The following is a 72,089-nucleotide window of genomic DNA, read 5'->3' on the forward strand; positions in this document are numbered from 1 at the left end:
CTTTGTCAAGCCTGACCTTAAAAACTTCTAAGGAAGGAGATTCTACCACCTAAAAGCTGCGTAGTGTAGACATAGCGCAAGTTCACTTTCTGTGAGGCTTTCTTTGTTGAAATAGCAGCTTTGTCATCACCAGTTTTTTGCTTAGAAATTCAGTAACCTGTCTCCGCTTTCATTTTCTTCACTGAGTCCAAAACTGCCTGTTGCTCCAGCCCAGGAATTCCAGTCCCAGTCCATTTTTACATTGAAATCTCTCATCACCAATAACATATCTTGTCTTGCAACTTCTTGTATTACTTCCTGTAGATCGTTACAAAATGTGTCCATTTTTTCCTCCGAGTGCATCTAGCACCTAGTGTAATGCAAATACCTAAATAGCATTAAAGTGGTGAATGAGATGTGTGGGGGTAAACATATGTTAAAGAAAGGTACCATAACTGGGCATTTCCTTAGTTTTAAAGTGGGGGATAGCTCAGCAGTTTGAGCATTGGCCTGCTAAACCCGGGTTTGTGAGTTCAATCCTTGAGGGGGCCATTTTGGGATCTGGGGCAAAAATTGGGGATTGGTCCTGCTTTGAGCAGGGGGTTGGACTAGATGACCTCCTGAGGTCCCTTCCAACCCTGATATTCTATGAAAGGTGTTAGTGGGCAGGTATTGCCTTTGAGCAACCTTGACTGATTTTTAACAATTTATTTTTCTTGGTGGAATTTAGAGCAGAATTATTGTCTTCATAGTCCCCCCCCTTTCCTTATATAAATCACATCAGCACATCCACACATAGAATTTCCTCCAACTGTTGTAATACTAGGGCATTGTGTGTCCTTCAAGACACCCTGTACACAGTTCCTGGAAATTTTTAAGTTGTACATACAGATTACATGGGAGAGATGCACAAAGACTCTTTGCCCCTCCATTAAGATTGTTATTTACACTTGCATGTAGGATATCATACACCTAATTTTTTAATATTATTTTCCAGAAAGAGTTGAAAAACCATCTGTGGTAGAAAAATCAACCACGGTTTTAACTCCAGAGAGGTATAAAGGTCCTGTCCAAGGCAAAATCCTGCTACAAACTTAATTATGGAGCCACTATCTCGGTCTCCATGATAATCCATGGAAAGGTTTAACCTTGAAACAGTGCAGCCCAGCCCTCTAACATAAATGAATGATAACAGTGACCAGCTTGAAACTTCAATGTATTTTCCACAGGAGCAAATTCCAGAGGTGAGAGCCAGCTATTGAGAAGCTCCTGTTCCCCAGTTAGCTCCTTGATGATCCATACAGTGGTCCTATAGCTGTTTTAAAATGCCTACGTGAGCACTAAAATGTAGGATCTGCATATCCTATTGGTGCCTCAACTAACATTTGAAGAGTAGGCCTACAATAGAAGAGCCAGGACATAAATCACCTTTCCAAAGATGCCAGTCTTAGAGTTCCATTATACCCATGTCAATAACAGAGCATTAGCAATAATTTTCACTTGAATTTTATTCATTCCTGGCAAATGCTGTTATGGTTGAAAATGGAGACTTGGCATCAGTGAAAGAGGTAGGACAAGATGAGACACATACTGCCCAAACTTCAGTGGTTGGCACAAATGCTTTCAAATTCCACCTTATATGGGCACATTTAACCACTTTAGAAATGAAAGACAACCAAGGTATTACCCTGCCTTTTCATCAAGCTGTTTCATCTCCATAGGGGGAATGCATACTTACATGATAAATGAGGCTTCTACTAAAGCATAATATATTTATGCTATATCTCAAGCCACCGGCACAGTATCATTCAGGCAAGCTCTGCAGCAGAAAATAAATGCCAAATCTCGGCAGTAAAGAAGTGTAAAAACTAATTGATAAACTGCATATGGACCCCTGAGAATTCAAATGTGAGGAGGTTTCATACAGCTGAAATTACACGCTGTATCTCTGTAATTTATAGAGGGATTTAAAATGTGGGTTGATTTTTGTTAATAATGGTTCCTGGAGCCAAGAAACCAAAAGGAAAACCATCTCCATTATATTATAAAATTATATTATATATACACACATATATACATATTATCTTTCCATTAGGACAAGAATGTAAGAGAGAGAAATGTTATATTGATATTATTCCTCTTTGTCTCAGCCAGGCCAGGCAGGGAATTAATGTATTACTAATGCAGACTGACCTATTGACTCGTCACTCCAGAATTCAAACCTCAAAGGCAAGGGCTATAATGAGTGTTGTGTTCTCAGGCTAGTTCCTTCCAGACAATATTCAGCCCTGTGAATGTTTCACAAGCCCATCAGTGTATAAAGCAAGTGCTTCTCCTGGCACAGGTGTTGTTCCATATGTGTCCGAGGTGAGTCATATACAACAGCTCTGCTGCATGGAGGTGTAAGCATTGTCCTGGCTTAAGATAGCTGAAATAGTTGTTGAAATTACACCCATCTGTCTGCCTGCCAACACAGCGTCTGCTTAGCGGATTAATAAAGTGAATGAAGTAGAGAGTGAGCAAGTTCGCTGCACTTTGACAAGAACAGAAAGTTTTCAAATCATCTTTATGTGGAGCCCAGGGTCTGACTGCACAGCAACTCTGAAGGCCAATCACCACGGTCAGTGCCAGATAACACCGCTAGTTATCACTTGTGAATTCAAGATTAAAGCATGACCTTCTGAGAGTAAAATGATTCCCCTGCTGCCTAGCGGCAGCTTCAGTCCAGAGAACATCCCAGTCTTTCTCTAATTGGATCGCCTCCTATTTTTAAAGTTTTGTATTTGCAACCAATACTGTACAGCTAATATCTCAGACACCTACAGTGGCTGGAAGTCCTAATGAGAAATTCAGGGCCAGCACCTGGCCTGTCAGGTAGATTGCTAACCAATACCTACTGATTAAAGAAGAAAAGAAAAAAAAAAGTCTGTTGGTAAAAATAAAGGTATCAGTCAGGAGGGCAGGATAATTTAGAAAAACAACTTCCTTACTGACGTTTCTAGACTCCATCAACACATTTAACAGGTACTGGAAACAGTGACTTTTCATTTTTGATAGTTGCAGCAGTGGAGTTAAAAAATGGCATCCGATCATGCATAAAAGATGTAAGAATTCACATCCACTGCGAAGTGACCATTTTCAAGACTCTTAGAAAGGTCATCTGGATTGATTGGTTCAGACAGTGTTGCCAAGCTGACAGCCACAGCCCCCCTCCACTTTGCAGACAGCCATGAGGGCCCGACCTGCTTTTCATTATTGCCTCACAGTGGACAGGCTGAAAGGACAGTGTGATGTTTAGTGCTGCGTGATATGGCATGCAAGCTCCTCCATGCTGATTGCAAGTTCTGCAATCATACCTTGAGTTACCTGGCGATGCTGCATCTCACTCCTGGATGGGACACATGTTCACCTACTACAGTGCCAGAGGCCAAGTAAGTACATCTATAGATAAACACCCACTATTCCCTTAACTCTCCCCAGAAATGCACCATTTCTAGAATAATTCCATTGCCTTTCCTACTTCCAGCTGTTACGTCAGTGTTAGTTTGAGACAAGAGGTCGGGAGACGGTTGAATGGTTGAACAATGAATTGAGGGCCTTGTGCATGTTGACAGGTGCAGTCAAATGAACTAACCATTCTTACTGGGCTGCTGTTTGAGGTTTCATCAGTAAAGTGGTGTCATCAAATGTGAGTAAGGACTGGACAGTTTATAACAATTCCATGACCACAGAGACTTCAGTTGTCTACTATTCCCAGATGTCATGGCCAAAGGGTCACACCTGGTGGGAAAACTCTGGATCTTCAGCTTTAAAAAAATTGAGGTCTCTATTCCTTGACCTAAAAGAGAATCCCTGATAGCTCTGTAATTAGGGCTTCTAGTGTGTATAGGCCAGCCACTAGAGGGCAGCAGTTTGCCATTTTCCCATAGAAGGCTGTGGGTACAACTAGTTGGTACATTGTAATTTTGGGTGACAATCCTGCAATTCATTGCATGCAGGAGAATGGCTGCACCCACGCAGAGTCCCACTTACGTCAGCAGGGCTCCACACAGGCTCAGTGAGCTGTTTACATGCCTCAAATTGCAGGATTTGGGATTGCAGAGATTGGCACATTTCATGGTCAAAAACTGAGCACCTGGAACTCACGGAATAAGATTATAATTATTTCAGTTTAAATAACAACTAAACAAATACCTATCAAGGCTCTAAGTGCCCTAATGTATCATTAACAATCCAATTACATTGCAGCAGCACTAAAATGATCCATTCAACAGGGAATCAGCCAGTCAGCCATCTATAAAAACTCAGACCTCTCCAAAAATCCTACCAAACAGATTTCACAACGGAATGTTCTTCAGATGGGCTATAGCCTTGATTTCCAGTGTCTTTGCCTCCATTTATCTATCTTTTAGACTGGAAACTCTTTACTGCACAGATGGGTGCTGTATGGCCCCAAACACATTGTCAGTGCTTAATAAATGATTACCTAAATATGTAGAAAGATACAACAATTAAAATTGGGTATTTTCTACCACTGAAGAATGATTAACATCTTTGACAGATGTGAATGTTGTGGTATGCTAGTAATACATTTCATGGCAGACACACACACATAAATAGTACCCAGTCAGACTACTAATTAGTTTTTTGAATGAAATTCATTAAAAAGACAACATTCCAACTTCCATATGGTTAATGCTATAATTCAAAACACTAGAGTAGCTCTCTGTTGAGAAACTGCCTGTAGGCATTTTAAATTCCATAGACAAATGTTATTGTCTAAATGCACAGTAGGACCAAAAAAAAAGAAAAAATGAGCTGAATGCATTTCAGTTCTAGCATGAAAAAAATAAAGTAGAAGCCCCACCTCAATCTTTACACATACTGCAGAGGAACTTGTATCTGAGTGGGAAACCACATCTATTATAAGCACTAAGTAAATGAGTGATCTCGGAATGCTACCTGTACGTTAGAACTAGATCATGGTTTTGTTTTTTCCATTTAGAAAGACTCCAGAGTGAAGTTTTTCATATTTTCATCATCCAGTAGCATCTAGAGGCTTCATCATGCTCAGGGTAGGAGACCCTCCCTTTCCTGAACAGCTTCCACCCTAAACAGACAAGAGAGAGAAAGAAAAACAAAGGATGGGAGGGCGGGGGGAAGAGTTGAAGCAACAGCAAATCAGTGACAGAGAGAGGAACAGAACCTTATCCTCCCCAGTCCCAGGCCAGCATACTGTCCACTGGAACTCATGGCCTCACATGGTAAGGCTTTAAGCACATAGACTAAGGTGTGAATAGCAGTGCACACCAGAGTGCTGCACTGTAACTCCCCCACGTGGATGCTGTGGGAGTGAACTTAAAGGTCTCAAGTTCACACATGAGTGCGAACCAGGAATCTTGAAGTTCATGCCCACAACATCCGTGCGGAGGAGTTACAGTGAAGCATTTTGGAGCACGCTGCTCTTCACACACCCCATGCTCCCAACTGCAGGGCAGTGTACAGAAGACTCAGGCTGCATGTAAACAAGATACATTAGCCAGGTGTTAACACCGTTTCTCGGGTTTTACTTAGATTTCAAGCTCTTTAGGGCAAGAATCCTCTTTTTATTAGATGTTGACTAGCACAATGAGGCCCTGATCCCTACTTGAGGCTTCTAGATACTGTTACAATAAGAAGAAGATATAATAATTATAATACTGCCCGTGGCAATGAGTCTAGAGGTCTTAATCTCTGGTTGTGGCAAGGGAACTAAGGAACCACAGCCATAAAAAGGAGTAATTGTTGTAGGAAAGGAAGAAGGTAAAGTTAGGCAGAAGAGTGGTAACAAGCTGCCACTAAGGGTAGACTTGGAAGGTGCGTAATTTGCTCTGTAACTGTTAACATTTTAAGATATTTGTTATACTTCATGGCTGGTAGCACTTTAAAAAATGGTTGAAAATATATGGTTAGATATAGGGATATTCAGAATCAAACTAATCTTTGGTCTGACTCCCCTGGAATTAAACCAAGGATGAATTTGTAGCATAATTTACACAGAAAAATTACAACCAATCATAATAAAGAGCTGACTGTCAACAGTATTACTGATTTCTTCTAATGTATGTCATCAGAAAGTTTACAACTGGTTATGCTCACCGGACTCCTAATTTATTTGTCTGGCCATTGACAGGCATCATCAGAGCCTAAGAAATCATTTTAAATACTTTGTAGACTATTTGTGAACATTTGTCAAACAGATCACAGTTTTCTCATTTATTCATTATTTGAATTTCTTCAGCAAACAGTCCTTTTTTTGAAGATCATTTGTGAATGGTTTGTTGTAGATGTTCAGAATTGGCTGATCCCTGCTGATTAGTTACAAAAGTCACATGGTATTGTGTATTCACTGACTAGATGATTTTTGTAACAGAATTTAATATTTTACGACTTTGTCAGATTTGAGCTTGGAATTTAGTTTTAAAAGCTTCAAGCTTTTTTTGTAACACTTTTGCAGAAATCAAAAATATGTTTTAAGTGAAATTTAAAATTTTGAAAAAACTATTTATGGAAATGGTTCTGCAGTATTCATCCAGCTGTAGTCATAATAGACCTTTTCCAAGCCCATCAGTTGCTTGCCTCTCTCAAATGTATTTAAAGTTAGTCCATGTCAATGTTAGTTGTACATAAAATGGATATTAGTGGTTCTACTCTGCTTTTCAAATTCACTCAAGAGTGTCGTTGACTTGGCAGGTCACTTGAAATGTGCTGTTAAATCTATTTACATTTGCAACACCTTTAAATCATACACTGTACCTGTCAGCGGAGGTTTTCAATTTGGTGCTAGCAAAAAAGAATTGCTATTGACATGCCATCTGAAACACTGTATTGCTTCGGGATAAAGAATGTCAAAGGTTATCAGCTAAACTCCTTAGCTGGGATACCTGAGAGTGAGAAAACATATATAACAAAAAAAAAATTGGTTGCCATGGAACCTGCAGGAGCTTCCAAGGGAGAAAACAATTCACACACACACACAAAACTACTGAACTTTGTTGATGCTCACACCAAATAATTCCAGAATCATGCCTTCATTAGTCAAGCACTTTAATTAAATGTCAGTTGACACCCTTCTTACATCTCCAGCAAACAGACTGAGCAGATGTAAAATTTAATGTGCTTTTAAGTCGCACAAAATTAAGGTCCAGAATTAAATCTACAAAGACTAATGGAAAACATGTTGAGAACAAACAAGACCTCCTTGTTAATCAGGTTTTTTTTTAAAGTCAAGTCTTAAGAACCAGAATAAATATTTAACCATTAAACCAATCAGTAAAAACACAGTTTACTGTGATTACGGTATACTTTAAAAAAAACTCCTCCTGCTGAGCCACGAGAAAGGAGATGTTTGAGAGTAGCAGCCATGTTAGTCTGTATTCGCAAAAAGAACGAGGAGTACTTGTGGCACCTTAGAGACTAACACATTTATTTGAGCATAAACTTTCGTGAGCTATGAATGCATCCGATGAAGTAAGCTATAGCTCATGAAAGCTTATGCTCAAATAAATGTGTTAGTCTCTTAGGTGCCACAAGTCCTCCTGTTCTTTTTGAGAAAGGAGATGAAATTGATGCACAAATGTTTTTTCAGCAGTCTATAAAAGAATGCTTATATCACAAGACATCTACATGCTTTTATGTTTAGCTGTGTATTCATTTTGTGAACAGATTCATCTGTTAAACACTGAGCTGGTTCTTTGATACACAGATGGTCTAACAGAAACTGTGCAAAACAGCTTCGGAGTCTACAAAAAACTACTTTAAAATCATATGGAGTCACAGTTAGGCATCCTTAAAAACAATGGCCTGTAGGCAGGATGATAACCATCCTGGACAGGATACTACATTTTTGAGCCTGTCAAGCACAAGACATCTTTATGATTTTCTCAATCTCTCTCTGTTGCCAGTCAGTATAAATCTACTACAAGAGCCCTTGAAGACTGACAACAGAGCTCATGGATGTCATGGGGAAAGCGCTGAGATGACACAATACTGACATGGACTCAATAACCAGTGACAGTCTCCCAGTGATCAAGTGGAAACCTAGAAGAGCTAACCCATGGTCATGCTGAAGTCAGGATTTTCAGGATCATCAGTTATTTTCATTATTGTCATGTTGGTTTAAGGTCTTGTCCAAGATAGTCTACCAATAGGTTACCAGCATTTTTTTAAAGGAGCTCTCTGCTTTGGTAAATATTTAGGTAGCTCCAGATATGCCCCCTGTGATGCTGGCAGACCCGCTGCCAGCTCTTGCCAAGAGTGTGGGCATCAGCTGAGCACTGACAAATTCATAGCTGGAAACCAGACCAGCTTGCCTGTATGTTAGTATCTCTATTTTACAGATGGGCAACTGAGGCAAAGAGATTAAGGGGTAGATTTCCAAAGGCGCAGATAGCATTTAGGCATCTAATTCCCACTGTAATTCAATGGACATTAGGTGCCTAAATACTATTGGTGCCTTTGAAAATTTACCTCAAAGTGACTTGCCCAACGTCGCAAAAGAAATGTGGTTCAGAGCCAGGAAATGCACCCCTCTTTAATCACAAGGCCATTGTTTCTGTCTGGTGCCAGGCAGTGGGGAAGAGGCACACTGTGTCCAAGGAGAGCACACTTTAAAAAATGAAAAAGAAAAGTGGTGCGTTTGAGACACAAAAGGTGAAATTCAGCTTTGATGGAAACAGACTAACCTGAATTTTCCCTGAATATCAATAAAAATTTCCTGGACAACAAGGCTGTGAAATAATTTCCCCAAGGAAAGTGGGAAAGTCCCATTATTTTCCAGAATGTAATAACTATAATAGACACAGCACTAGAAAATATACTGTAGGGAACAAACCTGCACTGTCAAGGAGATGGACTGGATGTTCTAATAAATCTTCTTCATCTCTAACTTCCATGATTATTAGATTCCCTCCACCCTCCCAATGGAGGTTCTCTCTTAAGTTAAACAGCTCCATATTTTTGCACATACCCATTGTTCCCAGTCAGCTGCTATAAATCTGTTCTGTTATAAACAGAATATATTTCTTTTCTACCTGTATGCCTCATACTCTAATTCACTCTCCACGGACTTTAAATGAAACATTATGACAATGCTACAAAAAAGAAAAGATTCATCTCAGGAAATTAACAAAAATTTACTTTGGATTAAAATAAAATCTACATTAGCTATTTTATTTTTTGTAAAGATTTGTCCCCCCCCTCCCTTACAGTAAAGCCTTTTATTTAGTACAATTGCCATTAGCATCCAATGGAGTTCGGGGCGGGGGGAATACAAGAATCAGCTCAGAAGGAGTTTAAACAAATGTGGATAACAGATTGTCTTCTTTGGGTTATTTATTTAGAGGAAGCATCCAATGGATTTCGTTTAGCATCTCTTGATGACTAAATTACAATCAAACATCTATTTTAAAACCTCAAAAAATGAAAATGTTAAAGGGTAGAAATAAATCAGAACTCCCTCTGTGTATGTGGCCTATTACAGAGAGAGAGAGAGAGAGAGAGAGAGAGAGAGAGCCCTGATTAATATTTGTATATGTGGCAGATAATCACTAATGATAAATTATAGTGCTGGGCATTCATTGGTCTCAATGGGAAAAGTGTCAAGACAGAGACTGTATGCCCCATTTTTGGATGGTAGCTATGTTAAAGAGCATGGATTCACTTGGGCAGATTTTCAAAAGAGCTCAGAATCCTACAATGCTGAGCTCTGTTAAAAATCTGGTCAACATTTTGGTGCCTATATGGGAGCTGAGCTCTTTTGGGAATATGGCCCCTAGTGTCAAATTCATCCCTGCATAGCACAGGGCTACCACAACACATCCCATCTCGGCCCTTATGGGATTTAAATAGGGTACAGGCTTTATATTGATTGACTGCACAGGGCTGAATTTCACCCTTAAATTTTGTGTGAATTATATTGCTCATAAAGAGTGAGTGACAAATAGCAGTACACAGCCTTCCCCAAGCAGCTCTGCCAATACTCCTCAGTCTTAATCTGCAATAGCCCAGTTAGTCTCTGAGCCAACAACTCCGTGAAATTGTAACGTGATGTAATGTTACAAATACCAGTCTGAGACCACCATCCTCACTTAACTTGCTTTAGAGATCCCTTGAAACAAAACCTGTTTCAAGTCTCACTCACTCTCTCTTGCAACACACCAGCTTTGCTGAAATCTGTGTCCAAACTTCTTTGATTAATAGATTTTGAGGTCAGTCAGACACAAGTTATTGAGCTCAATACAGGGGGTAACTGTGAAAGTCTATGGACTCTGTTATGCAGGAGTAGGGTGACCAGATGTCCTGATTTTATAGGGACAGTCCTGATATTTGGGAATTTTTCTTATATAGGCACCTATTACCCCCCACCCACGTCCTGATTTTTCACTCTTTTTAATTGGTCACCCTATGCAGGAGGCCCAACTATATGACCTAATGGTCCCTTCTGGCCTTAAACTCTATGCAGAGACCATTATGACCATCTAGTCTGACCTCTTAGGTCCCCTTTCTAAGTTTGTATTCCATCATTCACATAGCTAAGGAAAGGTGTTATACCACCCCCTATGTGTGTAAGAACACACTTCTGAAAGCAGTAAGTATACGGTGAGGCAAGCCAGTTTAGCACCAAAAACAGAAGTAGGATTATCCAGTAATAAAGAAGTCAGTATAATGAAAAGTTAATTGTGGTGGTTTAAGTATTTACAAGATCGTTTCATTATTTTCTGTGGAGAAAAAAAAAGCAACAAGGAGAGAAACTGTATGTGATTGATTTCAACGACCCACTCTGTTTCCTTCTGTACCAAATGACGTAGAAATGCTACACACCTATGTTACTGCTGCAGATAGGAGAATAACAGATCTGTATCGAGTCTCGCAACAGCAGACCGTGTAAGTAAACAAACACATAGGAAACAATGACAAGCTGGAAAAGTAAATGAGGGGGAAAACATCCATAGTTATGTAACATTTCGTTTAGAGGATTAATTGGGATAGACTGAGAAGGATAAAGTGAATGTGTGAGAGCTACAGTTTTAATTGAGAAGACTTTCTCCAGGGCAGAGAACTAAGCTAAAACCATCTGTCCAGTTTCAATGTTGGTTTGCTAAGGAAATGATTAAAACATTTGGGGATTAAAATCAAAACTGGGAATCAAGAAGGAAGCCTGGACAAAAATGATATTTTGGTTTTGATTTCAACCCTCTAATTTAAAGTTGGGGTGGGAGGGGAGAAGTTTAGAAACATGTTTCCCCACACACACACTCTCATCTCCAATAAAAAGAAAAGGAATACTTGTGGCACCTTAGAGACTAACAAATTTATTTGAGCATAAGCTTTCGTGAGCTACAGCTCACTTCATCAGCTGTAGCTCACGAAAGCTTATGCTCAAATAAATTTGTTAGTCTCTAACGTGCCACAAGTACTCCTTTTCTTTTTGCGGATACAGACTAACACAGCTGCTACTCTGTCACCTCCAATAGAGACCATGGCTAGCCACTGCGAGAAAACATCCAAGCATGTTTTGTGTCAGCTGACTCGGGCTCACAGGACTTGGGCTGCGGGGATATAAAATCACAGTGTAGATATTCAGGCTTAGGCTAGAGCACAGGTTCTGGGACCCCAAAAGGGCGGAGTGTCCCAGAGCCTCCAGCCTGAGCCCGAATGTCTACACTGTAATGTTATAGCCCCGCAGCCTGAGCCCTGCACACCAGAGTCAGCTGACAGGGGCCAGCTGCAGTATGGCAGCGTAGACATATCCTGAGAAACTGAGTGAGAACATTAAACACAAGAGGGGCATTGTTGAGCAAAACATCTGGGTCAGCCAGAGGTCGAAGTGAAACAAGGAAGGAGATGAAACAGTATTGAGAAAAGCTGGTGAGGTCAACAACAACTTCATACGGATGGGACTTTGAAGGGCTAGTTGCCAGGTACTGCAGTGAGGGGGATGCTTTACCCACTGTCATGGTGAAGGAGAGAAAACGATCACATTGGCCTTCTCAGGACATTTGATAAGATACCAAGTGAATTTTCAATGCTTCACAAAACTGTATAGTACACAACTACTGCTAATAGCTCTGTGTTAATCATAGAATCCAAGAGCAGTAGGGCCGCCAGGGACCTTAGGCAACCATCTAATCCAGCCGCCTGCACTGAGGAAGGGTGAAATACACCTCATGAATTATACCTAGTGGAAATATTAATTAAATGCCCTAATGCACTGAGGAAATAATGAACTTCAGGGGGAAAAAAAGAGGGGTTACCCATACTCCCCATGCTTAATTCACTCCCTATGTAGTTTTTATTCTACGATATATCTACGAAGAAGTTTGCCTCACCTATCAGTGGCATAAAAGGAGAGAAGGGACATGGCAGAGGGATATGGCAGGGCAGCGCTCCACAATGCCTCAGTCATACAGTGCTTAAAGTTAGAGTGGCTCCTGTGCGGCTCTAGCTTGTCCCAGCACTGAGCAGCTGAGGATTAGGTTGCTGCAACTGGTTCCCAACACCCCGCCTGTGCCTGAGCCAGGCTTTCTGGGGTAGGGAGTCAGGCTCCCTCAGGTGGGGTAGAGGATCTGCCCTTATGCCTTTTTGGGGGGTGGGGAGGGGATGGAAACACACCTTAGAGCTAAAAACCAATGGCTACTTATTGTGCAGGCACCAGGCTGTTTGCCTAGGCTAACCACTCACAACAGTATTAATGTAGATTTGTATAAAAGGTAGCTACAGGGACAATTATAAGACACTTCAGAACATCTTCATTATAACCACTGCAATCGTACTGTACAGCGTTCAGTCGCATTCTCCATCAGTACCCGGCCAAAGTCGAGGAAGCTAATGATCCAACCAGTGGACCAAATTCAGTGACCAAATGCACGTTGCACATAAGTGGCGGGTATCCTCAGCCTCCCCTGACACGGCAGCTGCGGCTGGATGCCTGGTTTCAGGTTTGGTGGGGGAAGTTTTTGCTTTATTAAGCCCCATGCAGATTCGGGGGCAGCTGAGGAGACAGTATCTGCTACTCAGCTTCCTGGGTTCATCATTAATCTCCCTGGACTCCAGAGAGATTACTGATGAACCCAGGAAGCTGAGTAGCAGATACTGCCTGCTCAGCCCCCCCATCCCCGAACCTGCATGGGGTATATTAAAAGCTCAGATTCTTCTTTGGGATTCTTCTTTGGCCTGGGGCTCCTCTGGCCGAGGGGGTGGGGGACACTCAGGGCTCCAGCCAGCCCGAAGCTCCTCCAGGCAGGGGCGTCTTGGTGTTCCAGCTGCGGGGGTGGGGGGGACATCTCAGGTTCCCAGATGGGGGGCATGGGTGGAAGGGGCAGAGCTGGGGGCTAGCATCCCCGAAGGGGGGCTCCACCCGCCGTCCATGCATTGCGGATATGCTAAGACAACTCATTGCTGGGTAAAAACAACGACAAGAGCTGATAATTCGCAGGCTCTAGAGGGTTCTTTTCTTTGTAGTCAGGGAAAATGTTCTCTTATTTATTCTGCATGGTTTGCAAAGAATTCTGATTCCCCTTGGCCTAGAGGTACCTGTTTACCCAGGGCTATGATGGAAAATGTCCTGCCTGCCTAGATTTCTATATTGAAATTCTGGCCTGTTTTACATGGGATGAGAGTGCAGAAAACCTCCTCCCTCACCAAAGCCTCTTACGCAAAGTAAGGGAAGGTGCTCTCATGGACTGGTAACTGGTTAAAAGATAGGAAACAAAGGGTAAGTATAAATGGTCAGTTTTGAGGCTGGAGAGAGGTAAATGGTGGTGTCCCCCAGGGGTCCGTTCTGTGACCAGTCCTATTCAACATATTCATAAATGATCTGGAAAAAGGGGTAAACAGTGGGGGGGGGGGTAAAATTTGCCGATGATTCAAAATTACTAAAGATAGTAAGATTCAGGCAGACTGGGAAGAGCTACAAAAGGATCTCTCAAAACTGGGTAACTGGGCAACAAAATGGCAGATGAAATGTAATGTTGATAAATGCAAAGTAATGCACACTGGAAAGCAAAATCCCAACTATACATTTAAAATGATGGGGTCTAAATTAGCTGTTACCACTCAAGAAAGAGATCTTGGAGTCATTATGTATAGTTCTCTGAAAACATCCACTCAATGTTCAGCAGCAGTCAAAAAAGCGAACAGGATGCTGGGAATAATTAAGAAAGGGATAGATAATAGGAAAGAAAATACCATGTTGCCTCTATATAAATCCATGGTACACCCACATCTTGAATACTGTGTGCAGATGTGGTCGCCCCATCTCAAAAAAGATATATTGGAATTGGAAAAGGTTCAGAAAAGGGAAACAAAAATGATTAGAGGTATGGAACGGCTTCCATATGAGGAGAGATTAATAAGACTGGGACTTTTCAGCTTGGAAAAGAGACGGCTAAGAGGAGATATGACTGAGGTCTATAAAATCATGACTGGTATAGAGAAAGTAGATAAGGAAGTGTTGTTTAATACTTCTCATAACACAAGAACTAGGGGTCACCAAATGAAATTAATAGGCAGCAGGTTTAAAACAAATAAAAGGAAGTATTTCTTCACATAATGCACAGTCAACCTGTGGAACTCCTTGCCAGAGGATGTTATGAAGGCCAAGACCATAGCAGGGTTCAAAAAAGAACTAGATAAATTCATGGAGGATAGGTCCATCAATGACTATTAGCCAGGATGGGCAGGAATGGAGTCCCTAGCCTACCCTCTGTTTGCCAGAAGCTGGGAATGAGCGACAGGGGATGGATAACTTGATGATAACCTGTCTGTTCATTCCCTCTGGGGCACCTGGCACTGGCCACTGTCAGAAGGCAGGATACTGGGTTAGATGGACCTTTGGGCTGACCCAGTAGGGCCATTCTATGTTCTTATGTTATGTTCTAATACACCAATATAGGAGACGGGCAGGATACAGACCTATCTGCCACACCCTTGAGCACTAGACAGGGAGCCTGGCTGATCTTCCACAGCCTCAAGCAGGCATGTAGATTGATGGTGCAGCCAGGGCTCCAGCTTCCCAGCACAGGCCATTCCTTTGTGAAATGGTAAAAAAGCAGCTCTACAAAGTGCTTTGTCCATCCCTGAGCTGTTCTCTCTTGAACAGGCAGGATAGTTCCTGTATCCCATGTCTGGCCACTATCATTTCCCCTGCACAACAAACCTCGCACTAGTAGAGACAAAACCTTACCCTAACTCTACCCCATGGAGAAGCAGCCCATCTTTTGTATCAATCAGGAGAAGCACAAAGGCAATGTTGCTAGATGTTGTGATTTTTATCATGAGCCTCACAATATTTGGTGTTTTTCTTAGAGACCAGCTGCTGGAGTCAGGTGATCATATGAACATCTCAGCTTTCATTTTAAAAGTTACTAGCTCTTGTGATTGCAAAGAAAAAGCTTGAAAATGTGAACACTCAAAGCAAAAAAGCCAATAGGCAAATAAAAAGAACCCCACTTTTTTTTTCTAAAATTTCATGATTTTTAAGCCAGTCTCATGATCTGAGATCTCTTGACGCGGGCAATACTGTAAGTGTCCGGTGGGAACTGAAAAGTTTGATTGTAACATTTTTGCAGAGAGATCAATGAAAGCCATATTAAAGATGGGCCCAAACTGACACCTTCAGATCTGAATCCCCAATCCCCTCCTCCAGCCAGGTGTTCAGATCTGAGTGCTGGGATTGGTCCAGGCCTACTTCTAATTAATAGAACCCCTTATTGCGGCCCTTTCAGGTAAATGCATGCGACATACTACGTAGCTTCATCTAATTTGCTAGGAGCTCTACAACCCACAGGTTGCAGTTTTAAAGTTGTGAACTGGTTTGACATGAATTAAAGGATTATTGTAACTGGGATAAGAATGCAGTATTTACAGGTTCCCCCTGAAGGAGCAAGGGAATATATGAATGGAAAATAGTCAAATACAGCAGTATCCAGCCAAGCATGTATCTATTTTTAAATAGTGAGTATGATGTTATTCTTGTATGATTATAACAGTGAACCTTACCTTGAAAAGTTTAATAAAAAGGAGAAATCAAAGATCATTGATACAAAATGGTTCCATTGCATGGGACAACTTTGGGTCAGATTCTGGGAGGTACAGAGCTCCTTTGACTCCCCTGAAGTTCATTACATCTCTCACAATGGGGCCTTTTATTTCTATCTGATTGAAGCAGTCATTGTAAATGGGTGGAGTGAACTCACTGCATTGCCATGGCCCTAATCATTGCAGTATCTGAGGCACCTCACAATCACAAATGTATTTCATCCTCAGAACATGCCTGAGGCTGTGAGGCAGAGGAATATTATATCTATTTTGCAAGTGGGAAATGGAGGCACAGGGAAGATTGAATGACTCACACCGTAAATCTGGCTGAACCAGGAATTGAACCCAGACTTCAAATCCCAGTCCAATGAGCTACCCATTAGGCAATCCTGCAAAGGCCATTGGCTGCATTTCTCCTAATAGAGCTAGTGACTAATGGCAGCTTAAACCTGGAACAAATCAATCATCCAACCCATGCTCCAAAGGGAGCCCCAAATTCTGCATGTTATTTGGCCTCCCCATTCTCCCCAAAATTTACACATATGAATTTGAAGCTATGCTTTACCTCAATCCATACCGTTAAAGTGACCTGAAAAAGGGAGGGGGGAAGAGAGAAAGAGATGTTTGTGCCTTTTTTGTTTAGAATAAAAAATATTGGACCATCTGACCTAGTATCCTGTCTCTCACAGTGCTCAGGACCAGAAACCTCAGGGAAAGGGGCAAGAAACCCTGGAAGGGGGGTGTGACATTCCCCTGGTGTTGTCTGGACTGGTGATCTGCTAGGTCACTCCAATCCTCAACTCTGGGAGCCAGCCTTACCCTGCTCTGCTCTGCTGTGAGAACACCCACTCCTGGGTTGTTCCCTACACAGCCTCTAGCACGTAAGCTGATCAAGCTATATGAGTGAGCACTGTTGGCCAGCCGCTGCTTGGATTGTGCAACCGAATGACACTAGCCAATATCTCCGGTCCCAGACACAACCCTAGGAACCTCCATCTTGCAGTGTCCAGTTATGCCAGCTGGATGCTGCAAGTTTATATGAGTTCATCGATTTAACAAAGAAATTGATATGTACCAGGCTTATCCCAAGGGGAGTCTCTGACACGCTTCAAACCAAATGCACTGCTTCAGGTAGTATAAACAAACAAATTAACTACTAAAGATAGATTTTAAGTGATTATAAGTCAAAGCACAATAAGTCAGATTTGCTCAAATGAAATAAAAGCAAAACGCATTCTAAGCTGATCTTAACACTTTCAGTGCCCTTAGATGCTTCTCACCACAGGCTGGCTGGTTGCCCTTCAGCCACGCTCTTCCCTTTGATCAGCGCTTCAGTCACTTGCTGTGGTGTCCGTAGATGGAGGTGGAAGAGAGAGGAAGAACATGGCAAACATCGCTCCCTTTTATCATGTTCTTTCTTCCTCCTTGGCTTTGCCCACCCTCCCTTCAGGGTCAGGTAAGCATTACCTTAACCTAGTCCCAAACTGATCAAGGGAAGGGGGGTGACTCACTCGAGAATCCAACATGTCCTTTGTTGCTGCCGAGGCCAGTGTCCTTTGTTCCTGTGAGGCTAGGCTGGGTTTGTCCCATACCTGCCCTGATGAGGTGTGAACTGCCCCTCTGTTCCTGGAGAGTTTTGCCTGGGCTTGTTTTAAGCCATGAGGACACATTTTCAGCCTCATAACTATATACATAAAATTACAACCTATAACATTACTATAACAACAATGCTAAGTTCATCATGAGCCTTCCGAAGATACCCAACATGATAAACTTTGCATTGGATACCACACAATCATATTATAAGGATGAACATGGGGATGCAGGGTGTTCTTCCAAGATACAGAGTGTCAGAGGTGGGTTATAGAATAATCTGCCCAAATTTAGAGATTGCTTTGTGGCCAGAAGAATGAGAGGTTATTATCTCTTCCCTTCCAAAAAACCCCACCAAGTGAGACTTTATTTAATGAAGCATTCAGAAGGCCTGAACAGTGGGTTTGTTGGTGGTGTTTTAATTCTGCCTGGTTTGCTACTAGAAGTCTCAGGTCCCACTTAACCACTTTTTGCTGGAGGACTCTAGGGAGAAAATAGGCATGCTTACATAAAATGTTTAGTGCACAGAGAGTTGGGGTGTGAATCTACCCCCCCCCCCCAAGCCTGCCAAGGCCTAACTGTCCAAGTGGACCTTGCTGATCTGCATTAACCATTCGTTGGTGCCCTATAACATTTGCCTGTTTCAAAGTGGGATAGATCAAAGTGCTTAGTTTGCACCAGCAGGGTCCACATGGACAGTTAGCATGCAGCAGTGTCTACACTCACTGAGTCGATCTCAGTAGGTCGACCAAAGCTCAACACCATTCAGGGAGGCAGTTTTACTGCCCCACTGTAATGGGGTGTTTGTGTGTGCCGGAGATAATTAGCATATAGACATGTGCACAAATAGGTTGACCCAAGGCCATTTATGTTGACCTAACTTTATAGTTTAAGCCAGGCCTAAATATTCATGTAAACAAGCCCAGGGTGTTTATAACTTCACAAAAGGAATCATGAGAGGGAGGGAACTTTTTGTTAGAGTAGTAGATTTGCCACTGCAGTCCAGCTCCACTCAGTACAGGTGATGAGCGCCATCAGAGAGTAGATATTGCCTCTCTGCTTCTGCAAGACCCAGCTCCAGCATCTGTTAGGCAGCTGCTCTAACTTCCCTGCTTGTGTAAGAGTTCTTAATTACCTAGTTACACATATATGGTTTACTGTCTTTGGTTCCAGATGTACGACCTTTTTTTTATTATTTTTTTATTATTATTTTTTATTATTTAATTATTAAAATACATATTGCCCAACTGCACCAACCTTACCAATTGATACAGATTGTTCTGCATAGTGACCTGTCTTCATTTACCACTCCACTGATCTCTGAGACATCTACAAAATTTATCAGCAAAGATTTTTTTAAAAAATTTCTTCTGGATCATTAAATAAAAATATTAATTGGTACTGGGCTGAGAACCAGTCCCTGTGGGACCCCAGTGGATACACTTGCTGATTTCCCATTGACAATGTGTTTTGAAGTCTGTCTGTGTTGGTAGCTCAGATAACTCAGTTCATTCTCTCTCTTGCTCTCTCTGTGTGAAAGGCACATTAATTTATAACCAACTCCTTCTTGCCTTCTTTAAAACATTATGTAGTACATTAAATATATCAGGTGGATTGTTTGGTGCAATAGCTTTCTTATGCATTGCCCAAAACATATTATTTGAAGTCATTTCAATAAGATGACAAAAGAAACAGCCTCTGGGCTTTGGATGCAAAGCCTGATCTGAAACTTCTCAGCAATGATACCGGAAACCTGTGGTTAGAATTTCACCTTAAACCAAGTCTAGTTTGTTAAGTTTAGAAAGCATTTTATCTTTATTTTTCTTGTAACCATTTCTGACTTTAATGCCTTATTACTTGTACTCATTTAAAATCTCTCTCTTTGTAGTTAAATAAACTTGTGTGTTCTTTTAATCAAAATTAATTCACTGTTGTGAACTGTGTGGGTAACTCCATTTAAGTTGCCCTAAAAGAGTTGCACACCCATCCCCCAGAAACATCTTTCTTTTTTAAGAGAGAAGGTTGGGGGCCCTGTTGGAGAGGAGGACAGCTGGATAAACCTCTCTTGCAGATAGAAACAAAGTGTCTGGAGCTCTTGTTCAAAAAGCGCATATATGCAGCCAAAGGAAATTTTGGTGCCTGGCTGAAGGTTGACTGGGAGTCTCATTTGCGGTGCAAGGGCAGGAGATCTGCATTTCCTCTGTCAAATACATCTGCAAGGTCATGGTACTTGTGAGATATTTTGGTAGTGGAAGGCAGGACAGTCGGGAGCATGCCCAACTTCTGTGGGCCCACTTCTTCACAGCAGGGATTCCCTAGACAATGACATAAGCTACAGAGGATACCGGTTCTCTATTTGGCCTCAGGAAGACATAGTCACTGGCAGTACTGGGAGCAAAAGCATACTATCTCTTTTCACCAACAGATATAGGGATCCTGGGTAGTGAGCCAGGGTATTCCCAGGATGACTGGTGAGTCAGGGGATGGGGGCAAATCAGCCCAAACTGAAGAGGCACATGGTGCCTTGGAGGGTAACAACCCCTAGGGGGATGGTAAGGACCCCTAGAGGCCTGGAGCAACCCATCAATGGTTTCCAACAAATTAGGAGAATTCCTATGCACAGCAGGTATCCCATGGGCCTTAGCCACATCCTGGTCCATAAAATTACCTGAGGCCCCTGGGCTGACCAGAGCCTCCAGGGGGACTGGCGGATTCATTGGGAGTAGGAGAGACAATGGCATTCAGAGATGCATCAAGGGTGGATTCACAGTTGCTGCCATCCCGACAGAGGCGTGTGATGGTCAAGTCTCTCTCGTAGGGAAAGCTTCCCTCATCGATTGTATACATTTCTTAACTTCTAATTAAGGATTGTCACTAACCTCCCTTTCCCAACCTCCCCTCCACTTATCAGATGATAGATAGATGTATTGCTGCTATCTATCTCCATCCCCCCTTAACCAGGATGGTTTTGTTATCAGTGTAGTTTTTATTCATGGGTGAAGAATTGTTGCTTTTTTGGGCATCTAGTAAAGTGTTCTTAAATAGTTCCCAGTTTTCATTCGCATTCATCTCTGAATTTTTCTTCCCAATCAATTTTTTCTAATGAGCATTTTTAATTTGGAGTAATTGGCCCATTTTAAAGTGCCAAGGATATAAATTACTAGCAGGACTATTTTCTGTTTGCACAAAATTAATGTATTGGAACAAGGTCTAATATTGATTTTCCCCATGTTAGGTACAATATTTTTTGTGTGTTATAAAATCATCATAACTAATTTGTAGGGACTCCAAGAATTTTTTTTTAACTTCTGGAAGCATGAGACCTTTAACGTACTCTCCCACTTGAATAGGGTATTGAGTCAGGAGACTCACATATTGTTGGGGACCACATCTAAGCTAATCAAAACTCATAGCTTGGCTTGTCTGGAAAAGAAAACTCATTTCCAAATAGGAGAATTTTCTACGAGACAATTTCTAATTTTGTCTTTTTTTAAATCTGTTTTATTCTTAATTGCAGTCTGGAAAACATTCATCTCTTTCCTCATCAACAGCCACTCACCCACTTCGTCTTTCCCTCCCTTAATTTCTAACAATATTTTTTTATTTCTTTCCCCATTCCTTGATTTAATGTTATTGAATGGAAAGTAAGTCTGCTTCTCACCCAAGTACAGCATTCAACGAGGAAAGTTCAGATAAAAAACTCTTCATAAAAATATAGATTGCAGAAGGGGACCATTGAACGAGGATCTCCATGTCACCTAAATAAGACCAGGGATATTGCTTCTGTTTGCTATGTTATAAATTCTACTCAAGACTAGAGCTAGTATAGCCTCAGATTACATTTTGCCAGAGTTATTTGATGTGGGGGTGGAATTAGTAGAAAAGAGAACAAAGATAAAATAGCTCTAACTTTAATATGTTTTTACCAGTTTCTGTTTTTCGTCAGAGCACTTTGTTTTCTGAAGATAACAAAAGAATCTCAGCCTCTGAACAACCCCCTAGCCAGATTGTTAGGTCTGATTGCAGGGAGCACATAAGCAAAACCAAAACTCTGGTGTACTGCAATTGAGAAGTGAACAGGTGTCTATAAAGGCTTTATGTCAGAACACAGAATAAGACTGTTTCTTTGGTCCTGAGGCACAAGGACTAAGAGAAACACTCCTTCCATCTCCCTGACACTTCTCTAGAAGCCAGATGCTTCACTTTTGTACCTATTATGTTTGCTTTAAAAGAACCTATTTGAGCTTAGAGGACAGTTTAAATTGAACTGGACTAAAAACAGAGGGATTTGGTATACCCCAAAACAAAAGGAACCCAATGTCTTCACCAAAAGAAAATGAAACTTAACAGTAAGAGAACGGGGTCAGATCCTGACACCACCATCCCAACAACAGAAGTCGATGGTATACATAGTTATCTTGATTGATTATTTTAATTCACTAACTCCAGTTTCTGGATATAGCTTCAGGCTATAGCTTCTGAAAAACCTGTACATTCAGCCAGGCCCCAATGGGAGTGTACTGTCAGATAGGAAAAGGACGCTTCCTTTGGGGTAGCAGCCTGGACTGTGGCATCACATCACCCGTGAGTTACTGATTTGAACCAGGCAAGAAAATCCACCCCCCAAAAAATCAAAGGCAGCTCTCATTTGTCCAAGACTGAAGGACTCTACCAGCCAATGGAAACAAGACTTGGAGGCATCAATTTGTGTGCAGTACTGGACCATTAGGGCCTTGCTTGATTTGCTGCAGCAGCGGGGTTAGAACTCTCCATTATGATGCACTGGTTCCACTGTAGGCGCAACAGCACAGACAATTTCATTTAAGCAGCCCTGTTGGATAAGTAAAAACAACTGAGCTAGGGAAAGCCTAACATAGGCTCCTAGTCAGACACTTCACTTTCTCTTGCTTGCTACAGCTGTAGTCCCCCTACCTTGAGGGACCTATTTTGAGTCTTTGTTGAAAACAATGATGTGTACATGGCGCCCATAGGGTATGGGAGCTGCTGAATGCAGGTACAAGGGACGGATCCAAAAAAGTACATCCACTGCCTAGCAAGAGTACTAATAAATGATTGCATGGGTTTGTTGCTAGTCAGGTTGGATCAGAAAAAGCTGAAGGCTTGAATCAGCCATGGCACAGAAGTTAATACAAACAATCCAGTCTGATGTCAGACCATCTAAATATGAGTTGACATACTGCCCACTTTCAAACGCTATACTAGACAAATTAGATCTTCTCTTCAGGCTAGAGGGACTTCATGACTCTGAAATATGTTACATTGTTATCCTCACTTGTTGCATGTATTTGATCCAGAGACACAAAATAGTTCACATCTTATTTCTATACAATGCGCATTTGAGGGTTTTAGAATTTTTGCAGACGTTTTTTGCAGTAAGGATTAAACAATTGGTGAGAACAGAAATAGAAGAGCTCTGAATTTGTTCACAGAAAACAATGGTATTATGAGATACACATTTTAATGTTCTCAAGCAGATAATACCTCCTTTGAGAGAGGCACTTAGAAGAAAGACGCATTATAGATTACCAAAATAGCTAGATAGGCAGGCTACACAGTTTCCCTCCATCTAAAAATGTTTCTGCGTTGCCAAGGATTATGACTACTTTAGCTTTGGGGTTGAGAATGTCAAATGCTCTGCCATGGACTTTTTTCCCCACACTCTTTGGTTCACCAGCCTTCAGACAGGACATAAAAATTCCCTTCTCACAACTGCTGGTTGCAAATCAAGAGGTTACTAACCTGAGAAGCAGAGGGGAAAGACACTATCATCAGGGCTGGAATTAGAGAGAAGATAAATGAACTTCAGCATATTGGAGATCCACATTAGCCATCTCAAGACAGAAAGTCTCGGAGAAACACAAAAGTAAAGATTAAGAACAAAGACAGTGCAACATCGAGGAAGGAAACAGAAAAAACTGTGGTCAAAAGCCTATCATGAGGTGATACCCCTGGCTGCCTGAGTATTGGCAACTATAAGTGGACCCTAGCCCAAACATCTGGCTCAGCTCTTCCTGCTGTGATGGCCCAAGAATCACTTCCTACCCCACTAGCCTCTCCCTTCACCCCTACACTTATTTAATAACAAATAATAATACCACTTAGCTCTTCTACAGTGTTTCCCCATCAGTAGATCTCAAAGCACTTAAAGGAGGCAATTATTATCACCCTTATGAGAAAAATGAGGCACAGAGAAAGAAGTGACTTGCCCAGGGTCACCTGGCAGGCCAGTGGCAGAGTCAGGAATAGACCCAGGTCTGCTGAGTTCCAGGCCAGTGCTATTTAAAGTGTCTGTGTTAAGTTTAAGAGGAAGGTCCTAAAGCATCATCCCACGGGTGAAATCTTATACCCTTGAAGTCAATGGAAGTTTTGCCATTGACTTCAGTGGAGCCTGAATTTCACCCCTAATTCCAGTCCTGATGATAGGGAAGAGGGAGTTGATCTCTGGATGTCTGGCACACAGCCACAGACATGGCACCCATGTCCCCCAGGAGCCCATGTTTTCCAAACTTGCTTTCTCTCAACATTTAATGTCTCATAATAACCACTGTCCAAACCACGTGGGGTGTGGTTTGCACCTGGTGTCTCCCGGAAGTGCTTAAAATGTTAGTCATATCTGAACATTTCAATGAATTGCAGCTCTGTGGTAAAGTGTCTGGGAGGTGCCTATTGTTCAAGTCTCTAGAGGCCCACTTATAAAATAGTTCATTACAACTTTTTGATTTAGCTCTCGGTAATATTTTCAAGAGTGTTTATGTGACATAGGCATTTAAGTACCTTTGATTTTCAATGGGAATTAGGCACCTACGTCATTTAGGGACTTTTGAAAATTTTACCCCTAGTCTTTGAATTCACACAGCTGATTTTCAAGTATTCAGCTCTATTCTTTGTGAGTTATACTCCCCCTAGAATCTTCATCCAACTGCACAGAACTGTGTAAGAACTCTCCAAGTATAGCCTAGAACTCTCCTTCAGTTCTTCTAAAGACCTGAGCAGGAAACTGCAAGTTATTTCCCCCAACCATCACAGTCCCCTGCTGGAAAAATCCTTTACCAAACAGTGTTTTGAAAGAAAGGGGGAGGGGAAAAGGAATACATTAAAAATTCAGCACTTAGTGTTCCATTTTATACAAATGTCCATTTATTATTAAGCTTACGTGACTGTTTTAAAACTGAAGCTGAGTGCCTCTCACATCTTGCTGTCAAGCTAACTATAAGATACCAGGACACTTGAAAGTCAAAAATGTAGGTGATCCTGAGTACCAGAGATGCAGTGTCATCATACAGTGCAATAATAGCATTCAGTCAATCAAGGTCTTTTATTTTTGGAGCTGCCCCACATGAATATGACATTCATTAGCTCAAACCTGCATCATGCTATGGCAATTCAAAAACAAACAAACAAAGTCTCCAGAGAGAGTATTAAAAATTGCATGAAAGAGCTTTTCCCCTCTGGCAGCTCTTTTCAAGGTCAGAAAGCCTTGCTCTTATTTTTTCTGCTGACATGGAAATATTCAGTGAGATGTCACAAGGTGACCCACACAGAATCCAGGTTCTTTGATTCTTAAAAACTTTCATCTTCTCTCAGCATTTCAAATGTGTTTTTCTTCAACTTAACAGTGATCAAATGAAGTTATCACCAGCATGTGCTCTGACATGCCTGCTCTAGAACACATCTAAAGAAAACCACTCAGTTATGGGCAAACCAGTTCAGAGACTGCAAAATACAAACTGGCCCAAACCTTCAGACAAATCAGAAAATAAACCTTTCTGAAATTTGAAACATTTGGTTAAATTTCCCTGCTGCTCATCTTTTTTTTTACTTGCCTCTGCTTTTGTTAATTATTTCCATTTATTTACAGAGCCTCCTATTGCACCTTACCCTAATTTAAAACAAATATTTACCAAAAATAGGTCTCTTTAAAAGACCTCAAGTCAAATCCACCCTTCATGCAATTCCATTCACTTCAGTGGAGTCACACCTGAGATGATCTGGCCCTGAATAATTAAAGGAAAACACCAATGTTTGCCACACAAATACTGTCTGGGTAGATAAATATCCCAGCACACACTGTGTGATATACACATACACTCACTGTCTGCAAACTCTCCAAATCACATCTCTGCCTTGCTCTGTTGGCATTTCCCTGCACGTGGTTCTGACCACAGCCCCGTGCCTGACATAGCTTCTGGAAAAGGACCCCTCGAGTCCACATTCTTTAACCATGCACCTTGTCCCAAGGCCTTTTTATTAAATCTCTGCTCAGTGATTCAGTTCATCTCAAAGGTGTTGGTATTCATTATAACGTCATAGGGAGATTATGGCAGCATTGACACAAAGTACTCCTTGATCAGGTGCGCTGCCTGTGGGGAAATGAAACAATCTCTGTTCTCCCATGCAGTGATTACTGTCCCTCTCCCTGTGAACATCCCCCGCGTCTAGCTCTGGAAGTATTCCTCACTTAAGTGGCCCCAAATCCAGTACTTAACATTTTGAACTACAAAACTTTTAAAGACATTTTTTAAAATAAAATCTCACCATGTGACTAAGCTCATCAGCCAAAAGTTACACAAAAGTACTGAAGTGACTTGGATACTTAGGAACCTAAATCTCATTGAAAGTCAATGGGACATGGGGAGCTTGCAACATCTAAATACCTTTAAAAATCTGGGCCTTGGGAACCTAAATTCCACTGATTTTCAATGAGACTTGGGTTCCTAAGTGACTTAGGGTATGTCTACACTATGAAATTAGGTTGAATTTATAGAAGTCGGTTTTTTAGAAATCGTTTTTATATAGTAGATTTTGTGTGTCCCCACACAAAATGCTCCAAGTGCATTAAGTGCATTAACTTGGCGGAGTGCTTCCACAGTACCGAGGCTAGCGTCAACTTCCAAAGTGTTGCACTGTGGGTAGCTATCCCACAGTTCCCGCAGTCTCTGCTGCCCATTGGAATTCTGAATTGAGATCCCAATACCTGATGGGGCAAAAACATTGTTGCGGGTGGTTCTGGGTACATTATCAGGCCCTCCCTCCCTCCCTCTGTGAAAGAAACGGCAGACAATCATTTCATGCCTTTTTTCCTGAGTTACCTGTGCAGACGCCATACCATGGCAAGCATGGAGCCCGCACAGCTCACTGTCACCGTACGTCTCCTGGGTGCTGGCAGACGCGGTACTGCATTGCTACACAGCAGCAGCAACCCATTGCCTTGTGGCAGCAGACGGCGCAATAGACCTGAAAACCATCGTCATCGTATCCGAGATGCTCCTGGCCGCCTCGGTAAGGTCGGTCAGGAGCGCCTGGGCAGAGATAGGCGCAGGGACTAAAATAGGAGTGACTCGACCAGGTCATTCTCTTTAGTCCTGCCGGCAGTCCTATTGTACCATCTTATGGTGAGCAGCCAGGAGATGTGGATGGCTAGCAGTCCTACTGCACCGTCTGCTGCCAGCCAAAGATGTAAAAGATAGATGGAGTGGATCAAAACAAGAAATAGACCAGATTTGTTTTGTATTCATTTGCTCCCCCTCCTTCCCTCCATGAAATCAATGGCCGACAGTCGTTTTGGTGAGGTCTGTCAGGGGCACCTTTAAAACTTTAATGGAGATTCAGTCCTACCTGAAATACCAGAGGGAGGGATAGCTTAGCGGGTTGAGCATTGGCCTGCTAAACCCAGGGTTTTGAGTTCAACCCATGAGAGGGCCATTCTGTGTGACAGTTGTTTTTGTTTCTCCTTGATGTAAAGCCACCCCCTTTGTTGATTTTAATTCCCTGTAAGCCAATCCTGTAAGCCATGTCGTCAGTCGCACCTCCCTCCGTCAGAGCAAAGGCAGACAATCGTTCCGCGCCTTTTTTCTGTGCAGTCGCCATATCACGACAAGCATGGAGCCTGCTCAGATCACTTTGGCAATTAGGAACACATTAAACACCACACACATTATCCAGCAGTATATGCAGCAACAGAACCTGGCAAAGCGTAACCGGGCGAGTAGGTGACATCAGCGCGGTGACGAGAGTGATGAGGACATGGACATAGACTTCTCTCAAAGCACAGGCCCTGGCAATGCGGGCATCATGGTGCTAATGGGGCAGGTTCATGTGGTGGAACGCTGATTCTGGGCACGGGAAACAAGCACAGACTGGTGGGACCGCATAGTGTTGCAGGTCTGGGACGATTCCCAGTGGCTGCGAAACTTTCGCATGCTTAAGGGCACTTTCATGGAACTTTGTGACTTGCTTTCCCCTGCCCTGAAGCGCAAGAATACCAAGATGAGAGCAGCCCTCACAGTTGAGAAGCGAGTGGCAATAGCCCTGTGGAAGCTTGCAACGCCAGACAGCGACCAGTCAGTCGGGAATCAATTTGGAGTGGGCAAATCTACTGTGGGGGCTGCTGTGATGCAAGTAGCCAACGCAATCAAAGATCTGCTGATATCAAGGGTAGTGACCCTGGGAAATGTGCACGTCACAGTGGATGGCTTTCCTGCAATGGGATTCCCTAACTGTGGTGGGGCCATAGACGGAGGCCATATCCCTATCGTGGCACCAGAGCACTAAGCCGGCGAGTACATAAACCACAAGGGGTACTTTTCAATAGTGCTGCAAGTGCTGGTGGATCACAAGAGACATTTCACCAACATCAACGTGGGATGGCCGGGAAAGGTACATGACACTCGCATCTTCAGGAAATCTGATCTGTTTCAAAAGCTGCAGGAAGGGACTTTATTCCCAGACCAGAAAATAACTGTTGGGGATGTTGAAATGCCTATAGTTATCCTTGGGGACCCAGCCTCCCCCTGAATGCCATGGCTCATGAAGCCATACACAGGCAGCCTGGACAGTAGTCAGGAGCTGTTCAACTACAGACTGAGCAACTGCAGATTGATGGTAGAATTTGGACGTCTAAAAGCGCATTGGCGCAGTTTACTGACTCACTTAGACCTCAGTGAAACCAATATTCCCACTGTTATTACTGCTTGCTGTGCTCTCCACAATATCTGTGAGAGTAAGGGGGAGATGTTTATGGAGGGGTGGGAGGTTGAGGCAAATCGCTTGGCCGCTGGTTACGCGCAGCCAGACACCAGGGCGGTTAGAAGAGCACAGGAGGGTGTAGTGCGCATCAGAGAAGCTTTGAAAACCAGTTTCATGACTGGCCAGGCTACGGTGTGAAAGTTCTGTTTGTTTCTCCTTCATGAAACCCCCCGCCCCTTGGTTCACTCTACTTCCCTGTAAGATAACCACCCTCCCCTCCTCCCTTCGATCACCGGTTGCACAGGCAATAAAGTCATTGTTGCTTCACATTCATGCATTCTCTCTTATTTCATCACACGAATAGGGGGATAACTGCCAAGGTAGCCCGAGAGGGGTAGTGGAGGAGGGAAGCACCAGGAGGGAAGGACAAGGCCAGACAGCACTTTAAAAGTTTAAAAGTTTAAAACTTATTGAATGCCAGCCTTCTGTTGCTTGGGCAATCCTCTGGGGTGGAGTGGCTGGGTGGCCGGAGGCCTCCCCACTGCATTCTTGGGCATCTGGGTGAGGAGGCTACGGAACTTGGGGAGGAGGGCGGTTGGTTACACAGGGGCTGTAGCGGAGGTCTGTGCTCCAGCTGCCTTTCCTGCAGCTCAACCATATGCTGGAGCATATTAGTTTGATCTTCCAGCAGCCTCAGCATTGAATCCTGCCTCCTCTCATCACGCTGCTGCCATCTTTCAGCTTCAGCCCTCTCTTCAGCCCGCCACTTACTCTCCTCAGCCCACCACCTCTCCTCCCGGTCATTTTATGCTTTCCTGCACTCTGACATGGTCTGCCTCCACGCATTCCTCTGTGCTCTGTCAGTGTGGGAGGACAGCATGAGCTCAGAGAACATTGCATCGCAAGTGCGTTTTTTTCGCCTTCTAATCTTCGCTAGCCTCTGGGAAGGAGAAGATCCTGTGATCCTTGAAACACATACAGCTGGTGGAGAAAAAAAAAAGGGAGAGTGGTATTTAAAAAGACATTTTATAGAACAATGGGTACACTCTTTCACGGTAAACCTTGCTGTTAACATTACATACATAGCATATGTGCTTTCATTCCAAGGTCGCATTTTGCCTCCCCCCACCACGTGGCTATCCCCTCCCCCCTCCCTGTGGCTAACAGCGGGGAACATTTCTGTTCAGCCACAAGCAAACAGCCCAGGAGGAATGGGCACCTCTGAATGTCCCCTTAAGAAAAGCACCCTATTTCAACCAGGTGACCATGAATGATATCACTCTCCTGAGGATAACATAGAGAGATAAAGAACAAAGAACGGATGTTGTTTGAATGCCAGCAAACATACACTGCAATGCTTTGTTCTACAATGATTCCCAAGTACGTGCTACTGGCCTGGAGTGGTAAAGTGTCCTACCATGGTGGACGGAATAAGGCTGCCCTCCCCAGAAGTCTTTTGCAAAGGCTTTGGGAGTACATCCAGGAGAGCCGAAAATGCCAGGGCAAATTAATCATTACACATGCTTGCTTTTAAACCATGTATATATATTTTAAAAGGTACACTCACCAGAGGTCCCTTCTCCGCCTGGTGGGTCTGGGAGGCAGCGTTGGGTGGGTTCGGGGGGCACTGGCTCCAGGTCCAGGGTAAGAAACAGTTCCTGGCTGTTGGGAAAACCGGTTTCTCCACTTGCTTGCTGTGAGCTATCTACAACCTCATCATCATCATCATCATCTTCCTCATTTCCAAAACCTGCTTCCGTGTTGTCCCCATCTCCACTGAAGGAGTCAAACAACACGGCTGGGGTAGTGGTGGCTGAACCCCCTAAAATGGCATGCAGCTCATCATAGAAGTGGCATGTTTGGGGCTCTGACCCGGAGCAGCCATTTGCCTCTCTGGTTTTCTGGTCAGCTTGCCTCAGCTCCTTAAGTTTCAAGCAGCACTGCTTCGGATCCCTGTTATGGCCTCTGTCCTTCATGCCCTGGGAGATTTTGACACACGTTTTGGCATTTCGAACACTGGAATGGAGTTCTGATAGCACAGATTCCTCTCCCCATACAGCGATCAGATCCCGTACCTCCTGTTCGGTTCATGCTGGAGCTCTTTTGCAATTCTGGGATTCCATCATGGTCACCTCCGCTGATGAGCTCTGCATGGTCACCTCTGCTGATGAGCTCTGCATGGTCACCTGCAGCTTCCCATGCTGGCCAAACAGGAAATTGAAATTCAAAAGTTCGCAGGCCTTTTCCTGTCTACCTGGCCAGTGCATCTGAGTTGAGAGTGCTCTCCAGAGCGGTCACAATGGAGCACTCTGGGATAGCTCCCAGAGGCAAATAACGTCTAACTGTGTCCACATTACCCCAAATTCAACTTGGCAAGGCTGATTTCAGCGCTAATCCCCTTGTTGGGGGTGGAGTAAGGAAATCGATTTTAAGAGCCCTTTTAGTCGAAAAAAAGGGGTTCGTCGTGTGGACGGGTGCAGGGTTAAATCGATTTAACGCTGCTAAATTCGACCTCAACTCCTAGTGTAGACCAGGGCTCAGTCACTTTTGAAAATAGCACTTAGAATCTTAAATCACTTAGGCCCTTTTGAAGATGTTTCTCAAAAATGAAAAAAGGGGAAGGAAGGGGGGGAAAGGGGCAGGGAAGGTGCTGCTATATGAAAGTCTCATAACTCATCTTGTCTGTCTGTCATTTCCCTAATCTTATTCCCAAAAGAAGAGAACAACAAACAGATTGTCTCTTGTTGTTTTCCTTTGGTCTGTGTCATATTCACCAGTGCAATCCAGAAGGGGCTGTGTCACTGCCTGCCCCACAACCTTGGGTGCCTCATAAAGCTTTGTTGTTGTAGCTCTCAACTTGGGCAGCTCACAAACAGCCTAACAGCACGCAGGTCATGCCCTGAGTGTCTTGTGTAGAGCTGCAGCCCTAGTACAGCAGCTCTGACCCAGCACCCTGTCTGCAATGCACCAGTCACACTCTGGCTTCCACCAGCCTTGGTTATTACCTGTAGGGTGACCCCCAACACACTCTGAGTCTGCACCCTGTCCTTGCCAAAGAATGGCCATTTGACAGCTGATTGCTAATCAACTTTGATGACACTTGGCTAGAAGTGTCAGCTTATCCTTTGTCTTTGAGAAACAGGTTTACCCCATCCCCAGACTTGTCTGGTAAACAGATTTTATTAATAATTTCATCTTATGTTCATAACTTTTAATATGCATTTCATACACACATTGCACACAAATATTAATGATCAGTGTGATTAGTTTTTAAATGATACCTCACACAGCGTATTTTACGCACAGATTATTGCAATAATGTGTAGCGTGTGAATACAGGGGTGCTTAGGGTCACAGTCTTCAAAAGTTAAGGTGTCTTGGAGAGAGGAATTGGGGGTGACCATGTTAGTTCTAGATGGGGAGACATTACCAGAAAATGAATGTCTGTAAACTCCTTGAACATGAAATGTGCCAAATATTGTTGTTACCCGTTTTAATCAGAGCCACAGAAATTTCATGAGAAAGGCTGCTCCTGTGAAACTTTCAACTCAATTTCAGGACTAACAGGAGGGTTGGATTAATTCAGATAATCTTTGGGTAAGCATCTGAACTTTGCGGGGCTTATCAAAAGTGAACTTGTGAACCTTCTGTATTTCACTCCTCTCTGAAAATCATGCCCTCTGCTACAAGTCCTTTCCCAAAAATTAAGGTGTGGATAACTGGAAAATATCTGCATTTTTATAAATATCCTATACCCCTGAGGTTATCTGTTTTATGTTAACTTGCCTGACTGCTAGGACTTAAATCACAGGAGGCTGTTAAGAGAGACATGCACAGGAAATGAAAATGTCACAGACAAGAATCCTGGAGGAAACAACAGAAAAGCTGTTTATTGGGTGTAGTGGTTCCGAGTAGTTCCTCCCTGTCAGCGTCCGTGGGAAACCACTTCACCTCGCTACGCCACCTAACAGCGGAGAGCCAATCAACAGGGGATTAGCATGGTAAGTCAGTAAAGAGTCTAGGTCCCTGCCCCCTTAGGACAGGGCAATTGGCAGACTTTAGCCCAGCCACCTGGCTGCAGCCGACAACCACCAGTAGGGTTCAAGCCCTCTGGGCAGGGCAGAACAATAACGGTTTGTAGCCAGCTTTTTGGCTGGAGCAAGCAGGAAGCATGATCAGGTTCAGCTCTCCAGGCAGGGCAGAGCAATAACAGGCTATGGCCCAGCTCCCTGGCTGGGGCAGACTGCAAACACACACAGGCCATCCAGCCAAAAGCGGGTTGGCAGCAGGGGGGCCAGGCCCACCCTACTGCACCAGGTCCCAGCCCAGGGCCCTAACAGTGAAAGGGAATCCTGCCACTGGCTCAGCAGGGATCCTGCAGAAACATGCTGACCATGGTTTCAGCAACACAGCTAAACTAATGTCTGATTTCCCTGGGCTATTTCCTACCCCCATCTGTTCACAGGGCTACATCTCTTACAGGCCCTCAGGGTACTTGGCCACCAGCAGTTCCAGCAGCTCCTCCAGAGGCAGGGATTGATACAGCTCAGTCCCTGGTTCAGGGGCCAGCAGCAAGGCAACAGCATCCGACTTCTTCCCTAGCTCTCCCTCTACTGAGCTGGAGGCCCCAACTCTTATACTTCCTGTTCCATCCCTCCGCTTCCGGTGCAACGGACATGGCTCCGCTCTGCTCACCAGGGGGCAGGGAGTGGTTCCTCCCTGTCAGTGTCAGAGGGAGGCCACTGTGCCTCAGTACATTAGGCAGTAGTTCTCAACCAGGGGTCCAGGGCCCCTTGAGGGAGCCATGAGCAGGTTTCAGGGGGTCCGCCAAGCAGGACCAGTGTTAGACTTGCTGGGGCCCAGGGCAGAAAGCCAAAGTCCCACTGCATGGGGCTGAAGTCTGGGGCCCTGAGAAACTTAGCTTGTGGCATGGGGCCCTGGGCAATTGCCCTGCTTGCGACCCCTTAACGCCGACTCCGGCTTTTATATGCAGAAAACCAGTTGTTGTGGCACAGGTGGGCTCTGGAGTTTTTATAGCATGTTGAGGGGGCCTCTGAAAGGAAAAAGGTTGAGAACCCCGGCATTAGGGAATACCCCCCAATTGGCACCATCCAGGTTAGAAAGGTTTATTTGGGTCACTAGGCTGAACCTGAGGTCAAAGGGAATCCTAGCCCTCCTAGGCCGTAGAAACGGGAGATTTGGGTGAGCTGGGAGGGGCTCTCATGGAGGCATCAGAAAAGCTGACAGGCTGGTAAACACACACAGAGGGAGAGCAGTAGCACTGCAGCAGGGGCAGTCTGTTTCTCCCTGCCACAGATGAAGGCAACTAGTGGGAGGGACACAAAGGGGGGACCAGCTAATGGGGAGCATGTGACTTCTCCACGTGACCCCCTCACGTGACTCCTCCCCGTCCCGCTCCCCATGTGAACCACCCATATGACTCATCCCCACCCCGCCCCCAACCCGGGGGCTGTGTGCTCTGCCCATCCCACGTTACCTGGCATGGGGGGCTCTGCTCCAGTCCCCCTGGCACGTGTGGAGCCACTAATGCACTTTTCCAGGCAGCCTCCGGCCACGCTGCCTGCCTGGGCTGTGCCAGACAAGCAGCGTGGCCAGAGACTGCCTGGGAGAGTGCAACCGCTGTGTGCGGCACCAGGCAGCGTGGCCAGAAGAGGAGGCCAGAAGAGGAGAGGCTCTGGCCCCGCCTCGTCCCTTCTGGCTCTGGCCCTGCCCCTTCATCTCTCCGGCTGCCGGCCTTGCGTGTCCCTTCCGCTCCCCCTCCCCAGGGGGGTTTGGGAGGGTCATGTGACCCTTCAGGGCCCCCCCCCCACAAGTTGCCGTTGGCTGGGCTTAATACCCAAGTGTGTGTAAACCTTTTATTATTTTTACCTTTTGCTGTCCAAAGGACTTGTACCCTTCAGGGATGAATAATGCTTTGTTCTGAAAATACTGTTTCTGTGTCAATACAAATGTATACTGCCACAGGATCCTAAAGGGAATCTCTTACAAATGTCAAAAGCAAGTTGGACTTGTACCATTATCACAGTGAGAAAACACAGAGGCTGCCACCCAGAGATCCAGACAGAGTAGCTGGACCACATGGTTCCACCTAGAGTGAGATGCAGGAAGCCAGGCTGCCACCTGAGGGGTGCACTCAAGAGGGACTTAAGGGATCTAAGGCACCGCTGGCCCTGTAGCCATAACATACAGCTTCCTCTGTGACAATGCAATAGTTAGGGGTCTATCAAATTCACAGCCATGAAAATCGAGTCACGGAGCATGAAATATGGTTTCCCATATGAAAGCTGGTCTCCACCCACCCAGCTCTGAGGGCAGAGCAGCGGCTGCTGGCGGGGTGCCCAGCTCTGAAGGCAGTGCTGCCACCAAGCAGCAGCGGAGAAGTAAGAGTGGCATGGTATTGCCACCCTTACTTCTGTGCTGCTGCTGGAAGCCGTGTTGCCTTCGGAACGGGGCACCTGGCCAGCAGCCGCTGCTTTCAAGCCTCCCAGCTTCAGGCAGTGCTACCGCCACCAGCAGCAGTGCAGAAATAAGGGTGGCAATACCACGACCACCTGACAATAGGCTTGTGATGCCCTTTTGGGTTGGAGTCCCCAGTCTGAGAAACCACACATTTTTCATGGGTTGGTCATGGCATAAACAGCAAATTTCAGGGACATGTTACACATCCATGAAATTTGGTATTTATGCCATGACCAACCCACAAAAAATGTGTGATTTCTCTGCAATTTAAGTAAACGCCTAGTAATAGTTAAGGTAGAGTGGACGTGATGGTGTTACAGCCCTTCTCATGTTACCTGGAGTAGGCTGCAGAATCAAAAAGAAAAAAATATAACATGAAACAATGCACAGTGGTCATGTTCAGTAGGGGCAAATACCACGTCATTGGGGCAGAATTGAACTGGTGACCACCAAAACCACATGAGCCAAAGGAGAATCCACTTAATGGGGAACCAGAATCAAGCTGTTCTAGCTGCTGAGCCAGCCACTAGTATGAGACATTATCAGCTGCACTAAACCAGTGCACTACAAACAACTTAGTTATTTGATGACCTACATACCCCCCAAAAGCCTCATTCAAGTATTTATAAGTTCTGCCTATAGGGGATGGAGATAAGAAAATATTGAGCAAACCGGTGAAGAGTCTGATCTGCACCCTTGCTGGATTTCAAAACAGCATGGCTCCATGCTACAAAATTACTTGGCAGTGATCAAGGAGGGATCGTAGATTTATAGTTTTACTGAATCCAGTCCAGCAAACCCATCTGCAACTGTGTCGATGCTTATGTTTTCCTCTTCCTTTTACAAGAAATTTTCTAATTATGGAACCTGTGTTTTGCACACCAGAGGTTTCAGTTTTGACCTTTAAAACTAAAATCCCCATCTACATTAGAGAAACATGCACTGGTATTAGTACCTGGATGTAAACAAAACTTTACGCTGCTGGGAGTCACCACCACAATTTATGGATTAAATCACACGGCTTTAAACCTCACTTTACATTAGTGCCGCGCATCTACATTAGGGATTTGGAATCAGTGTAACTCTAGCAATGTATCTACACAGTGCTAATTTTCACTATTGTCCCTAATGTCTTAAGGGCATGGGTTCTGAAAACTTCAAGTAAAACATTAACCCAGTGCAGCTAATAAATGCCATGGACCAAACTGCTACACCATTTGGCACACTATCCAAAACCAGATGTAAGGGGACTGTTGCCCCCTTACTAACTTTTAGCGGGGGTGTTTTAGTTGCTAGGTCCCAGTACTAAAAGGGGGGCAAGGGCCGATGGGAAATCAGGACCCTGAGACTGACAGTCCCCAGGAACAATGGGGAGAGGCCAATGCTCCAGGTCAGCCTGAATGACAGGGTGGGCAGGCTAATCAGGGAATCAGGAGGTCAGGGAGGTCCCGTCCTCCATGTGAGCTGGATTTGCCTGGGTCAGACATAGTGGGGCTGAGCTAAGGAGAAAGCAGGGGCCCAAGCTGAGCTGGGGAGCAGAGCTGTGCCAGATCCAGAGGGACCAGAAAAGCAGCCCACAAAGCAGGTCAGTGCTGGGAGCAGAGTCACAGAAGCAGCCTGCAAAGCAGACCTGTCCTGGGAGCAGAGCTGTAGCAACCAGAGCCAGAGGGGTCAGAGAAGCAGCCCAGGCAACTGGAGGCAGAGCAGCAGCTGTGCTGAGGCAGAGTGGAGCTGGAGCTGGAGCTGGGGCTGGAGCAGTCCGGAGCCGGGTGTCGTGAGCAGCTGGGGAGAGCGAGGGGGCACCCTGGGCAGTGGGCCCATCACAGGGAGACGTCTCAGCCAGGAGGCTCTGCAGCCAGACTCGAAGGGGGATTGGCAACCCTGACAGGGCGGGGGCGACACTGGGAAGAAGGCCCCTGCCACCTAGAGCCTGAGAGCGTGTGGCCACCACCAGAGCGAGTGTCCAACCCACAGCATCCCTGCAGCACAGCCAGGGCCTGAGGAGGCGGCCTGGGACTTACAAGGAACAGACTGTGAACTGCCTGGACATTTCAGAGACACTGTTTGTGATGTTCTCTGCCACAGAGCAGGTTGATGTGTTTCCTTTAACCTTTCCCATTTTTCCTTATTCTTTTTAAAATTAATTGTTGATTAAATAACTTGCATTTGCTTTAAATTGTATGTAATGGTCAGTGGGTCAGAGAAGTGCCCAGTGCAGAGAGAGTACCCTAGAGTGGGGACATCCTAGCCCCTGTCCAGCAGGGTTGGGGGTTGAGCCCCCCAGGAATCCTGGACCCAGCCTCGTTGGGGTTACGAGGACTCTGCCAGACAGGAGAGTGGAAGGGGAGTCCTCAAGGGCAGGGAGGTCACTAGGTAAAGGAAGTGGAAGCGAGGACTCGGATCCTTTCGCTAGCCCACTTCACCGGGGTCGTGCAGAAGCCAGGAAAGTTCCCCACAATAGCAGGACTATTCCCCTGCTTACACAGAGAATGCTAAATGCAGCAAATCACAGAGTTGGCTTGTGTGGAGACAGACTGAAGAAAGTTGGACTATTTTTAATAGAAAGAGAGAGGAGGCCAGAGGAAGGTGCTGCAGCAAGTGAAAGCTTTAGGTAACATGGAATGGTTGATTCTAGCTCATCCAGTCTCCCACTATCATTGAAATTGATTGGTAGCAATTCTAGAACTGAGAAAAAGGGGGTGTTTCTTAACACAACCTCTCCTTAATCTGTGGAATCCCAGAAGTAATCTTGGCAATTTGTTTAGTGACATTTAAAAGGCTTCTGGAACACTACATGCGTAACCAACATAGATGGTGATGACACAAGGAAGACAGCAACGCTAAAACAACTGTTTGCACTTCTAAGTATACTCTGAAAACCTGTGGGGATAAGGAGGGCAAATCCACTCGTGTAACTGGTATGGTGCTCACACAGCTTTATACCTTTTCCTGAATTATCAGGGCAGGATACAGAACTAGGTGTGCTTAGATACTCCACTGATGGACCCATATCAAGGACCTAAATAGATGGATGTGTTAGTCATTTATAGGTGTGTTCTCACAATGTGCTGCAGGGCACTGTCCAAACACATACACAGGAACACAGTGCCCCAAAGAGCTTTCAATCTAGAAAGAGCTCTTGGTACCTGGGGACAGAATTGAACCACTGGTCTGGCATATGCTACTCTCCAATCGTGCTAAACCTCTATACTGCACCAACAGCGAGTAAACTAGTTTGGAAGGTTCTGCAAGGAACAGAATCCCTGACCCCTTTCCCTGCTGTGGACACAAAACTGAACAGCTGTTCTAGAGACTTAAACCTGCAGCAGTGTCTGTGTATTGTACCTTTTGACCAGTCAACCTGGCTGCTAAGAGCATTACTCAACATCACAAGACATTAAACAGCCTCTCCTGATTTCCAGTCTCCTGTAGAGTTGCATGGTGTACTACTGACGTAGCCAGCATGTTAGCCTTCATACTGTAATGAACTGGCTAGTAGTATGTATGAGTTCTACTGCCCTCTACTGGATTAAAAAGAACCACTCAATGGTGTGTCATAGGGTCTACACCACTGACAGGTAGTGGAGATTCTCCACCTTCTGAAGCGATAGGAGGACTAAGCTTCTGAAGCAGGCAAATTTGAGTTCTGTCTCTGAAGTTCTGCAAGTCTAACTGAGGCCATAGATTTGTTAAATCATTTTCCCTTGAACCTTGCCACAGCTGTTAGATGTAATACTACTTATATGTGAGCTAGAGCTAGACAGGAGAGAAGAAAGTGCTGAGCACCTGGATAACAAGGATCAAGAAACAGCAAATACTGCATAAGAGACACCTACTGCTGCAGAATCGTAGCATTATTCCCTCTAGTATGTTCCCATCCACAGCAACTAAGCTCAATATAGCTATTCCCAAATAGTTACTCAGCAGCTTTTGTTGGCTGCAATAAAGTATTCACGGTAAGTGCAGCATTTGACTCTAAAAATGTGTCCTAGTCTGTGTTCTTGTAATATAAGCACACATAATTAGTTATTAATGAGTATGTGCTAGCTGGGATGCCTAAATTTTAATACAGTTACATAGCAGCTACTGGAAACACCACGGTGCTTGAAAGAAACAGACCAGGGCTGGATAAAGGGCAGAATGAGGTCCAGCTGAGACTCATGGAGTTCTACAGTACGGCTCACAGGTACAGAATCTTTAATACCAAATTATAGTTTCTTGAGACTCCATCCTGCCTGGCTATATACCAAGATGCAGCAGTCACCCAAGATGGATGCTCTCCAGTCACCCAAGCTTATACCACCTTAATAGCTGGGCACTTTCCACAAGATAAAACAAACACCTCACTGAAATGACTCCTGGTGTAATCAAGGTGTGACACATTTAAGAGGCTGATCTTGGCATTTCCTGACCTCAAGCCAAACGACAGAGTTGCAAGAAATTACACTCCTGTTCCATGGCAGGGGTAAGTATCCAACAATTCCAGTGCCCGTGAGCAAACCCATAGGGACGGTGGAAGGGTGACAGAATGTGGCCCTTGTGTCAAATAATGATAAATACCACTTTTGCTCTTCCGAGTGCTTTACAAATATTAACTAGTCCCCAGCACCTTACTGGGCATGGCATGGCCCTTACATAGGGTCCAAAAGAATTCTCCTTTGTGCAAATGCAGGCTAAATCTGTTAGTGCCATATTGCAAATTTTCACACTGCAGGCAAGCAATTTTTCTTCTTGTTTAATTGTATTTATTGACTGACACGCACAGGCCCTGTGCTGTTCAAAATGTCACATATCTCTTTTTACTCAGCATAGCAGCATCTATAATTTTACAAATTGATACATCCAATCTATTATCATTTTGGAAGCATTAGTATTTGCACAAACATGCCCAAAGCCTCTTATTTTCCTTTTTACATTTCTGCTACATTCAGATTGCAATTTTCCTATACCTTGTCATTGAGATTTCCTCCTCCCTCTTCCTGCCACCTCCGACAGAAATTAGAAGACACGCTGCCAGCTCTAAAAGCTTTATAAATAAAACACAGTGCACACACAAAGGCTACACTTTTAAAGAGTATTTTTGTATCCTGGATGGGTTTATAGAGGTCATTGCAATCACACAGATGTTGCCATTTATGGGACCTGCATCACGCCACCAAATAGCCCATTGCTTGGATAGATGACTATACACATGCTAAATAAAGATGGGACCTTAACAAGCATTGTATGACCAGTTCTACATCCCAAGATCTTAATCTTGTCTAAAGGTCTTAATCCGGCCCTGGCAATGATGCTAGGCAGTAAACAAGTTTAGTTTCAAGCCATAGCAGGGACATCACCCATGTAAAATTTAGGCTGAACCTCCTAAAGAAGCCTATAGACCGACAAAACTCATCAGAATTTTTTAAACACTGTTGGAACTTTCCAAGACTCATTGCAAGAAAACTAATGTGCTTTTGAATCCATATAGAATTCTTCAGTGAAGCACCGTGGAACATAATAATACAGTACAGGGATATTTTAATAAACTATCACAAGCAGTGAAGGCAAAACTGAAAAATATTTGTCTGATGTCTGTGTAGCACCATGCATATGCAGAGGCATATGGGAATTGCCTCACTCAGTCAGACAAGTGGTCCAGTTAGTCCAGTACCTTGTCACCGAGAATGGCCAGAACCAAAATCTTCAGAAAAAAAAAGCTCAAGATGCCCTGTAGAAGACCAGTTTGGAATAGGGAAGACCAGTCCAGAATACTACTGAGGGAAGTTTCTATGTCTCTCCCATTAGTGATCAATTTATGCCATGAAGCATGAGGGGATACGTAGACACATACATATCTACCTTACATAAAGTTTGCTATCCTGTCTAAAGTAACAGTGGATTTTCTCATCCACATAAATGTTTAATTTTTCTAAGCTCCTGGCCTCAGCAGTATTTTGTGGCAATGGGTTCCACGGGCAAATTTGTATATGGTGCTAAAATGTATCTCCCTTTATCATTTTTAAATTTGTTGTCTTCCATTTTCATTAAACACCCCTGTGGTCCAATTTTATGAGAAGGATAAAAAGAAGCACTGAATTTACCTTGTACGTATATTACTCATTCTATAGACCTTTCTCTTGGTCCCTCTTGTTCACCTCCTCTCTGAACTGATTAGTTGGCAAGAGCAAATGGAACAAATCCCCAGTTTTGCCAAAAAAGTTGGGACGTCCATGACAGGACTTAAAAAGAGGGCTGTCCTGGTCAAAATGGGAGGTATGATCACCCTAATCTAGGTACCTAATACAGCAACTATTGCCCTGGGAATTTAAGTTGAATACAAGACAGGATGCAGGGGAGGATAGAATAGGCAAGAGAGGAGTAAGGTAGGAAATAAATCAAACCATTATTCTACACATCATTTCATTGATTACAATTACTTTTTTGAACTAAGTAATTCTAACAGATTAGCTGGAGAGGGTACAAAGACAAACCTCGTATGTATGAGATCTGCAAAATGAGTCTGGTTCTGTTTATTGGGTGAAGAAACACTTGAGACGCAGCATTTAGTAGAGACAGATCAGCTTTCCAGCATTTAACAACAAAAGGACTTGTCAGAAACCTGAGCTTTCTCATTCCCTCATCCTTTCCTTCTGTTACTCCCCCAGCTCCCTACATAGCCACAGCTGACAATCTGTTAGCAATGAGAAGTGTTTCTAATAGGCATAGGAACTCTGTAGGAACATTGGAAAGTAACTTGAGACCAATTAAATATTTTATCTCTAGGCAGCAACAGATTGAAAAGTGGGAAAGGCAGTGATAGCCAATCATAGATAAATGCAATGCACCAACTCTCATTAAAATTGACCTCTGAAAATAAATCCTGCTGAAATACAGTTGGTACCTCATCATACTTATAGGGCTGTCCCTGTGCCCCAGCTGATACAGATAAGGGCAAGAGCAAGTGCATTGCATTAGCGTCTTATTTTGGGCTTGAGAACCTATTAGAGAATGGCCAAAATCCCAGCTCTTAATACCCTCAAATTTTGTGGCTGCAGTCCATCCCTCCCTTTAATCTACTGTGATGGGTGCCCTCCAACACATTTTGGTACAAGCCTAGAATCAGGTGACAAGATTCCTTCCTGTGATCGTCGCACAGTATCCTAAAGAAAGCAGTTGCTACCCTGGAATATCCTTCTGTCCCTCAGTTAGAGAAATAGTTTTTCAGCCATTTGCCTTGTAGCTGGCACGATGTGGCTCACTAGAAGACAGAGTAGAGAATCTGAAATGGATGTGTGTCTGAAAGAGAAGCCCAGGGTCAGCCAAGATGTTATTTACAATTTTGATAATGCCAGGATTTAGGGAAATCTCCAGCTCTGAAATGGAGTAAGCGTCAGGGGAAAAGTAGAAGACTGGTAGCAGCAGCAGTTAAAAAACTTCTCCCTTCTATTCCTTGCCCCCTCATCTGTAAAGATGAAGGTCAAGACAGCTCCCAACCCAAAATATCCTGTGCAACACTGCACATGCCCTCTTGGCTGATTTGTTTTCATCAGAAGTCCTGAATGCACTGCTGAGATCGAGGGCTACTTGGTCATCTTGTGTATTTCATTACCATGGGGGGGGGATGGCTCCGGTGCCCATTCTGGAGGTTTGTGTGATTGGGAGTTGATGCTGAGCGAGGCTTACCAAGTGTCTCTCTTCTAGAGATGGGCTAAGGAGGTTGGATCCAGTGATAAAAACTCTGGCCATGTACATAATGAGCTGAAACATTTGAACCTTTCCTGACCCCTGGGGAAACTCCAGTCTGAGGCTAAGTTTCACAGCTCAAACCCATCTCTGCTTTCAAAAGACAGAATTTTTTCCAGTTCCCAGAGAATTTAGTGACCTTCCAGGCAGCCTTTTCTTCTAATGTTTAGTAGGTAACAGTTCTGAACTACTGGGACACATCATAACAAGAAAATTAAGACTTGTTTCTAACTGATGTTTGTCACAGGTTCTGCTTTATTGTGTTAAACCCAAACTACTGCCCTTCTTAGATCTGTCACATGTGGAAAAAATAATTACATGTGCATTGAGGGAAGCTATTGGTTTAAGGACATGCTTAAGGAAAAGATCCACATGATGTGCTGAATCTTGAATTTGATCTCTGCATTAGCTGAAAGAGGTGTAAAATCAACTGAATGGTGACAGCTCACTCTGCTACATATCTGAGTAGGTTCTTGTGCCATGTATTTCTCATTTCAGATGCTACATGAAATATGTAGTGCTCATGAAATGTGTCTCATATACGCTAAGTGTGTTCCACCTGTACCCACTTGCTGTCTCGTCTCATACGTCACTTGAAGCTTTTTGGGGGTAGGAACCATATTGTTGTTCAGTGTTAGTACAGCGCCTAGCACAATGGGGTCCTGGACCATGACCGGGGCCCCTGGGGCTAACTGCAATGGAAATAATAATTCTAGTTTAAATAATAATAAATAATACTATTTAGCACTTTATATATTTCCAGGTTTGTACTAATACAAACTAATTAATCCTATAACACTCCTGTGAGGAAGGTAAGGAAGTATTAAAATCCTAATTTTATAGACATGAAAACAGAGAGATAGGGGGAGACTTACGCAGGATCTGTAATGATCCAATGGCAGAGTCTGGATTTGGACTCAGGACTTTCTAATTGTCAATCCTCTTGCTCCCTCTTCCAGATCTCACTGCTCCTTTGTGATTCATCCAGGCACACACAAATAGTTGATAAGCGGCACTGAAACCTTGCACATTTTGATCTCTCCTGGGGATGTTCAAACACATGTGCCGTAGACATGCATGGATGTCCTATGGTGCCTGTTGGAGGACTGGAGTGTTATTTAAGCCCAGATGTAACTTTGAGCCAGCGTTCCTGCTAACCACTCAACAGCATGTGGAGTTCCGCTCTTTGCTGCTATGCAAAGCCAAATCTGGAATCAGAACTGAGTTCCAAGCATGTGTAGATTTAGAAGCAAGCATGGTGACATTTGGCTGAGCCACATCCTCTTGGGACCTCCTAATGGATCATAACTCATAATTGTGGACATCTCATGTACAGTACTAACCCTTCACTTGCTATTCCTGGATCCATGGCAATATGGACAGACACGCAGACCAATCCACCTCTTCAAAAGAAGAAAAAGGGCCAGCTGTCATTCATTCCAATTGTGGAACTGAATTCTCTATTTTAACTTGGGCTGGCCAGGAAACAAGAATTTTTTATTGCAACAAATGTTGAGGTTTGGGAATTTGTTTTCATTCTGCAGCAGGATAAAGCTAAGACTCTGTGACATTTTCTGCAAAAAATGGAGAGAGAAACATCCTCCTCCTAGAACGAGCAATAGCTCTGTAGTTAGGGCCCTCAGGTGGGATGTGAGAGACCCACGTTCCACCTCCCGCTCTGGTTCAGACCTGAGGCTCCCATATCCCAGGTGAAGGCCCTAACCACTGAGCTAGAGAGTCCATCTTTCTCGCCCAGACTAAAGAATTTTGGGGCCCTGTGCACTATGGAAATTTCCTCACCACCACCTTCCCCATACATAGACCACTCCACACACAGACCTCCAACTATACCTTCCACACACAGAACTTCCCAAACCCTTCATCAGCCCACACTTAACCTAATGGCCCCCACACATCCTAGCAGCCATGACATACATCCTGCTCACCTCAGCCCCACCAGCTCCAGCCCCCAACATCCCCCACTGGCTCCAGCTCCTCATCCTATAGCCCTCCAACATTCCTCATTCACCCATAGCTCACTCACAACTCATCCCCAGATCCCAGCACCTGACCCACTGCCCCCAGGACCTTCCTGTCCACTCACCAGCACCAGCCTCAACCCCTTCTCAGTATTCTGCCACTGTCCTAGTCTAGGACACCTCCTCCTGATTCCAGCCTTCCAGCTCTGCTTGCTCCCATCACCAATCCCACATTTTGTTCAATATCTTCATTAATAATCTGGAGGATGGCGTGGGTTGCACCTTCAGCAAGTTTGCAGATGACACTAAACTGGGAGGAGTGGTAGATACACTGGAGGGTAGGGATAGGATACAGATGGACTTAGACAAATTAGAGGATTGGGCCAAAAGAAATCTGATGAGGTTCAAGAAGGACAAGTGCAAAGCCCTGCACTTAGGACTGAAGAATCCCATGTACTGCTACAGACTAGGAGCCCAGTGGCTAGGCAGCAGTTCTGCAGAAAAGGACTGAGGGGTTACAGTGGCCGAGTCAACAATGTGCCCTTATTCCCAAGAAGACTAACAGCATTTTGGGCTGTATAAGTAGGGGCATTGCCAGCAGATCGAGGGACGTGATCATTCCCCTCTATTTGGCATTGGTGAGGCCTCATCTGGAGTACTGTGTCCAGTTTTGGGCCCCACACTACAAGAAGGATGTGGAAAAATTGGAAAACGTCCAGCGGAGGGCAACAAAAATGATTAGGGGGCTGGAACACATGATTTAGGAGGAGAGGCTGAGGGAACTGGGATTGTTTAGTCTGCGGAAGAAAAGAATGAGGGGGAATTTGATAGCTGCTTTCAACTACCTGAAAGGGGGTTCAAAAGAGGATGGATCTAGACTGTTCTCAGTGGTAGTAGATGACAGAATGAGGAGTAATGGTCTCAAGTTGCAGTGGGAGAGGTTTAGGTTGGATATTAGGAAAAACTTTTTCACTAGGAGGGTGGTGAAACACTGGAATGGGTTACCTAGGGAGGTGGTGGAATTTCCTTCCTTAGAAGTTTCTAAGGTCAGGCTTGACAAAGCCCTGGCTGGGATGATTTAGTTGGGGATTGGTCCTGCTTTGAGCAGGGGGTTGAACTAGATGACCTCCTGAGGTCCCTTCCAACCCTGATATTCTATGATTCTATTTAGTCTGCGGAAGAGAAGAATGTGGGGGGATTTGATAGCTGCTTTCAACTACCTGAAATAGGGTTCCAAAGAGGATGGATCTAGACTGGTCTCAGTGGTACTGGATGACAGAACAAGGAATAATGGTCTGAAGTTGCAGTGGGGGAGGTTTAAGCTGGATATTAGGAAAACCTTTTTCACTAGGAGGGTGGTGAAGCACTGGAATGGGTTACCTAGGGAGGTGGTGGAATCTCCTTCCTTAGAGGTTTTTAAGGTCAGGTTTGACAAAGTCCTGGCTGCCTCGATTTAGTTGGTGATTGGTCCTACTTTGAGCAGGGGGTTGGACTAGATGACCTCCTGAGGTCCCTTCCAACCCCGATATTCTACGATTCACACAGCCCCGCACTGCTCAGGTTTGATCATGAGGGAGAGGCAGCCAGGCCATATCTGAACGAGTGGTGTTGCAATCTGGCTCACAGGATTGAAGCTCCACTTGGTTTGGTGGTTTTTCTGGTGGTCAAGGGCACCCCTGGGAAGAGGACAGAGCGCAAGTGTACAAAATGCACATTGGTTAATCCATGCCTGCTCTGGCGCAATGAATATTATTTATACAAAGGGAAACAGCTCAAACAGAGGAAATTGAGCGCAAGACTGACTCTATACCAGTGGTGGGCAACCTGCTGCCTGACGGGATCTGCTGGCAGGCCACCACACAGTTTGTTTATGTTTGCAAAGCCGCCCGCAGCTCCCAGTGGCCGCGGTTCACAGTTCCCAGCCAATAGGAGCTGCGGGAAGCGGCGCGGGCCACAGGCATGTTCTGGCCACCGCTTCCCGCAGCGCCCATTGACTGGGAACGGCGAACTGCAGCCACTGGGAGCTGCGGGCGGCTGTGCAAATATAAACAAACTGTCTGGTAGCCTGCCAGCGGATTACCCTGATGAGCTGGAGGTTGCCCACCACTGCTCTATAGCCTGGTAGTTAGGGCATTCACTTGGTAGGTGGGCACCCAGTGCATGCAACTGTTCCCCTTGCCCCCCACAGGCTGTGTTTTTGCCATAGATGAAGTCACATACATTATGTAGTAGGTTCTTCCACAAGCAAGATCCTCCCATGAACCCCTTCCATCCAGCCTCTTATGGCTTAATTTTCAGAAGTACAAGCAACCACAAATCCTACTGAAACTAATGTAGCCTGAACATCCAGTTCACTACTCTTTCCTGTATCTTGCTAGCCACAAGCACTGGTTAGTTATACCAGATTACAGCACCTATCTGAGCTGTGAGAGTTGTATAGTCTGGACAAATAGCAAAAAAGATCTCCAATCCACAGCATACAAAATCCTCCACCATACCCTACTCATACCCCTATGTTTACAGACCACTGCTACATACCTCCCCTTATCCTTCACTGCATCCCAGCTTTCATTAAATATAGATAGCAGAAACAGGCCAAGATGTTTTGAATCATAACTTTCCCAAAATGTGGGTGTTCAGATGCCTGATTCAGCAAAGCATCCCTATCCCCATGTGCTGAAATACTTTGCTAAATCAGAGCCTTAATTAGCATTTATAAAAACATACACCAACATTATGTTGAAGAGTTTTCCCCATGACAGTACTCCTAGCTTTAGGCCAAGTTCATGTCCAGGGTCCATAAATAAAACAAACAAACAAACAGGACTGTTTTTTGCTTCCTCTGTTACTATTACCAAACTCAGAACTCACATTGTTTGAGAATTAATTAAATAAGCTGTCACTTTTTTTTCATGCTGCAGATGGGTACTCAAAACTGTAAAACGTAAAACTTTCTATAGGGCAGACATTGTTTGGGACTGACAGCTGGTACACTGTGTGCATTAATGACAGGAGATATTAATGAGAAGATCTTTTAGGCTACATTTGCAACTTTCTTATTTTAAGTGGAGTCCTTGATTTCTTGGTACAGTCTCCAGCTTTCACTTCATTTCCTCTAATTGTATTATTATTTCCCTTTTATCACTGTGAAGAAGGATTCTTATCTGGTTGGTTTTTTAATTTCTTTCAGTTTATCTGCCTGCATGGCAAAAGTAAATGTTCTGGATTCTGGATCTATCAGAACAGTATTTAAAGAAGTCTGAAAAAAGTGAGTGCTGGTGGTGGGGGTGTCTATCAAAATCTGGGAGCAGCAGCTTTAATAAGACCATGCGTAAAGTGAGCCTGTCAGCTGCCTGGCTTGATTTTTATTTATTTTTTGGCTGGGTCTGTGACCGCTTATGCCCCTCCCCCACAAACACTTCAAACACTTGAGTGAACTTTACCTGGATTACTTTTACTGTTAGGATGGCAAAATTTTCTGACATTGGGGAAAAAAATATTTTCCGACGTTGGGAAAAAAGACACTTTGATATAGATTGTTTTATGTACTCGCATAAGGTCAATGCCATACTTTTTGCTGAAGGATAAAGTAATAAACGACTACAAGGCACCTCCATTCAAGGGCACATGTATATATTTCCAGGCAATCATATCAAAGTCATTGTAAGGGTCCCCCCTATCTGGACAGAAGCACATCCTGGCATCCCACAGATAGAGAAGTTACCAATAGGCAATTCTGCATCACAGCCTTGTAAAGGGGTCTATATTTGTATGTAGATGCACCATGGCTTCCCACTGTGAAACAAAATAGTATACATAGACACTTGTGAGTTATATTTCTCTGCCATTTAAAGGCTGCTTTGGTTGCCTTTTGCTTGTCACAGTCTGTTCAGTTTATCAAAAAGAAGATTGAGAGGTGACTCAATTACAGGGTAGAATTACATTCCTAGGAAGAAAATACAAGGCTTTTTAATCTAGTGGAGAAAGGCATAAGAGAAACCAATGGCTGGAAGCTAAAGCCAGACAAATTCAAAGTAGAAATTAAACACAACATTTTAACAGTGAGGGTGATTAAGCACTAGAACAAATTGCCAAGTGAAGTGGTGGATTCTCCATCTCTTGAGAGCCTCAGCTCAAGACTGGATGCCTTTTGGAAGATGTCTTTAGCCAAACACAAATTATTGGGCTCAGTACAGGGCAACTGGGTGAAAGTTAATGGCCTGTGATGGTCTGACTAAATGATCTAATTGCCTCTCTGGCCTTAAGCTCTACAAAACTATGATAATTTTATTGACACTCCAGGCAATCTCTAAATTTTGGTACTTCTTCCTTCACAACTCCCCTAACGTGCAGCCTTCCCTCTCCATCTATACAACAAACCCTGTACAGCCCCTCACTATTTCACCACCTCTTGATTACTGCACTTAGGATGGAAGAATCCCATGCACTGCTACAGACTAGGGACCAAATGGCTAGGCAGCAGTTCTGCAGAAAAGGATCTAGGGGTTACAGTGAACAAGAAGCTGGATATGAGTCAACAGTGTGCCGTTGTTGCCAAGAAGGCCAATGGCATTTTGGGATGTATAAGTAGAGGCATTGCCAGCAGATCGAGGGACGTGAACGTTCCCCTCTATTCGACATTGGTGAGGCCTCATCTGGAGTACTGTGTCCAGTTTTGGGCCCCACACTACAAGAAGGATGTGGAAAAATTGGAAAACGTCCAGTGGAGGGCAACAAAAATGATTAGGGGACTGGAACACATGACTCATGACGAGAGGCTGAGGGAACTGGGATTGTTTAGTCTGCGGAAGAGAAGAATGAGGGGGGATTTGATAGTTGCTTTCAGCTACCTGAAAGGGGGCTCCAAAGAGGATGGATCTAGACTATTCTCAGTGGTAGCAGATGACAGAACGAGGAGTAATGGTCTCAAGTTGCAGTGGGGGAGGTTTAGGTTGGATAATAGGAAAACCTTTTTCACTAGGAGGGTGGTGAAACACTGGAATGCGTTACCAAGGGAGGTGGTGGAATCTCCTTCCTTAGAAGTTTTTAAGGTCAGGCTTGACAAAGCCCTGGCTGGGATGATTTAGTTGGGGATTGGTCCTGCTTTGAGCAGGGGGTTGGACTAGATGACCTCCTGAGGTCCCTTCCAACCATGATATTCTATGATTCTAACCTACTCCTCTCTGGCCTGAACAAATGCCATCTTGCATTAAATCTACCCAAAACGCTACTGCATCGTCATCTTCCTAGCTCATCATTTTGACCATGTCACCCCACTCTGCATCCCTCTGCTGCATCACCCCTTTTCTACTACATCAAACACCAACTCTTTGTCTTCACTTTTAAGGCTCCTCATGGCCAACACTTGCCCTACTGATTGTCTCTTTCACACTATAAAGATAGAGAAGCCCACCTTCTCTCCACCAGCAAAGCTGCCCTTGAGTGCTCATTGGTCCCTTGATGCTTTCTATAATGCTGCCCTTTATACAGGATTGGAGTTCCACAAGACTCCACAAGGCCACCACCACACTATCCATCTTTAAATCTCTCCTTGAAACCCACCTATGCCGTAACTCCTACGGGACGAGCCTGGACAGAGGTTAGACAGCTGGTGTGCTGTGACAGATGTGGCGGCTGTTTATTAAATTGTTCATAACTGTATTGCTGTTATCTTGTGCTCCCCCATCTGTTTTCATGTGCACCTGTCATTTCTTATCTTAAACTTAGATTGCAAGCTCTTTAGGGTAGGGATCATCTTTGTTACTTATCTGTACAGCATCTACTCACTAGGCACTATCACAGTATAACTAGTGATACTCTTTGGTTGGGGGGAAAGCTTTTTATTTTTTATGGAAAGACTTTGTGCCAGTCAGATGTTGCCTTGATATTCATGAATGAATGTATTTGTCTCAATTTGGTAATTTGGGGTTTTCTTAGCAACTAGTATGAAACCTACATATATAACACAAGTTTCTTTTTAATTCCAACCACCAATATAGCAGATAATTATGTGGCTGCTGTGCTCAGATAACCTTGCAGTCTCTCCTTTTATGAGAAAAAAATCTTAGCTATCCCCCATGGATCTGCTGTCATTCTGTTGTCTCATTATGTTGGAAGAAACATTCAACTCTGTTGTCTTGAATTTAAATCCTGGCTGAGAAATCAAATCCACACAAAGATTGCAGTGAGTTTCCAAAGCAAGTGCATATTAATTTGGGGGGTGCTTATTTTTATGAGGAAAGAGAGAAGGGAATTTTAGTCTTTTGGAGAAGCAGGAGTTTGAATGGAGAAAAAGTTATACTAATGTAGGAGACAATCAAATACGTACACACCGAAACACTGGTAAATGGCAGCTGGACTCTTCAACTTGAAATACCCTCAAAGATGACAGAAAGGGATCTCACAATTGTTACTTGTACTGTGCAACCCTCAGAAGGAGGTTCTGGGTTCATATAGACATCCCAGCTTTCATTTGCTCATTCAGACACAGATTTCTTTAGTTGAGTGAAGGGTCTGGAAATCGCCCTAGGTTAGGGTCTCTCAAGGTTTCTTGTTGCTGGGAGACAACATCCAAGTTTGAACATTCTCACAGTGATTCCACTTCTGGTTCTATCAAAGTTTGGTAGAGAGTGTGTCAAATACAATAATGTAGAGAGAAAGGGGACATGCTTGTAGAAAGAAAGAGGAAAAAAGATAAAGCCATAGGGAGGAGGAGGACTTGAAAAATGCTGAAGGCACAGCTGTGAAGAGTGAGACAAAAAGTTGGGTTTTTAAGGCTTGTCAACATGCAGAGTTGCATGAGTTTTGCTTAAGGTGGGATTTTAAAGTGAAGGAATTAAACTGGCACAAAAGGCTGTGTTGGACCAGGCTTGTTCTGGTTTAGCTTAAATCAGTTAGGCAGAAGCATAAAGGCAAATGGAAATAAAAGTGTCCCCACAAGGTACCAGTTTAACTAAACCAGTACAAATTTGCATATAGATAAGGCCTTAGGATATGTCTGGAGAGACTACACCAGCATAGCCATGCCAGCATAGTCCCAGGTTTGGGCATAGACTACGCCAACAGAAGGGTTTTTTCCAGAGGGGTAGGAACACCATCTCCCTGAATGACATTAACTACATCAGTGGAGACACTCTTCTGTTGACATAGCTGTGTCTACACTGGGGGTTATGCTGGCATAGCTAGGTCGGTCAGGAGTGTGTTTTTTTTCACACCCTGACCAATGTATTTGTGCTGATATAACTTAGTGTAGACCTAGCCTTAGAAAGAGAGAAAGAGAATTGGTGCCAATGGAAACAGAGACAATAAAAAGGTAGCACAGAAACTTTTTGAACAGACAGAAAAATATCTGGCAGATCCAGAATATGAAGAGCCAAGGCAGAGCATCTATAAGACACACCATCTTTCGAAGAACTGTGCTACCAAGGCAGGAGGGAAGCATTGCTATTTATTTTTAATAGCACAAGATCAACTAACTTCTTTACTTAGAAAATCTTTTCCCCCTGTCAATTTCTCATTAGTTCCCTTTTCGAAACATCTGATGAAAAATGTTACATTTCAAAAAGTGCTTCATGAAAACATCTAGAAGTTTTCAAAATGATCTAAAGATTTTTACATAACCTCAGAGTTGTTTTGGATGCTTCCGGGAACCCAGTTTTCTAGAAATGGTGTGGATTGCGTCCTCGTTGTAGAATAAATGAGGGTTTTGAAAGGAAATTTACATTGCATAAGGCACGCAAGTGGGCTCCTGGGCTGCAGATGAACTTTATGAGGCAGAGGAAATAACATTGCTGGGTATTTTCTTTTGGTTTTTTAAAAGTCACAAGAGTATCAACTTTCAGGAGAACATTCAGATGTTTCAACCTAATCTGTGCTATATTAGGAAAGTTAAACAATTTTTGCGTAGGTGGCTCTGACAGAAGTTGGCACAAGTTTAATTTTCTAAGTAAATAAAGTATTTAGTGGAATAAGCAATAAAAGCATTTTTTAAAAAGTCAAACCGCTGGGATTTGTACATTTCAGACATCACAGAAATTGGGTCATTCTCTCTGTAGACAGAAACTTACTGTCTGTACTGCTATGTTAACTGTTGTTAGTTATGTGCCAAAAACACACTCAGTGCTGCATGAGACAATGTGTAGGCAGTCCCTTTCCCATAGAGCCTAAAATCTAATCAATGGGATGCACTGGAGGCTATCTGGGTTTCTTAGATGTTCAGTTTGGTTAATTTCTTATGGACTGAGCATAATCTGAGCTGCATGAAGGAGTCTTGGACAAGGAGGGGGATTCAAATCCTTAGACCTCCCAGGAAATTTTGCTGTAGCCCCGTCCGGAATTTGCCCTCTACCATGCTAATAGTGGAACTCCTGTGGAGTAGCATCGCTGCATGATTTGTGGGACATCATGTTTGGGGCACCCAACATCTGCTCCATACTCCTGTGCCTAGTGCAGCTGCCTGTGTAGAGGAACTGCCAGAATCTAGCTCCAGCTGTGTGCCATTATGTAAAATGACTTAATGTAATATTGAGACTGAATCATGCAGATCATTAAGTTCAGTTACAATATCCATTCATCCCTGATGAAAATGTCCTATAGAATTTAATAGAAGGTTATGACCACACTCTAGGGTTTTTACCTTCCTTTAGAATTGGAGAGAGAACTATGCACTTTCTATAGATAACCTACAGAAAGGACAAAACTCTGTTAAATTCTATAGTTTTATTTAAATTTCCAAGGAACTCCATTGTTTTCATCTCTATTAAATCCTCTAGGACTTCTTCATAAAAAAATGGAAAGCTTGGAATTTACATACACTGGCAGGAGGGGGCTATAGATGAGTATCATGCCGTAGTAGTATAGAACCATTAAAGAGATGGATCATTTCATAATATAGCCTTAGTAATCTGTATTATTCCATAGACAGTTTTAAAAGAGAGAGACAGACATCAGAGTCATTTTGTGGGCCTAATCCTGCAAAATGGCTGATTGCTGTGCTACAAGTGAAATTCAATTAGGAGAGCTTGCAAGATCAGACCCTATTCTTGTTAGTACTCAATATGGATCAAGTATGTTGTTACTACACATTGACTGAGCAACTGAAAACAATTGCTGTATCTGAGTTTTAGTGACTTGGATGTTTAACATACTGAAAGGACATGAGCCACATTATAAATAAATAGGATTCAAGTTCTTAAGCAAAACTTTGCCATAGGAAAATTTTCAACCATGACCAGCATAACATTTTGTTTGCCTGCCTCTAATAATAAAAATCAGCTCTACTATCAAGTGTTTTAATAATATATTTTCACACAGGGATAGAAATTGTATGCCAACTTCAGTGCCAGTGGTTATGGCTGACTAAAGAATTCCTGACATGAAAAGTTTTCAGTGAATGAGTGATGACTGGCTAAGACCTGATCCTGCCCCAGTCAAGTCAATGACAAAACTCCCACTGACCTATGGCCATGCCCTAAGTGTGTATGTGTACCTCTGCCTTGTACTTTATGGAATGTTAGACCTGCTCAAGTGACTGTCACTGGCTAGTGGCGGGACTAGAGTGAATAATGCCCTAAGCAAAGGAGAATCTATACTATCTACATGCATATTTTGGCTTATATATGTCACCGCAACTTGTGTGCTGAAGCTTCAGAGTATAGGGTTAGCCTTTGGCCTTATTTACACTGAACTTTTTGGGCAAATTTCCTCAAGATTCACTGCCACCGACACAGCTCCCCCAGTGGTAGCCACGGTGGGAGTGCTAACTCGGGAAAGGCTTTGACCTGATCTGTTTGGACCATGATGTTGTCTAGACCTGATCTGAGCAGCGTTACAGGACACAATGGAAAAATGCCAATGTCCTAGCCGCACTAGCTCTCCAGAAAGGGCTTTTACTGTTGGAGCTGCACCAGTGGTGCACTTCTCAAAAGAAACCTAGCATTGACACAGCTCAGAGCACTGAATGCCAAGGTTTACAATAAACTGCAGTGTTCTAATGCTGTAGAATTTCAGAATAAGACTCGGAAACAACACAGTCCTGAACTGGTAAGTGATTTATTGTATACCCTTGTCTACACACTCTCTGGGTCAAAGGGAAGATGGATACAAACTCTCACCTGATATCTGAGGGAAAAGGACTTTAAACTGAAGAATTATAGTGACAAGATTTCCAGGGTTTCTGTGTTTTCTGGGCTATGTGACGCCATTGTGTCCACTGCTCCAGCAGTTCATTTGCGTGCAGGAGCTGAGAAATTAAGATGTAAGTCATTAGAAAAATTTGCATTGTTGTGTCAAAAGCATTTAGCACTCAGAGGAATTATGTACTCATCTCATTTTTGACAGCCAGAGCTAAATGACAGCAGCTATGTCCAATGAGACCAGAGCCTGGAGAAAATGTAGGGCACAAAGGAGTAATCAACCAAAGATTATCAATATGAGCTACTTGGGCAATACTGACAATGGACAGCAAATGGAAATTATCTTCTGGAAACATTAAAGTGGTGCTGTTTGTGTGTCTGCAAGAGGAATAATCAGACTAAGGCACCAACAAGCAAGTGCTACTAATACTTTATAACAATACACCTTCCAGTTGAGAATCAGAGAGCTTTTCAAATGCTCATTACTTCTCACAGCTTCCCAACAAGGAAGGCAAAGGTTGTCATCTCCATTTTGCTAGAAGGAGAAATTGAGGCAGGAGCAGGCGAAGTAGCCTGCTCGAGATCACACAGCTGGTCAGTGGCTGAGCAGCAAATCGGACGTAGAAGTCCCAATCCAGTGAGAGGTCCCTTGTGCTTCTCACACTTCTGACAGAGCTGGTCACATACAAACCATCTAAAGTACCTCTCTGACTAATAAATTTATTCAGATTTCATTGAATAAATTGTTCTGTGAAAAATTGTATCATATATTAAACCAGATCTACCTCCGAATCTCAAATATCAACAAAACTCTAAGGCCCATTTCATCTCCACCAACTCCAACATAATAAAATTACTAGTTTATTCTTTTAGTAGGGCAGCATAGTGAACTTGAGGCTCATCAAATATGAGGCAACATTTAAAGCATCTTTTCCCCCCTAGGTGGAATAGAACAGTCAGAGAAGGCAAAGTACTTCTGGATTCTGCAAATACCTATCGATATCCACTAAAGCAATCTGCAGAGAATTCCTGACCTCAACTGAACAGCTACAGAAATGATGCATGGTCCTGAGTTTTGCAATTTGAACAATTCTATAGTCAACACTGAGCCCAAACAAAAAAAATACATCACTAGCAAGTGCATCCAGAATTGGATTTGAACTCAGAGGCAAGAGATTAGGCTTTATTGATCATCTGCTCATCTTGAATTCAGTGACTCACTGGGGAGTCTAGAAATCTGAAATTATGAGGTGGATATAAAATTCTCCTCTTCTATTACAGTATTTCCAGACAGTGTCCCCTGAAAAGCCAAGTCAACTTAATATTTTAAATTGTGGTGTCTGGCTAGCTGGTTTCTTTAGAAACTTTAGATGAATGACTGATAAATATACAATTAAATTTAAAATGTCACTTTCCAGGTTACCACTGTGGGTTACATCTGTACCGCATTAAAAGGTACCTAAATGTCAAGACAGATTATCTTCCTGTGTTTGTTCATTTTACTGTTCCAATTTATTCACAGAGTGGCAGTCAGGAATTTGCAAAATTACAAATGCAATTGTTTAGAGCAGGAAAAAATAAACAGCATAGCTTAGTGAAAGTTGCAATCAATTTGTTCAGCACAGCATCCTGGAAAAAAATAGCACCTTTGTATCAACTGCAAATTGCTTTACAAATTAATGTATAATTAAAACTTGCATTTCTGAGCCTCCTGCTGGTAGTTCCCATTCTGCCAAAGACTCACGTCATCCTAATACTTACCATTTATATAGCACTTTAATTTTCATTTGGCTTCACAACAGTAATTAAGGCTCTCTATCCTGGGGATGCAATTAGTATGCATTATATATGAGGAAACTGAGGCAGAGGTTAAGTGACTTTCCCAAGGCTGTGGAGAAATCAGATCAGTGCACAGGAGTTCCTAGCTCTCCACCATATGCTTGGACCCACTAGACTGCATCTAGACATATTATATTTTTGACTTACATGAGGTCCTAATATCAGAAACACAAGCTGTTTTCGATGCTGGTCTAACAGTCTGAAGAATGTTACTGTTTAACACACACAGTGTTAAAACATTAAGAGACAATTTCTTTCAAAATAAGGAGGGCTTCTTGCATGTACAATTGTATGTCTACATTTCTTTGTGCAGTTACTGTGATTTCACAAACAAATCTGCTTTGCAAATAAACCATATTCCATAAGATTTCAAAACCCCTCTCTCTATATTAGGACATTACTTTTTCAAAGCTTCTGGATGGAGTTGTCATGTCAACTGGCCTCTCCCACCTGGAAAGATGATATGTACAAGCAAAGCCTAGAGAAAGGCTTTCAGTGGTGACCTCCCCGAGAGGAAAAGCAAACCATTAAAAGTGTTGCAACAAGACCCAAGTTCATGAGGTCACAGCTCTAAAAGCATCTCTTCAGCTCATTTGTTCTTCCCTCACCTTGTTTGTGTGTGCAGATATAGGTAAAAATTATGTCTCTTATTGCTTTGTAAATGTTCAGACTATGGCCCCAATTCTATCATATTTGCATTGCAAAGAACTTATTATTGGGTGTTGTGTTTGGCGAGGCCAAATCACTGCACCAGTAAATGGCTGAACCAAGTGTCCAAAAAGCGTAAAGAGAATCTGTTAGAGCTAGGTGGTCAGTAGGACGGGATGTTTTGGCTTGTGCTAATAAATAACTGCTGTGTCACTGAAAGAACAGTTTTTGGCGCATAACCCAGATCCCCATTAGACACGTGTTTATCACTACAGACCATGGCCTGGGAGTCAGTAAAATCCAGGGCTCCACCACCATCATGCTGCATGACCTAAGGCAAATTCACTTAATCTCTGAACCTTAATTTACAAATTTAAGATACGGGTAAATTAACAGTGACTACCTCTCACAGGGTGGGGCGAGAATTAGTGTCTGACTGGTTAGCGTCATTACTTATGTAACCCTTCCGCCCATCCGAGTTGGCAGCAACAAGGGCCGGGTTCAGTATCTAAGGGTTCCATTCCAATAACACAATGCAAAACCGGCTCGAGCCCCCACCCAGTGACCTGGGACAAATATATACCACCCCTGCTGGGCGCCTCTAAGAGGCAATACTTCCCCTCTCACAAGCACAGAGTCTGAGTGTAGCAAAAGCCTTTTAATAACAGACAGAAACAATGTGGCATTATGTTGGGGAAACACCACCAACAGGATTCATAACACAACCCATGAGCAAAAACCCACCCCAAGTAAATTGGGCCGTGTCCTTTCCCTTTGGTTCTTGAGTCCAGCAACCCAAAAGTCACCCAAAGTCCCAAAAGTCCAACAACCCAAAAGTCTCTGTCCCTGGTCAGTGCAGCCCCAGAGTTCAAAAGTTTATCTGCAGAGTTTACCTCCCAACCTCGGTGGAAATGGGAGGGGGGAGGAGGGGTTAAGGGGCACCTTACGTGGTCCGAAGCCGACTGCCCCACCTCTCCATGGGGTTCCGCTCTGCTCCACCAGCCGTCCCACGAACTGCTCTGCTCTGCCAGCCATTCCATGAGCCACTCCAGCCCTCCCGTGAACTGCTCCGCAATATATCTTCAGGCCCCCCCACTACTTAACACAACACTCAGTGATTTCAGCTCTTAGTAATTTCAGCTTGTGGTGGGGGAACTTCAGTGCTGGTGCACCATTGGCCCAAAGTGAATTCAGCTCAGCAGCCTGTAACTAGACTCCTAGTAGAATCAAAACTAGCTCTGATATTCCACAGTGGAGAGAGGAGAAGGTGCAATTAGCATGTAGAACCCTTACCAGGGGCCCATACCACCAAGCATTAATACCTATCCCCAACCTCTCACTCTCTCTCTCAATTCACTAGGTTTTGGAACCCAGGACTCTTGCCTAGCGAGTGGTGTTTAGTTGATGGTGAGTCCCTCCATCATAACAAAAGGCCAAGTACAGTTCCACTGTCCTTGTTTCATATAATCAGGATAATAACAGTTTATTCTTCCTGCCCTAATAACAGAGAAACTGGGACTCCTACAGCAGCCAAAGTGACCATCTAGGCAGGGTGGGTGTGCCTATGGAAATGAGATCAGCCCCTGAAGTTCTTTTCCACAACCCACCACGACTCACCACCAGATGTCAGGGTAGAGCTCATCTTGACTCTGCTTACACTTATATCACTGCAGTAGCACCACGGGCGGTGGGTACAATAGGCCTGGGGAGGCACTGCCAGGGGTGAAAGTAACTGAGGCCACTTACCGGTACGGGGCGGGGCAGCTCCGGGTCCGGCCCCCAGAACGGGCGGGGCCTCAGGTGGAAGGGGTGGAGCTGGGGGGGTTAGCATCCCCCAGCCAGTCCTTCCAGTCCGGCTGACCCACGCTGCACCCCATATGGGCAGCAGCATCCGGAGCCCTGGGCCCTTTTAAATCGCTGGCCCCAGGGTAGCTGCTCCCTTTGCCCCCGTCTGTCCGTCGGCAGCCAGCGGGGCCCAAAAGGGGCAGGAACGTTAAAGTGCTGCAGGGTCCTTTGCTGCCGCAGCACTTTAACGTTGTTGCGCCTTCCCCCTGCTGACGGGGGCCCCACCGACGGGGGGGCGCAGCAACATTAAAGCACCGCGGCGGCAAAGGACCATCCTTAAAGCGCTGCTGCGGCAGCACTTTAATGCCCCTGCCCCTTTTGCCTCCCCTGTCAGCGGCCGTGCCGGTACGGACCCTGCCAGCAGAGCCGCCGACACGGGAGGCAAAAGGGGCAGGGACATTAAAGCGCTGCTGCAATGTGGGCTGGGTATGGGCCGGTGCGGGTTCTTACCGGTACACAGCACCAGCCCCTACCGGCTCCCTTTAAACCCTGGGCGCTGCCTCCCACAGCACAGCCGCGGCCGCCAGACCACCGGTTGTGGGGTTTGGCAGCGAAGTTTTTGCTTTTATTATGCCCCATGCAGGCTCCAGGGCAGCTGAGGAGGCACATACCATCTCCTCAGCCGACCCAGAACTGCACGGGGCTTATCAAAAGCGTCTTCTACAGATGCTTTCCCCCGGCTGATGGGTGGGCTGGGTATGGGGAGGGGAGGCATGGCGTGGCTGTGGCAAGCCCCAGGCTCCTCCGGGCAGGGAAGCGTTTGGGGCTTTGGCCAGCCTGGCTGGGCTCCTCCGGACAGGGGCGGGGAGGCTCAGGGCTCCTGCAGCCAGGGGGGGCTCTCTGGGCAGGGGGAAGGCATAGGCAGAAGGGGTGGAGCTGGGGGCTAGCCTCCCCAGAGGGGGGCTCCACCCGCTGCCCATGGTAGCACCTACATTAAGGCCCCACTATGCATATATATATGTATATAAAAAGAGACAGTCCCCTCCCTAATGAATTTACAATCTAAAGTAACTTTAGCCTTGGCTGAAAGGACTATAGAAATGCAAGTTAATTACCCAGTTGTATTATTTAACTTTCTGAGTACTTGTAAAGGGGCAGTTATGGTATATGTGGTATACAAGGTATATTCGATAGAGAGAACTATTTCATGCAACCCTGGAGAAGACTAAGGCCATGTCTACACCAGCAAGCTTACAGCAGCACAGCTGTACTGATGTGACTGCGCCACTGTAAGATCACTCGTGTAGCCACTCTAAGCTGGCGCGAGAGAGCTCTCCCATCGATGTAATAAAACCACCTCCACAAATGGCAGTAGCTGTGTCAGCAGGAGAAGCTCCACCACCGACATAGTGTGTTCACACCAGCACTTCTGTAACTTATGCCGCTCAGAGGGGTGGGGTTTTTTATACCCCTGAGTGACATAAGTAATATCAACAAAAGTGGCAATATACGCAAGGCCTACATTTCTGAAAGGCATGCAGATGACACACAAAGGGATAAGCCCTTATTCTTTCCAGGTATAAAACCATAGCTGTACACTTGCAGTCTATTTCCTCCTATCTTGATTGCACCTCTACTGTAAGAAAAAAATAAATTGACTGAAACAGAATCGGCAGAAAGCATAACATCATTTTCGGATAGGATTGAGTTTGACTAATGTTGTGGTGGCCACTGAAGTTCAATGGGGAAGAAGATGGAGAGGGTGTGTGTGTGTCAAGAAGGCTCTGGATAATTGTCTAGTTCTTGGTCCACAAAGCTTTTTGGGTGGATTTTGCTGTTGGTTAGCTCGGAGGACTCTGAGACTCTGCATTTGATATCAACATGAATTGTTCTCCAAGTGACTTACCATTTACAGCAAGGTCATTAAAGCAAACCACGTTGCTCTAATTAGAAATGGAGACCGAAAGTTACTATCAGAACTTGTAGAATACACATTGTATTTCAGTTTAACTGCCTCTCTTGACTGTGTCCTGAAGGCCTTGTCTCCACTGGAAACATTTGTAAGAATTTTTCTGCTTCAGTGCACATCCTGTCTACACTATAAGTTTCTACTGTCAGTAGGGGAAGTTTCATGAGAGAAAAAACATTTCCAAAATTTCCCAGTATAGATGCACGCATAGAGGTACTTCCCATCTACTACCATGTGCAGCTGCTACCTCAGGCCTTTACTGACAGGCACTCTAGGCTATTAGTACTGGACCCAATTCTTTGTCACTATCCTTCTCCAAAAGTTGGGTTAGAACATGATCAGCTGAGTGGAAAGTGACAGGCACAGGTAAGGTAAAGTGCTCAAAAAGTTTGGGAACCACACACCTGTAGGTTTCCTCAAATCTTTATCTTATAGCATCAGGTAGGCTTATGCTCAGGCTTTAATTCAAAGCTGTGGTTTACGCAAAGAAACTATAACTCTGCAGTTATATGCAATCTTTCATTCAATACCACCTCCCTCGCAATACACAGCAGTATTGGTCAGATTCTGAATAAATAAGTAAAAGCGTAAGTTAGACGTGGCTGATTATGTCTAGATGCTTGTGAAATCCTGGGAGCTGCAATATCTGTGCAATGATTTCAGGCACTGGTAAATCACCCAATTATGCTCATTATATTTTAATTAGGTATTGACGTACAATTTACAAGGCTTAATGTAATGTGATAGTTTAACCGTCAGATTTGATATTTCAGAATCACATTATAGTAACTTTTTTTCCCTTAAGTCTTTCAAGTGTGTTCTTGAAATTAAGTGCAAAAGTCCTTTAGCTGGGCTTTAATCATTAGTAGTGGGTTTACGTGTGCATTTTTTTTTTAAAGGAATCTATTCAACAGTGGCAGATGTGGGTGTAGCTGTCTTGCCCCTAGCAGTTTAAATCAGAGTCTTGGCTCTCCTTTAAAAAAAGTTTCCAAGCCCTTAAAGTTTCAAGGAGAACCTTCTCAATGTGCTTCAGCTAGAACTGCCATGTCACAGAACTTTCCAACACACACACACAAAATGGAGTCATTTACATATGAACCAGGTGTTCTGTACTAGCTGAAGCACAAAAGGTTTGATGCATCCACAAGAAGGATCAGCCTAGCCAAACTAACCAGGAAGAATGATGGGGTAACATAGTAATGACATTTTGCATTTCTGTGGCACTTCATTCAAAGATCTCAAGGCATTTAAGAAAAACTAAGTCTACTCCTGGAGTGGAAGCAAAGAGAGAGCATTTTACAGACTGTCACTGCAACCAGAACTGAACACAAAATGGCAGCTGCCTCCAGCTAAGCTATGTACTATACAAAATGGCAGCTATCTTAAGTTGCCTCCTAGAAACATAAAGGTGCAGTGTATGAAAACAAAGCCTTAGTGTAATGAAGCCACTTACAGCATCTATTTAACAGTGCATAGCAAAACATATACACCACAATTTTAGGGCAGGGAGTGAGGAAGAATGACGTGTCCATTAGAAACTCCAGTGGAACATAAGTAGAATTGTGATGGATCTGCTCCCTCCCCCTTGTACATCCCTTTCCCCTTCCACTGGCTGGGGAAGGGGAAAGGTCCTGAACCAGGAAGTGGCGGGCTCTGTTTGGGGAGTGGGAGACACGTGGCAGCAGGGAGCGATGGACAGAACTATGTGTCGAACAGGCTGTGACTGCTGGACATCCCAACTGGGTACTGTCTGTGTGAGACTTATGGGGGAACAGGGGCAGCTAAGCAGGGACCCAGTGCAAAAGGGCTTAATGAGAGACACTAACTGAACCTGGCTTGGAAACCCAAAAATGCTTATTTGCTTGATTAGAGACTGGACAAGAGGGGAGGTCCCAGGCCTGAAGAGCCCTGACTCTCGAGTGGTTGGCCCCATGGACCCAAACAGGAACAGCTGTTGCTCACTTTGAACTGTCACTGTTTAAGCCACTGTACCTAGGGTATTTGCAATCCTCCCCTTTTCTGCCAGCTATAGTCAAAACCCTCTCCCTAGCCAGGTCTCTGAGTGTATACTGGGACCCACGCATGGCTAGCACCTACAAGGGCCTAGCTGCTAAAGCACCTGCAGTGCCTACTTCCAAGATGCGATACACCAGGCATGCTCTTTAAGCATTTGGACTACAGAGTAACCCCGATAATTACAGACTGTAATAACCTAATAGAATGGGCCTGTGAGACAGAGATTATTACCCCTACCTTTACAAGAAGGGTTATGGGTTTCTTTATGATCACAAGTGGTCAGGAGTTTGGCTTTATATTTCATGTAAAAGACGTCACTTCCACCAGTGCATTGCCTCCTTTAGCACGGAGTGAGACCTGGTTCAGGATGGACTCAAAGGGAGGACTGCTGTGTACCAGAGAGCCAGCACTCTAACTGACACCTTTATCCTGCAAGGTGCTCAGCAAAAGGTGGACCCCTGCACCTGCAGGGGCCCCACTAACATCAATAAAGTTGTGTGTATGTGGAAGACTTTGCAGGATGGGGCTTGAGAGAGCACTTTTTCCTTCAGGTGTTCAGCAGCTTCTCTCAATGGGCAGATTTAAAAGAAAAAATTCTCTACAAAAAGCACTGCTACTAAAACGAAAGCCTTATTGCTACAAACCGTTTTTTAAAATTCTGAGTACATTTGCATATTTATACAAATATTTTCTGCCAGACATGACTTCATCTTACCCATCGTGTCTGAAAACAATTTTTAGTGCTACACTTTAGAATCTCTCTGTGTTCAAAGGTATATTTTGCAAACATTTTTCACAAGGTAATGGTTAAATTTTCTCAGCTTGGCTTAGACCTCATCTACAGAAAGACGACTTGGATAAACTGAATCAAATTAGTCCTGGAATGCAATTTTAAAAAGCATTGGGTGTGGACTGTGAGTGATGGACTATCACTATGCAGTATAGGATATTAAATCATACTTTACTTAGGATTTGGAGCATCCAGAATTTTAGATTCAGAATTCAAGCCTCTGTATTTCAAAGCTTGCCTATCCTTATACTGAATAAAACATGATTTGTGTTTGCTTACATTCTGCATTTTACACTGACTGGAGCTGTATTCCAAGGCAAGTCTCTTTATAAAATGTAGAGAGCGAGCATAGAACATTTGACTTATAGGCTTATTTTACTTTCAACTACACTAGTTAATTGTCCTGTTAAAGCAACTGGGATAGCTGGGAGTTTTTTGTTGTTGTTTGGTTTTATTAATCCGGGTATTACTTTGAATTGTTTCATTGCAACACTAAAATTTGTGAATAGTCTCTGATTAGTTTTCTTTAGTTGCTTTATTAGTGTATTACAGAACCATTATCAAATGGACTTATCTAAGAGTTCAATGCTTGGCCAAAAATCTTCACAGTCACCAGACAGATTAATATAACCTTGGCTCACAAAAGCACTTTTATAAGCTCCAAAAGGAAGGCAGTTCATTCACCATACACTGAAATGCTGCCACTGCTAGGGTGGAATGTGTCTGCTGTTTAATATATCACACAGTACTGCGCAGCTCTAAGCCAAGAAGTGAGCACAAATACTATATCCAATGAAACAGTAGAGGAGTTTTAGAAATACAAAATGGAGTTGCCCAAGCTGGAATTTGGCCAGAATGCTGGAACTAATACACTACTCTTGGTTTAATATAATCCCAAATTTTATGTCTTATCTGAAAGATGGCACTCCCCAAAACAGAGTGCTCCTAAACAGGTTCTGCATGGGTGCAGGGGTCTGCCAGTGTGGATCTGATTGTAGGATTAATGCCTTGGAGACCTTTAAACTCTTCTGGGTGGGGACATAGACATCTCACAGTAGACAAACAGATTTCAGATTTTATACAATAATATATAATTTTGTTGCATATAGAGCTGAATATAACCAGTTACTACACTGTCAGCCGTGAATGTGCTCTCAAACACGGCACCTCCAAACAAACACTAATAAACAGGGAAATAACAAAACAGTTCCTGATCACAATCAAAGAATGACAAACACCAGAATTAAACTACGAGCAGAAGGATTAGAGTAAACCTCCTATAACAAAACTAGAAGTGTTTCCTCCAAAGTCCTTAGTGGTCTTTATCCCCCACAATAATCAAACAGATAATTTTTCATGTGCTCCCTGTTAGACAATATGTAGGGATTTGACACAAAACACTAGGTTGTTTTCTTAGTCTTATTTCTTGCAGGTCTGTATAATTATTTTTGATAACAACCAGAACGTCAGCCAATTTAAGATGGAGTAAGAATCCTAAATGCTTATCTGTAGCTCTTACCTCTCTATATGGAGAAACTTTGAACCTTTTGTGACAGATGAAAACAGGATGAGAAAAAAATCTGTCTTCCTCTGATCTGTCTTCCAATATTCCCTTTACCTATGTGTGAATGTAGATCCTTCAGGTGCTTCAGTTAGTGGTAGCTTGACCTGAATACTTCTCTTACAGCACATACATGGAGTAATACATGTAATACATGGAGTAGACTGGGCCAGTAGGTTATTTTTCCCCACAGCAGGGCATTCTGGGATAGCTGAAGTAACTATAAAAGAACACAGTCTTCTCACAAATGGGACTTTGCTCAGAGAGGGGTTAAGACACCAATCAGAGTAGTATGCTAATTCTGTAAGAGAAAAGGAATTGGTTTTTTTTGCTTTATTATGAATGTGTTAATTGTGTTAAGTTTTTTTCCTCCCAACTACACTCAGAGTGAAACTTGCCTGCTCCTTCTATCAGCATTCCATTCTTAGTTGATTTTCCACTGCTTAAAATAATCAGGATAAATCTCTTTAGCCTGGAAAAAGTTGTTGCAAAAATAATTTGATAATAAGTTTGCTAAGCTTTCAATTTCAAAGCCACAATACTGCCTTCAATTCTATACTCACTTCCCTCAACTCACATCTCCCAGTTAAATTACTCAGGATAATCAATTTCTTTCTCAGAACATGCCTGTCATGTTAAGTGGCAGAAGTCCTCCTACATCTCTCAGCACAAGTCTGTGTAGTTACACAACACTGAATTTGCTAATGAATGGCCCCTAATTGTCTTGGATTTAAATCCTATGTGGAAAATACCATAAAGGTAATCCCCAAAGGACAGAAGGCAGTACATTTTCTGAGCAGTCGATACAATTAGAAGAGACAGTCTTGACCACATAATTAGCCCTTTCTACTGAATTTAAAGTCACAAATGCATCCAATGAAGTGAGCTGTAGCTCACGAAAGCTTATGCTCAAATAAGTTTCTTAGTCTGTAAGGTACCACAAGTACTCCTTTTCTTTTTGCGAATACAGACTAACACGGCTGCTACTCTGAAACCTGTCATATTTTTTTAAGTTTCTTCCCTCCAACGATCTCAGAAATACACTAACGGCTGATTTTTTTCATCCTTTCACACAGACATGAGAGAGGAATCAGATGTAAACACCAAAATGGGAGACTGATACAATAATGATACACTACATTGTTGTAGGAGAGCACAAAGGAAGCCATTTCAGTATATAATGTTGGGTCACACTTCATAAACTACAAACGAATCCTTAATAAAGGGTTAATAAATGATTACTCGATGTTTTAATAAATGGTTCATCAATTGTTAAAGTCCAATGGCTAACTAGGTTGCTTATAGCCATTTATAATACCTATTACTCAAGGGCTTCTAACCATCTGTAACAGGTACTACTCAGGTCTGTAACATCGAGTTATCATTTATTAACCCTTTATAAATGGAACATTAATATAAAGTGACTCAATTTTGGTTTTAAGTCTCTCTAGTTCTTTTTCTATTTCTTAATAGGAATATTATGTTTACAGAGCATGTTTCCTAAAGGTTATGTGACTGTTTTCTATGGAGCTGAGGACCCCAGCAGTGCATTCCAGAAGGTAGCCTGCATAACCCTCTGACCTGAGGTGCTTAGAGATTCTTCTCCACACCCCTTCTATCCATGTAGAAGCAGGACAGAAAAGTTAAAAAAATTGAGTTTGTAATTTTTTATCTGCTCTTATTCTGGGTAGAAGAGAGCAATGGGGCTACTTCTGGAAAGTCAGAGCAGGGGGAAGGACAGAGCAGAGCCAGGGTAGGGTACATGGAAATGAAAGAGAAGAAACAAAAATAGAAGTGAAGAGAAGGAGAGGCAAGGACAAGAACAGAGAGATAACAGAAGAGAGATACCTGTGCACTTGATAGGTCATGAGAATATTATGAGCTAAGTAAATAGTTCCTCTGGTGACCGAATACCAAAAACAGTTATTTTATATTTGTGGCACTCAAACCAATGAGTTCTCATTCTTCATTCTATGTATGTTCAATACAATGATTTTTCCTGATTTGTACAGTGAGTGATGAATTCTTAAGATCAACAATAACCATTAGATGTCTGACATAAGCCTTGTCGACAATAGGGAAATTTGGCAACCAACCACATGGTGCTTCTAACACACCTGTAACACTACATCCATTGTCTAGCACTAAAATGATGGGGAATAGCTCACCCCAGAGGTACAGATAGATTTCCTTCATTGTGGAATTAAGAGACCCATCCCAGGTCTCAAAACAACTCAATTCCACAGTTCGTAAGCATGGTCTAGACCTGAAAGCAGCACACCATTCATGGAACATAATCATAGAATCATAGAATCATAGAATATCAGGGTTGGAAGGGACCTCAGGAGGTCATCTAGTCCAACCCCCTGCTCAAAGCAGAACCAATCCCCAATCAAATCATCCCAGCCAAGGCTTTGTCAAGCCTGACCTTAAAAACTTCCAAGGAAGGAGATTCTACCACCTCTCTAGGTAACGCATTCCAGTGTTTCACCACCCTCTTAGTGAAAAAGTTTTTCCTAATATCCAACCTAAACCTCCCCCACTGCAACTTGAGACCATTACTCCTTGTCCTGTCCTCTTCTACCACTGAGAATAGTCTAGAACCATCCTCTCTGGAACCACCTCTCAGGTAGTTGAAAGCAGCTATCAAATCCCCCCTCATTCTTCTCTTCCGCAGACTAAACAATCCCAGTTCCCTCAGCCTCTCCTCATAAGTCATGTGTTCCAGACCCCTAAACATTTTTGTTGCCCTTCGCTGGACTCTCTCCAATTTATCCACGTCCTTCTTGTAGTGTGGGGCCCAAAACTGGACACAGTACTCCAGATGAGGCCTCACCAATGTCGAATAGAGGGGAACGATCACGTCCCTCGATCTGCTCGCTATGCCCCTACTTATACATCCCAAAATGCCATTGGCCTTCTTGGCAACAAGGGCACACTGCTGACTCATATCCAGCTTCTCGTCCACTGTAACCCCTAGGTCCTTTTCCGCAGAACTGCTGCCTAGCCATTCGGTCCCTACTCTGTAGCTGTGCATTGGGTTCTTCCATCCTAAGTGCAGGACCCTGCACTTATCCTTGTTGAACCGCATCAGGTTTCTTTTGGCCCAATCCTCCAATTTGTCTAGGTCCCTCTGTATCCTATCCCTGCCCTCCAGCGTATCTACCACTCCTCCCAGTTTAGTACCATCTGCAAATTTGCTGAGAGTGCAATCCACACCATCCTCCAGATCATTTATGAAGATATTGAACAAAACCGGCCCCAGGACCGACCCCTGGGGCACTCCACTTGACACCGGCTGCCAACTAGACATGGAGCCATTGATCACTACCCGTTGAGCCCGACAATCTAGCCAACTTTCTACCCACCTTATAGTGCATTCATCCAGCCCATACTTCTTTAACTTGCTGACAAGAATACTGTGGGAGACCGTGTCAAAAGCTTTGCTAAAGTCAAGAAACAATACATCCACTGCTTTCCCTTCATCCACAGAATCAGTAATCTCATCATAGAAGGCTATTAGATTAGTCAGGCATGACCTACCCTTGGTGAATCCATGCTGACTGTTCCTGATCAATTTCCTCTCGTGTAAGTGCTTCAGGATTGATTCTTTGAGGACCTGCTCCATGATTTTTCCGGGGACTGAGGTGAGGCTGACTGGCCTGTAGTTCCCAGGATCCTCCTTCTTCCCTTTTTTAAAGATTGGCACTACATTAGTCTTTTTCCAGTCATCTGGGACTTCCCCCGTTCGCCACGAGTTTTCAAAGATAATGGCCAATGGCTCTGCAATCACATCTGCCAATTCCTTTAGCACTCTCGGATGCAACTCGTCCGGCCCCATAGACTTGTGCACGTCCAGCTTTTCTAAATAGTCCCTAACCACCTCTTTCTCCACAGAGGGCTGGCCATCTACTCCCCATGTTGTGATGCCCAGCGCAGCAGTCTGGGAGCTGTCCTTGTTAGTGAAGACAGAGGCAAAAAAAGCATTGAGCACATTAGCTTTTTCCACATCCTCTGTCACTAGGTTGCCTCCCTCATTCAGTAATCCTCAACTATCATGTGGAGTGGACTTCTCTAGGGACTGTAAGGGCACAACTGCTGCTACAGAAACTCCATCATCTAGCTGCCTGCAAGGACTGTAAAATATTTTCAACTGCCTCACATCAAATGCCTCATAGCTACTCTTCAAAAGCAATAGCAGAAACCTCTCTTGCTATCCCCAGCTCAAATTTTGAAAAAAGGCATATAAAATAGTGTCGGCTCCTGGAAACGTAGAGGAGTTTGAGCTCTTCTTCCACTATTCCCGTTGGGTCCCAGTAAGCCTTTTGAAATTTCCCAGAAGCTATTGCTTCAGGAAGCAGTGCCAAGAACTGTAGGATAGTTACCCAGAAAGCAGCGTAACTGCAAAAGAAGAACGTGGTGTGCACAGGAGGGAAAACCACATGTACAACAACCTGGTGGGCACAGACACGTTGCAACATTGGTACTTACATCAGAACTAGCCTACAGGTGCAGTTATCGGCAGTTCAGTTCTCTCATGCAGGCACAGCCATAGGAGCCACCAGCAAGACTGAACACTATAGCAACATTTTTTTGTGAAGGCAGCCACATTCCCACAAAGTACGACAAACTTAATAATACTTCTCTGGGTGTCACTGTTGTAGGTATTACAAGTGATAGAAGGGTAATTCAATTTTATAATTAAACTTCCTCTTGGAGATATCAAGGTACTTCTGATGAGACCAGCAATTGCTTTTCTGACTCATCTTAACTCTAACTACAATTCACACACACGCACAACCTATTTCCTAGTCCTTATGAGCCAAGTTATAAATAATTAAAGAAACAATGTATTTTAAAGTGCTTGACATTTCAAAGCTACTTTGACAAATACAAAATAGAAACTCTTGATTAAACATGAGCCCTTGATTACTGGCCTTTCAGGGAATATGTTTGGTAACAAAAGCCCGTATAGTCAAGAAGAATGTGATATTTTTGTCTGCACATTTCTTTGTTTAATTTTTATTTTGTCACCTTGATAGAGCGCAGCTTAAGGGAACTGAGCTTGCTCCTGATGAAGTTAATGGAAGATTTGCCATTGACTTCTATTAGAGTAAGATCACACATCCCAATCACTTTTTTTTTAAAAAGCCACATGCACTAGTGATAACATGGATGGACAATAATATAGATCCCACCGGTTTAGCTTGCTGTGGAGCTTTCATGACAAGATGCTGTACTATAATGCTGCAGGAGCACGTACCTCATTGACTCAGCTAAGTCACACGGAAATCTGGTCAATCCATGAGATTCTCAGTGCTTCAGAGTTGACGAAAAGAACTAGATGATGGAAGCATTTTTCACTATGTCATTGTATTCATTTCAACTATCAATAGCTGTAGGGAGGGATTTTCAAAGCACTCGCTATTGACCTAATGCTGGTCCCATTAAATTCAATAGGAGATTCAATAGGGGAGTGAAGTAAGGCCAAAACTGAGCCTTTTTGACAATCTCACCTTACATAACTAGGTGTCTGATCTTGCCTTCATTGCAGGCAACAGGAGTTGGGCCATTGGCTTCAATAGGAGCAGGAGCAGACCATTGCTGTTTCACAGCAGACCAGTTGTCCAGCTTGTCTCTATATGCTGCAGAAATATCCTCCATAGTGAACCTAGATCTTGAGTAATATACAATGGTGAGAAATACTCCTGTCTCCACTTGGGGAGCTGCTTATAAGCTGAAGCAAGAGGCTCTATAGTCCTTGTAAATTTTTCCTTGGTGATGTAATTACAGATTCTGTTCTTCATATCAATGACATATTTTATTTTAAAACTTTATTAAAAAAGAATTAAGAGCCTGATTTAAAAGATACTAAGAACACATAGCTACCATTGACTTTGTGAACATTCAGCACTTCTGAAGTCAAGCTCAAACCCTTAGAGCAAAGGGTGAAAAGAAATGACCAGTCTGAATTTCATAACTATTGGCACACACATTTTCCACAATTACATGCAAATGTGTCCTGGGTCCATTTCATTTGTTAAAAAAACACCACAACAGCAACAGGCCCAACTACTGCATTAGTACTATTGCAAGTTGAATGGGTTTGGATTGCTCCAGTAGTACTTTTATTAGGGTTCCACCTGTCAAACACACGTTTTTAGGCCTTGTCAACACCAAAAAGTGTTCTAGTGGCTTTTAACATGAAGGGCTCCTGACCAAGGAGAAAAAGAATCAGTTTAAATTCTAGTTTAAACCAGACTAAACTGATTCCAAGCTGTTACAGCCAGATTTACTTCCAGCAGGTCTGAATCATGTGTGTCTGAACTGATTTTGCAAAACAGTTTTGCCTGCTTTACACTATCACGTAAAACTGTTTTAACACCAGGGGACCCAATGTAACAGACCGTGTTCAACATGGATTATAACACTGCTAGAACAATTTTCAGAAGAAAAATATCAGGGAAATAGGAGCAGAACTCTGCTTGCAACAAACGTGTTTAAAATATGCATATAACTAATGTAGCTC

General features: G+C 43.6%; 1 long non-coding RNA gene across 1 annotated transcript; it reads left to right on the forward strand.

The window, feature by feature from the left end:
- The first annotated feature begins 43,150 nt into the window (after window positions 1-43,150).
- Window positions 43,151-44,350, forward strand: LOC122464872. Its single transcript, XR_006289268.1, has 2 exons — window positions 43,151-43,305; window positions 43,800-44,350. It is a non-coding gene; the product is annotated as an uncharacterized LOC122464872 (long non-coding RNA).
- The last annotated feature ends 27,739 nt before the right edge of the window (window positions 44,351-72,089 follow it).

This window comes from Chelonia mydas, chromosome 3 (genome assembly GCF_015237465.2).
Source record: "Chelonia mydas isolate rCheMyd1 chromosome 3, rCheMyd1.pri.v2, whole genome shotgun sequence".
In the NCBI taxonomy this organism is placed as follows: domain Eukaryota; kingdom Metazoa; phylum Chordata; order Testudines; family Cheloniidae; genus Chelonia; species Chelonia mydas.